The 62,958-nt window shown below is 38.3% G+C and overlaps 1 protein-coding gene across 1 annotated transcript; it reads right to left on the minus strand.

Annotated features, from left to right (window-relative positions):
- Positions 1–35,192: 35,192 nt before the first annotated feature.
- On the minus strand, positions 35,193–37,838 carry ZNF281 (zinc finger protein 281). Its single transcript, XM_054384465.1, has one exon. The coding sequence runs from the start codon at positions 37,836–37,838 to the stop codon at positions 35,193–35,195; it is 2,646 nt and encodes an 881-aa protein (XP_054240440.1).
- Positions 37,839–62,958: the final 25,120 nt, after the last annotated feature.

Here is a 62,958-nt window from a genome sequence, read left to right on the forward strand (position 1 = left end):
TCAGAGATTTCAGAAGAGAAATGGCATAGTCCTTTGGGAGGGGGAAAAAAAAAAAAAAAAGAGTTTCATTAACACACATGAAAGAAGAGTTCAATAGTCCTCCCTCTTTGCCAGAGACACAAGCCTTTGCTAATTGCCTTTGAACTCGCAGCACAAGGATTACAGCAATACAACATTATCAGCACCATGCTGAATCTCAGCACAAACTCCTACCACATCCCCAAACACACAAAATACCCCCACAATAGGGCTATCCTGTAACAGGGAGGGAATTCAGGAACTGCAGTTACACTGCAATAGTCTGGCCTTTTAAATCCACACCACTTGATTCCTTCTCCCTGTTTCAGGAACTAGCATGTCTCAGGTATGAAGTGAACCAGGATAGTCAGCAGCCCCTCAGTTCAGCTGACCTGTAAAGAAGCTGTTCTTTAACAATGCTGTGAAGAAATTTTTACATAGTGATATAAATACATTTCAATAATGACATTCCTCCTGTTTTGCCCCCAGCTACATTTTGGGAAAGTATGTACAATACCTATTTGAAGAAAGAAAAATAATCTCCTTGCCATTCCCATTCTGCAGGTGACATGCTAAGGCACACAGATCTTCTGGCTTACTGAAGAAGTATGTGGCAAACCCAAGTATCAAATGGATCTGCAATATCTTAGAGTACTGCTATCATCACATGGACTGTTATTGCTTGCTGCAGATGAAGCTTTCTTTAAACCTTCCACTATGAAACAAACAGCAAAATTTAATTCTACAAGCCCCATAAAGTATTTCATACTACACTGCAATCGTTTCATTTACTTCAGCCCTAAGCCTGGAAGAATCAAGAAGCTTGAGTAACATCAGTTACAAGTTCATTAAAGGAAATGCACAAGGCAGAATTTTGAAGCAGAATCTTACCACGCAAAATCAAGGAAAGCAAAATAACCACTAAAGGCTGCAGAGGGGCTTTATTTATATAAGGACTACAGAACTCAATCTACAGTGATCATGAAATGGCAAAAACTCAGCCACGTGACAGCAGCTTCAGATGAGCTGCTTAGACATCAGCCTTCTCTCAGCACAGCACATGGCAGTGGTTCAACACCTCAGTGAAGAAAGGGGGTCACATCTTACTGTGACCTGTTACCGGCAACAATCTTCCAACAACCAACCATCTCCAAAGCCATCTCCCAAAGCAGGTCAGTCAGCACCCTACAGCAGCAAAAGCAAGCTGGCAGCAGCAGAGCAGCTCCCACTCACCACACCTTGACTCTAAAACCTGTCAACTCAACTACAAATAAGGACAAAGATAGGCCTGGAGTGCATTTTATGATACATCCCAAAACAAGCCAAGGATATGACACTTGCAGCAACACTAAGCTCACGGAATAGTGTCCAAAAAAATAACAACAAAATATACGAAGTCAATCTAATGCTACCATGATACAGTGCTAATTTTCAGGGAAAACAGGTGTTAGAACACAGAATTTTGTGCCAGAAACTAGGAAAAAAAAGGCATTTACAACTTTCCCAGATAGAAAAAGAAAAGGGAGAGTGCTGCATCCAGCTGCACTGCACAGAAATCACTGGAACAAGTCCAGCAACAGTTAGCTGCATTTCTTCTGGGTACAGGGAATGAGTATCACACTGGTCAAACCCTATTTTCTTATGAAGGCACTATACTAAAACTTCACAGCCTAGTTTTTGAAGAGCACTGGTTTTGTACAAAAACCTATTTGCATTAAGAACAGCTCTTGTTACATGCACAGACTGCTCTGGACATGACCTTCTTTGTGTTTTATTTATTCAAATTACAATTGACCAGTGCTTTGTTGCCACACTCAAGATGCACATTCGAGTTTGGCTCTGGGTTTATTGTTTCAATTTAGTCCTTTCTGCCTGTTCTATAATAGGGAAACAAGATAGCTTATTGAACAAGTTTCTTGCCAGGATTGGCCATTAGCATAACATGTGATGCCACACAAGTTCCCAAAGACTCTGTGCTTCTCTAGTATTGCCCACCTCCACAAGGCACTATGCAAATAAACATGTGAATGATTGACAGGTGCTCACATATGATGGGGCTGAAAGCCACCTAGGACAGAAAGAAAATCAACCTACTCAAAGAGAAGTTTACAACATGTTTCCCAGTTCCTTCTGCAGCTGGGATAATGCGCAAGTCACACACAGCATGTCATGACTGCTCAAAAAAACAGTGACACTGGAAATACAAACAAGGAACCAAGAATCTTGCCAACATACATGATAAGCCCTTTGTATAATTAATGTTTTGGCTTGGTTTTTAATTCATCCAACAAAAGTCCCTGGTAAATAGATGTGCCACGGAAAGTATTATTCCTGCTGCATTTGCATGTTAATCAGCTCCCGTGACTGCTAACAGGTGGCAGGAGAAAGCTACTCCACCCAAGGATGACAATGATGACAGTGATGAAGCCATGAAGTATCACAGCTCTTTAATCACCGAAAAATCCACCTCCCTCTTTTTAATCCTCTACCCGATGCCACCATTTATGGGGTACAATCTTCTTAGCAAGCACCACCAGATCGATCCACAACTAACTTCACAGAGCAGTGAATTGCTGTTTCTAGGTTAACACTGACAGGAACTAACAGAGTCTTCAAAAACTTCATAAACTCTGTTTCAGAGCTGACACACAATTGCTACAGAGTGCCTTGCAGCAACACAGAGCTGGACAAGCAGATTCAGCCCTGGTCAGATAGATGGGGTTTGTTATCATCTAATCCCTACCTCTAACAGGAAAGGGGTGGAGAGAAGGGAAGAGATAACTAAAACCACCTTAGGCTACAGTATTTCTTGAACAGATCTGACCCATGTTATGTAACCTTGGGAAAAATAAAATACAATCAATAAATAACTTAGAGTACTTCATAAGCAGACAACACAAGAGCATTGCTCTGCACTGTCTTCTGGGATTGTACTGGGTTTGGCAGAGATGGAGTTAATTCTCCCCAGAGCATCTTCCTTAGCGCTGAGGTTTTGCAGTGGTGTAGCTGGGTTTTGGGAACACAGCAGTGTTTTGGCTACTGCTGAGCCCAGCACCAAGGCTATGCTTTTCTAACACTGTTATATTTTCCTCTCTCTCCCCTGTCCATCTAAGAAGAGGAGTGATAGAGCAGCTTTGGGGGGCATCTGGCTCCCAGCCAGAGCCAAACCAGTGCAGGGATACTCAGCTTCATTCATCATTATTGCCTCCCATCTCTCTCCCCAAGTAAATGGAGACCTGAACTGCAGCAGAGAACAGCTCCTCCATCCATGGGAGAAAGCAGCCTGTTTCACATTGCTAAGGACTTTCCTGTGATTCTCAATGCCAAACCATGCAATTGTTTTCTTGTGACTCAGAAAACAGGAGGGCGTTTTTAACCACCCCTTATCATCTGTTTGAATTAGAAACGCAGTCCACGAGCAATCCAGGCTGCTAACAGCCTGTGCTACCAGCACTAGCACGTGTTCTGTTTGCAAGATTAACTCCACAACAAGCTCTGGAGCTTGCTAGAAGGGAAGTAAAACACAATGATGTGCATTTAATCTACCACAGATTACCACTGGAAAGGTGAGAAGCAAATGGTAGTGATGCCTTTGAAGGGAATAATGTCAAGGCCTCTTCCTCCAAAAGCACCATGCAGGCCAAGTCAAAAAAGAGTGAACAGCAAAGGACTTGCCAGAAGCAGAGGGTAAAAAAAGGAAAAAATGTGCAGCTTTCAATGCAATAGCATTGACTTTACTCAACATGGCAAAAAAATAAAAGAAAAAAAGAGGAGAAAAAAGAAATAAACATATATCCTCAAAAAAAGAAGAAAAACCTCAGTACAACACAAATAAGTTGTATTTCAGACGATTTCACTGTGATCATAAAAATGATATGTAGCAGGAATAGCTGCTAAAAAGGTTGTTCTCCAAAGCAATCTGGCTTGGTCAAAATGCAGAACGTTTCTCTAGCACATCCTACTCTCCAAAATAATTACCAGAATAACTGAAGACAAACCATCACTGTAAAGTCTTGTCTTTTCTTCCTTGGAAGTTATTAATCAAAACCTCCAGGGAATGGCAGCCAGCCAGCCAAGCTGGTTAACAGGAGCTGCAGCGCACAGCTTGCAGAGTGCAGCAGGGGTTCATGCAGCTGATTTAGACTTGTGTTATCAGCTGCCCCTCCCTGGTCTGGATAGGAGAATATTTGGCTTTTACACAATCAGACATTTGCTCAGTCACTCAAATTCTGTGTGTAGAGCCTGCTCATGACACTCAAATCCATTAGCACGAGTTCTGTCTGTTTGTGCATAGCACGTAGCAAAGCACAGCTCTTTAATAACACCATTGCTTACATTAACAAACTCTTTGTATCATAACCAATGATGCAGTCTTCATTTTAACAAGTTTCCCTTCTCTCTTTTTTTTTTTTCCCCTCTTTTTTTTCCTCCTTGTTTTTTTTTCCTCTACACACAAGGTACACATAGGGAGCCAGCTCAAGGACAGTGGAGATACTGCTGCCACCTTTTGATCACACACAACAGTGCTAGAGAAAAAGGGGTGATCCCTTTTTGGCACTGTAAAGCTGGCAGCAGTGAAAACCTGAGTTATAAGTATTGAAAACCTAAGTTACAACTATTGAAAACCCAAGTATTGAAAACCTAAGTTACAACTACTGAAAACCTAAATTACAACTACTGAAAACCTACATTACAAGCACAACAGGGACCACTTCTGACATGATGCTTTTAGACCTCAATAACTGTGTGTATTATATAATGAACAAATAGCTTTTCTTTACCTTCTCTCTCAAATTAGATCTATTTATGCAACTTCAAAGATTTTTGAGGGGAATTTTGAACAAAGGTTATAAAGACTCAAGCTCTAAGTTCAAACACAAGGGATTAGTAGTTAAGCACCTTTGAATAGGCAAAATTCAACTATTATCTTTTTATAGAAAAAAGAATGGGAGTGGTCACAGATGGGGTGGGAAGGGAAAGATAAGGAAAGCTAATCAATTGCTAAAAGGAAGTCTGTACTGCATAGTAAAATTGGAAGAGCTTCCAAAGATATATACTTCTACTGAGTAATTTATATTCACATATATTCACAGATTGCATTGGGTTGGAAGGGACCCTCAAAGGTCATCTTGTTCAAGTCCCCTACACTCAACAGGGACACCTCCAACTAGGTCAGGCTGCCCAGGGTCATATCAAGTCTGATCTTGAATGTCTCCAGAGACAGGGCCTCAACCACACCCCTGGGGAGCCTGTTCCAGCATTTTATCACTTATTGTAAAGAACTTCTTCCTTATGTCTAACTTAAATCTACTCTGTTCCAGTTTAAAACCATTGCCCCTCATCCTATTACTACAAACCCTTCTAAATAGTCCTTCCCCAGCCTTCCTGTAGGTTCCCTTCAGATATTGAAACGTAGCTATAAGGTCCCCTGGAGCCTTCTCTTCTCCAGGCTAAACAGTCCCAATTGTTTTAGCCTGTCTTCATAGATGAGGTGCTCCAGCCCTCTGATCATCTTGGTAGCCCTTCCCTGGACCTGCTCCAGCAGGTCCATGTCTCTCTTTATTTGGGGACCCAGAGCTGGACACAGTACTCCAGGTGAAGTCTCACCAAAGCAGAGTAGCAGAATCACCTCTCTCGACTTGCTGGCCATGTTTCTTTTGATGCAGCCCAGGATGTGATTCACCTTCTGGGCTGCAAGGGAGCATGTCCAGCTTCTCATCCACCAATACATTTTTACATTTGCTTTTACATATATTTTATACTGTGTTCACCACTTCTAACCGTAGGTTTCCTTAACTCTATTCGAAAGGACACTCAAAGGTGACACTCAAGCTAAAATTTCTATTTCAGTGTGTAGTGGGTTTGAACTTAAAAGAAAGGCTTTTGCATGCTGTTAGTCAAAAACCTCTTCAGCCAAGTAATCCATAGCAGAGCCCACTGCATGATTCATAGAATAACTAATTTTTTCAAGCCTTGATTTGCAGGCAACTTGGTATTCTGAATAGGAAAGAATTTGCTTACTTTTCAGAGAGCGTTTGATGGATTAAATGGCAGCTTCCCTGTAACATCCTGTCAATGGACCCATACTCAAACATTTACATCTACCCATACTTCATTCAGTCTCAGTATTCCTTCCAAGACCAAGAGAAACATTTGGACTGCACTGACACTTATTTCAAAATCACCCAGAATTGTCCATGTAAGTAACACTTAGCTCTGAGTGACCTAGATCTACAAGACGGTGTATCTTACACCATCATCTCCTGAGCTACCTTACTTCTTTTTCACTCCTTGTTAGTCCTCTCCTCCACCTTTTCCAATTTGAAAATTTTGTTTCATAACAAGTTTTTAGTGGGTTTTTTTTTCCATGATACAGTCACATGCATTTGATATTTAGTACAGTCCAACACAGACCAAGCAGACCTCACTAAAAGCTTTTCTGCTTTTCTTCCTTTCAAACTACTTGAAGTGCAATTTTAGGATGGTGCTAAAAACATTCCTTTGTTAACAGTTTGAACTATTTTAACTAAACTTTTGAGTTATATCACACTACAAGGAAGAGAAGCCTCTGCTAAAAGCCTGTCATCACAGTTCCCTTACAGGCACTGTATGAAATAGACTTTCTCTATGCTGTTCTCTGATTTTATATTAATATTTTCAATTGTGAGCTAGCATAAAAAAAAATTTGCCTTCCTTGCAGTGTTTTGAAAATATCTCGATTGGCTGAAATCAACCTAAGACCAACACTTCTGCAGAAATATTGTGACTTCATCCAGGAAAATATTTCATTTCTATGGTTTGAAAAACAAATACCTGCCAGCAAAACAAAACAAAACAAACCCAACCAACCCAACCAAAACAAACACTCTTCACTAACTTGAAAATATTTTCTTTTTCAATAGTAAATCTGCACAACAATTGAAAACTTGGAAGAACAGAAGAGCCAAAAGAGGAAAACAAACTAAAAGGTATATTACAAGAGTCATGGCAAGTAATTGGTTCCTTGCTGCAAACATAATACTTCAGCTTTTCTTTTTTTTTCCTCTTTTTCCATTTTTTTCCTCTTTTTTCTTTTTTTTTTCTCCTCTTTTTCCTTCCCCCCTCCCTTTTTCCTTTTATTTTTTTCTTTATTGGATTTGTCATCTTATTTTTCTCCTGATACCAGTTTGAAAACAGAAAAAACAGTCACCAACTGGACACTTTTTTTTTTAAAAAAAAAAGGTAATTTAAATAAATTTAAGAAGGAGAAACAGTCAATGATATTAATCTTAGTGAGTTTAAATTAATTTGTTTTGCATTTGTTATGCATACACAGATGAAGACAGAAAGACTACCTTCACCATTTTAATATAACTTTCCACACTACGTAGCTATTATTTGGATTTTAGTTACTTGCAATTTTTAATTTTTCCCCTCTGAGGAGGCTTCTTTTTACTTTATTTTTTTTCTTTTACTTTTTGTTTGTTTGTTAGTGTTTGGGGTTTTGGTTTTTTTGGAGATTGGGGTTTTTTTTTTTTGGTTGGTTGGTTGGTTTGGGATTTGTCTTTTTTTTCCTTTTTTTTTCCCCCCAAAAAAGGATTGAAAACAAGTTGCATAAATTCTAGCATTCACAATCACCATCACAGCATTACTGTCTCCTAACTCATTTGATATGATTAACCACTGTAACTTCAAATATTAATGACTCTCTTCTCTAATCACATAAAGTTTACAAGAAGGCACAGAAGTAGTGATCTGATCATTCTTATTTACAGTATTGCTTCAGACCTTAAGCATTTCAGAGGGGAGAAAATATGGCAAAAAACTGCCTTCTTGTCTGCAGTATTTACATGCTTTACATAGTTTAAAAATATGTGGCTTATTAACGACTGATTTTTCAACCTCTCCAATAAGCTTTTTATTAACGTGACAAGTCCTTTACTTGCAAGTGTCAACCAATTTCATACTGTGCATGTATCCTTTATGATGTTTAATATAAGAGATAGTACAGTATTTATATCCCTCACAATAAGAGAATGGATTGTTTTAAGGTTATACAGCCCAGTTGTGATAAAGAAAGAAGGAACCTTACAAAATGATAAATATTTTCATTAAAAAACTTTAAAACTAAAAGTTCAAAGATATGTTCTCCTCTCTTATATCTTGTCAAAACATGACTTAGGACCCAAAACTAATCTACTTTCAATTTTATTCCATATTTCAGTGCTGTCATAGTACTCAGCAGAGAGTATTGGAATACGATCATTTTTTATTTTGTTGATGTTACCGACAGCTTTATTTCACAAAGCAATCTTATACTATGTCTACCACTGGCAGGTCACAAAGGTCAAATAGTCTATCCTTACAGGTAGAGAGCTTATTAAATGGCACGTCTATTAAACCCAATGGACAACATAAAGAAACATTTCAGCAAAATACTTTTAACATAGTTCAGTGAAGACACAGTCAAAAGGGTATTAAATAATTTGAACCGAGACCAATAAGAATTTTTTTTTTTTATATGAGCACCTTCAAAATTATGCTTCCTACAAAGCCTTCTGAACAGCCAGTTCAGGAGAAAGACTTGCAGAAAGATGAACTTTGTCTGTGCAAACATTTACTTTGTATTATGCATTTACAGCTGTGCATTTGGTGCTAGGCAGTTTACCCAAGATAACATTCTGCTTTCTAGGACTGTTATTTAATTAAACTTTCAATTTAAAATTATCATTACATTTATATGATCCCTTCTATGGCTGCATTTGCACATTTGCTTTAACAGACAAACTTGAATCACAGTAGGATAATTCTTCAGCAGCCATGTATTTTAGCTATTTGTTTTCAAATTATTTCAAATAATCACATAATGGTTTTGGGGGGAAAATCCAATTAAATCAATCAGAAAGAGGCACTCAAAATCTTCATAGAGTATCTTCTAAAGTCCACATAATTCTTTTTTAACTGATAAAGTGTATGCTTTGCAAGAACAGAATATTTATAGACACATAATTGTGATTTAATCTGTCTTTCTGGCATTCTTTCATTATTTCACTATTTGCCAGTTACCTATCATATGTTGAATCTTGCTGTTTCAATATTTGCATGACTGCATTTACAAAAGAATAACAAAATAAAGACATCTTTGGATTAGGAAACCTATACATTGAGATGTTCATCTTCAGATTTAACCCTTGGGGCTCAAAGAAAGCATTCCAGTTGCATTCCCAAATCATATATACTTATTTCTGTATAGCTAAATTGCTGAATACAGGGATGCAGAATCTGTAGACTCTCGTACACAGTTTATTAGATACAGTACTTGGCCTACTGTTACGAGAAGATTCACCTAGTCAGATAATTAATAAGATACAGAAACATAAAACATGAGTTGTTAAAGTTTACAATTACCTTCCCTCACTGCTCCATTCTAAATGCACTGTCCTTGCTTTAACACATAGTAAATCATCTACCTAAATGTATTTGCACCCAATCATTTTTTAAAGTCACAATCTTTGTAGTGTCAACTTGTCAAGGGTCAAAGGGAAGAACAGGCAAGATTCCCAAATCAATCTGCTTGTAGAAACTGTCTCATTTCATTTCAAATTACCTGCTGTGGCTGAAGCAGGCTATGGACAAACTGCCTTCCTCCATAAACCATGACAGCACAGGTCGAACTTATGTGATCATTCATAAGGGGCTAGTCATGCTGGGTCTGTCATTAACTACTTTTAAACTGCTGTGCAGGGTTAAGTGATCTTGCAGGGCAGCAGCAGATATAAATACTATTTGGACAGTTTAATGTCAAGAGACAACTCCTCTGGGATTAAAACCACGTAACCCAATAGTAGTGTTATCGATACAAGGATTAAGGTACTTTGGGACTGTTCCTTGCACTCACCAGTTTTCGTGTGTTTTGTATGTTATTAAGATATCAGATGCACAACACCCATTAAGAGGCTCCCTAAAATATTAGCAGCACCACTCACTATCTTCTGTGGAGAAATTCCCAGCTGCATTAGTTTTGTCCCTGTGGAACCACCCAATCCAGGAGAGGGTACTGCTAATCTAAAAATGTAAGTATATTGCAACAGCTAAATATATGTCAGGCTGCATGGCTCACAAGCAGGGGAAAGAGTTCAGAACTGACTCTCCTTAAAGTCAATCTGGGCAGGTACCACTAATGTCCATATTAGGCAAGGTAGCTCAGCAGATGCCCACTTTCAAACATGGAAGTGGATCTGTTAATTGAATCTGCTACATAGCTAGCTCATAGGGATACAAGAAGATCACTACATGGCTTAATAAACTATACAAGTGATTTCTGCAGAACAACTTCCTTTGTGCTTTGGTTATTTCTCTGGTCACCATTATACTGATATATTCATACCAATGTGAAATAACGTTAATAATGAAAATCAGCCATCATCTTTTTTGACATCTGTGGACATCAAAAGTCAGAGGAGATCTGTTAGGATAGTGAATTAAGTTGGTATCAGTACCAAAAATTTAAAAGTTCTTAAAGGACTTTATGATTATTTTTTTTCCTGATCCTTTCTTCACCATCATATTCTTATTTAATGATTACAGACATAGGTCACTATCCTTAATGCACTTCAGACATGAAGCAGATGGGTGTTGTCACAAGAAGATGCAGAAAGACACCAGTGATCCAATTTACTGAAAAAGACAAAGTCTTGGTCATTTTAAGATTGACTACTCAGGCTTATGATACCTATGCAAAACCATCCATGAAACAGCATGGTAACACAAAGGAGCTGGTTTATCAGTGTCTCATAAAGCACAGATGCCTGCAGCACTGAGAAAGAAAGAAAGAAGTAAACCCTGATCTAACAAATCTAACAAAATCCCAAAATTCAGAGCCACCATAACTTCATGCAGGAGGTAGGAGGGATCAAGAATACATATGCTTTTGGAAAAGAAAGTGTCAATACAACTTGTTTAGAACTGAATGTCACTTTCTGAGGCACACACAGGGAACACTGTGTTTTGGAGGTCAGCTGTCCAGTTAGAAAGGTGAGGTACAATATGTCACAGATTGCTGGACTGTCAGCACTACACATCATCTCTTCCTTTACGCTTAATTTCGCCCACTGATCACTGCGTGCTCTTACACACCACCAGACTTCTCATCAGCATCATGTATCCATATCCATCACTTCTCTACCTTGGCACCACTGGATCTCAGGCTCCAGCTTCATGCTTCTCACTGAAACTTCTTGACTGTCTTCTGAACAACACCCTAAAGGATGTCATCAACACAGAAGGATCTTTTTGTGTGTGTTTATAAATCCACTACTACATAAGGAATACTGAGATGAAGTGAAGTAATAATCCAAACTTACTCCTCTGATGAAGGCAATTTGCACATTTCAGGACATAGAACTAATTTTACGTTGGATGAAAAAAAAATCACACATTGTTAAATTAAAAATTTATTACAGAAAAAGGAAAGGACATGAGGAAAAGAAGCAAAACACTGATCTCTGTGTATTCACTGCACAGGCAGCACAGATAAGATGTTTTCAGTTATTTTGTCTACTTCAGATCTGATAATAAAAAAAATGTAAAAGATAGAGAAAATATATTAATAATGATTCTTGAATACTGCTGTGGAAGACTGTTTCATGTTAAGAAAGGGGAAAAAATGTCAACACTTAGAAACAAAGAATGTGTTCTAGGACTACATCTTAGGTTCACTAAAACTGTTTCTGGTCACTTCTGTTTTCTGTTCTGGAATCTTTGGACAATCTCCCAAATGTGCACATATTATACCTCTTCTACAGTGATCCTCATGACAACACCCACCATGCTTTTAGCTGTAAAAGTGGAATAATGCCTGCTTGGAATTACTTTAGCCTATAGTTTATTAAGTAAAGGTTCTGCTACCCTTCATTTTCAGTCTTGCTTTTGGAAAAAACAGTAGAATTCAAATACTCAATATAAGAGTGGTAAGTACCACAAATAGAAAAGGGAAAATAGCTCCAACAAAATCTTTGGAGTTCAAAACTAACACATACTTACTATTAATGAAAGTCCGTATCACAGAATCAATAAGGTTGGAAAAGACCTCAGGGATCATCAAAGTCCAGCCTGCCACCCAAGACCTCATGACCATTAAACCATGTCAACAAGTGCCACGTCCAATCCCCTCTTGAACACCTCCAGGGATGGTGACTCCACCACCTCCCTGGGCAGCACATTCCAACAGCTAACAACTCTCTCTGTAAAGAACTTTCTCCTCAGCTCGAGCCTAAACCTCCCCTAGCACAGCTTGAGACTGTGTCCTCTTGTTCTGGTGCTGGTTGCCTGGGAGAAGAGACCAGCCCCCTCCTGGCTACAACCTCCCTTCAGGTAGTTGTAGACAGCAATGAGGTCACCCCTGAGCCTCCTCTTCTCCAGCCTAAACAATCCCAGCTCCATACAAAACAACTACACAAAATCAAATCATCTTAGTTTTTTCCCCACTTTCAGTCTTTTAGATAGCATCACATGGGAAAATTCCTTTACCTTCCAGTTGCATGGTGGCTGGCTGCTGTATTTAATTCTGTGGCATAAGCTTATTGATATCCATAAAGTAAGTATACAGATCCTGGGAGTGTTTTCTAGGCATTTTCTATACACATCACTGAACAAAGGAATTCAAACTAAATCAGTAGTCAAACAAACAAGCCAAACATGTCACTCAATCTCCCCTTCTTCCATCTGTCCAAAGTTAAATATTTAGTAACAAAACTTCATAGTAACCAAATGATTTGACTTATGGTCTCTTAAACATATCATTTTCAGTGCTATTATTGACATGTTTCAAATGAACAGTACAACAGTTTCTAAGGCTGTGTAAAACCTGTAAATTCCACCCAAAAAACCCCCAACATTTTAACCAATGTGAGCTTTGACTCAAAGGATTTCAGATATTTTGATGCATGGGATTACATAATAAACATCTTTTTCAGGATACATTGCTTTGCAAACAATCATACATTTACTTTAAATTATTACTTCCATGCTAATGCTACAGAAATCAGTAGAAATTATAAACCAAATTACATAGCAACAAAATTGTTTTCAACCTGTGGCACACAGGCTATGTGTATTACACAGCCACAGTATCACCGTAAAACATTTAGAAAGCCAAAAGAGTAGACAGCTGGTCCAAGCCCTCAGGTCAAAAATGAAAGATAAAGTAGAGAAAGTTTCTTCAAGGATCATATTCATATTCCCAAGAGAAAGAAAAATAATATTTGAACCATTTGTGAATTACACCTGTAACTACTAGAAAGAAGCTCAAATACCACCAAAAAAGACAAAGACAATTAATAGACAAAACCTGGGTTACTTCCCACCTGTCTGCAACAGTCAGTTTGTTGGAAAAGTAGCAAGCAGCTTCTCCATATCTCCCTTGTTACAGTCTCCTAACCTGGGTAGCAGAGGGAGGATAAGGACAAATTTGGCTTATCAAGATTCTTCACTAAGTGGAATGGAAATCTCACCTAACCACATTGCTAAACATGCTTCCCCTTTTTAATACTTTACCTTTACACATAGTGACATCAAGAAAATAATTTACCAAGTCCATTGCCTTTCTTCAACTGCTGTGGTTCATTATGCAACTTCCTCACACTACTACAGCACGTTTACTTCTCCCTTACCTAGGGCAGAAAACAACATCTAGAGCTGTTCACCTGCATAGAAATTTAGCATATTCTTGACAAGTAATTATTGAGGGGGGGAAAAAAAATCTTAAACATGATCTGTAAAATTCTTTTCAGTTAAAAGAGTTGAAATGATAACTACGTGATCATTTGTACAAAATATATGATGAAAGGGAATTATTTAAATACTAACACATTCGAGTCATCACAAACTCAGTTCAAAAGCATTACCTGAAAGTTATCATTCCTGCAGTAAAATTCTCCCCTTGAATCTCTAAGCCATGGAGTGAAAGAGTAACATCCAGTATCATCACGATATGGAAAAGAGACAACTCCGTTATCGTTGGAATACAATGATTAGCTTAACCTACAGATACCTTACAGCATTGCCTAGTCGGTAGAAGCAATCAGACCAAAACAGAACAACCAAAAAGAAACCCACCCGCTGAGGATCCTTGAATTGTTAACAGTATTAGAGTCAAAGTTGTGCAGATGCAAGGTGAGTTTAAGACAGTACCCTGAAACAATGGGCTTGGACTCCAATGAATAATAAACTGTTACAGGAATTTTGACGACCCCTCCATGAATGCCATCAAGTCTGTAGCTCCTGAGGGCTCACTCCTTGCCACATCTTTCCTGTGAGAAGGAACGATTACAGGATACGACAAGTTTCAAACCTATCCATATGCAGATGTCAGCAACCTATGTCAGTAAATGGGAACAAGTAAAGTCACTTCGATAACACAGTATTCCATTACAATGAATATTTGAATGAAAAACAGACGGCACAAGCTCGACTGAATAATCGAGTTGCTTGGCAGCAAAGTGCAATATGAGGAAATACCTGACACTAATTTTAGTAATAAAACTTATTTCTTTAAAAAAAAAAAAATGAAAGGCAACTTCGTGGAAACTCCCAACCCACTCCAGTATGTTATGGACAACACTCTGATTTACTTACTGAATTAAAAATAAATATATAATCTTAACCATGAGGGTTTTCCCATTTAATGGCAGGGAAAAAAACCACATCTGCTGACTATTTTGTAAATCTGCCTTAAGATTTTCATTGAAATTGCAGGCAGCTGAAGCTGGTTACTTTCAAGGAATGAGCCAGACTTGATGCTCCCTCAGAAAAGATCATTGGAAGGATGCAATGGGAATATGATATTCAGAGCTTTCGACGTCAGCAGAAAGGGGAATAGGCACACACCACCCTTCACAGCAGGTCTTCAGCCCTCGGCACCTTCAACCCCTAGTATGCGGGCCTGGCTCTAGGTGCTGCTATTCGACAGAGCAAAGATAATTCCCGCATCAGTTTGAACGATCTCTAAGAGATCAGCTGTTGAAAAACCACCCGCTGAGCCCCATCTCCAAAACCCCGAAGTGCGACACAGCAAAAGAAGGTGTCACACAGGCCGACGCCTTCCCTCCTCGCAGCGAGCCCTCGCAGAGAAATGTTGCGGCAGAGTGACTGGAAATAAGGACAAAGCCCTGCTTCCCCTGCCCGGGGGAGGGCAGAGCGCCCGGGCCCCTCGCCGGCGGCCGCTCCCCTGCTTGTTCTCCGGCGGCGACACTTAGCGCCTCGTTCCGCTCAGCGCAGGGCTCCGGATCCCATCTCACACCACCATGCAAATAAGGACTAATCCCTCTCAATCTAGCACAGTGGCTCCGGTTTGCGTGGGAGAGAAAGGTAAATTTACAGCTGAGACGTTGTATTTAGCTGTTCGAGTTGAGCTTTAGAAAATAAACTCCATTGTCACAAAAGGAGAAGCAAACAAACACTACCAAAAGGAAAACTAGCCGGTTTTCATCTGCTTAGCATTTTCCGAGACCATACTACAGCTTTCCTTTTGAAGTAAACTGATTAATTTAAACCAATGCGGAGCCATGCAAAAGGTCTCGCCGGTTTTGTTTCGATAAGCTGGGGAAAACGGTGAATTCATACAGGCATGAATCATGCATTTGTTTTTAACAGAAGAGGCCTTTCCAATACACACACATCCCCCCATTCCCCTCCCCCCCCCCAAAAAAAAAAAAAAAAAAACAAACAAAACCAAAAAAAAAAAAAAACAACACAACCTTGAGGTCAGTAAAAAAATAAAAACCACGCACAAAACAAAAACACCCCAACAAATCTTTCCAGTCACTACACAGAGTAGGTTCCTTTACGACACAGAAGAGATTCACCACTCCAAGGAGACAGGTCCTAAAAATATCAGTTGATGTAAATTAAAGCTACATGCGGCAACCAAAAAGGTACATTTCAAACACTGATAAAATCAGAGGCAGGAAGTTAACCAGAATATGTTTCTTTAAACAGTTTAATGAGAGATGCTGTACCCTTGGCCCTTAGAGCCATCCAGAAGTCATCTGATTTGGTTTCTTGTCTATTCAAAAAAAAATATTGAATTTCCACTAATTGGGCTGTCAGGCTGCTTTCATGACACATCAAACAAACATTTACTTCAGTCATTCAATGATGTCTCAGAATCACTTCAGATAAGATATTTCTCCCAGCTAACAATTTATCTTCCCTACACTTGGCCAGTTTTTGCTTTTAGCTCATATGACCACAGAGCTGACTGCTTTAAACCCAGAGCAATTCTGTCCCCAGGGCTTCCTTCCACCCACCATGCACTGCAGTGAAAGGATTAAGTGGCACAAAATCTCTGTGATGCAGTTGAAGGGAGACACCAGAATCAGGACCCTGCAAACAATGTGTGTTACTTTGAGAAAAACAAACCAAAACAAACCAAACCATTTACATACACAGAAGTCTTCATTTAAGAACTTACATACAGAATTTTAGTTGACTGAAGCAAACAAAAGGAACAGTTTCCCTTCAACGACAGTCACAATCTCGTACACAAGTCCACGACACAGGAGAAGAAATCACCCCTCTCTGTATATTAAAATTAATAATAATAGTTGGACCAGCAGGAAAAGCAAAGACAAGAAGAACTATTAGTAGATGATGACTCAAACTCAGGGGGAAAAAAAGAAAAGTAAGCAGAGGCAAGCAGAAAGTAAGAAGGCAAGAAGCTACGCAAAAGAGACTGAGGAAACTAAAATTCTACATTTGAAAACCTACAAAATTACTAGTTATGTATTAAATCTAAAGAAAAAAAAATAGCATTTAAGGCAAATACCAAAACAATTTTCAAGGACTCTTCTAGGTGTCAAATAACAGCTTCACTAATCAAGCTTCTTTGATATTAATATTTCATGCTAATGTCCAGTTAGTACATGCTGCAATTTTTTTTGCTCTTCTAAGTATCATAAAGTTTACTAAATATTTGGGCTTTGATTTGACCTTTGCTACAAAGAGATCCAAACCTTGAGAGCCACAGCAAAAGAAAAAATGTTAAACCAACTATTTTGACTGTACTATCACAGGAGCCAAGTATCCTCTCTGCTCTGTTCCAATTTGAGACCACATTGCACCTGTGCTACCTCCATACTACATTAAACTCTGTTCATGCTGACTTAGGCTATGCCTACTTGCTTCAAAGACCATTTTCCCCCCTCTTTCTCAGAACAATGCCAAAAGGATCTATCAAAAGAAAAGAAAAACCTTTGTGGTGATCGTAAGGTCTAGAACACTGGATATGTAAATTGAACCTAATATACTTTGTATATTCAGAAACACTTTGTCAAATATTAGTTCTTCCTTTATTACATTTTCCCTGCACTGAAGAAATTTTCCAAAATAGTATGGTGCAAATGACCTGTAGTTAGCCACCCTGAGAACTGTAAAGTCATCCTCCAATGCAGGCATATTTCACTGTCTAACTGAAACAGCCATAAAAAGATCAGATGCTTCTGATAGGGTGCCCATCTGAAAGCATGGAAATCACAGGATCACAGGATGTTAGGGGTTGGAAGAGACCTCTAGAGATCATCAAGTCCAACCCCTCTGTCAGAGCAGGACCATACAAGCTAGCACAGGTTGCACTGGAATGCATCCAGACGGGTCTTGAAAGTCTCCAGAGAAGGAGATTCCACAACCTCTCTGTGGAGCCTGTTCCAGTGCTCTGTGACACTTACAGTAAAGAAGTTCTTCCTCATGTTGAGGTGGAATTTTCTGTGCTGCAGTTTACATCCATTGCCCCTTATCCTATCACAGGGCACAAGTGAGCAGAGGCTGTCCCTTCCTTCCTGACACTCAGCCCTCAGATATTTATAGACATTTATTAAATCCCCTCTCAGTCTTCTCCTCTTCAGACTAAACAGCCCCTGGGCTCTCAGCCTTTCCTCGTAAGGCAGCGCTCCAGTCCCTTCATCATCCTTGTAGCCCTCTGTTGGACTCTCAAGTAGATCCCTGTCCCTCTTGAACCGGGGAGTCCAGAACTGGACACAGTATTTAGTTCTGTATTTAAACTACATCTATTTTTATTAGAATCAGTGAAATACAAAAAAAATCTTAAAGTAACTGTAAATGAGCACTGCATTTCCACCAACTATAAAAAGAACACACTTAAGCTTGGAAGGAAAGAGGAGGCACTAGCACAACCCAAACTTTACTCATTAGTATGCAGAGTATGTGAATTTATCTTCAATCGCAACTACCTTTTGCTGTCACATGAAGCTTTGTATATTCAGCATATATTCACTGCCTCTAGCATTCTGTGCCCAACAATTACCTCACAATTTTGTCGTGGTTCATACAACTGAGGTTGCTTCATAAATCTTTTCATTTCAAGGAAGGAAAAGAAAGACTAGAAATATGAAGCAGTTAAGCAAGTGTTACTGAATGTTTCCAAAGGGAAGAAAAAAAAAAGGGGGGGGAGAGGCATTGTGTTTTATCACTCAGTGAAATCTAATTTTGTGTGTAGGTGTCAGACAAAGAGGAATGGGAAGGAAGGCGAGGTCTTGACTGACTTCCCTGCAGTTACTTTGCATCCTTGAAGATTTTTTATTACACAAAACATTCACCATAGTTGCTTTTACTTTTCAGCTTCTGTTTAGGATTTAGTATACTATACTTACATCTTTATGGCTCCTGATGCTCTGTCACATAGCTATTTGCCACATCCACATATGCTTGACCCCTTTGGGCATTCCTGTAAAGTCAGTAGAGAATTTCTTTTTTGAGCAAATCCTTTTAATGCAGATAAATATTCCATGAGTAGCTTTGAAAGTCCATCCTATAATGCACCGACATAAAAGACCAAAGCAATAGTTGATGGAGAGGCAGCTTGAAGGAAGTGAGAAAGAAAGAAAAAAAAAATCTATAAGCAATACCTTGCCAATTGTGGAGTAACAGAAGTTTTTCCCTTGATGCCCTCTGCCAGAAAATGCTGCTGGACTGTCATTACCCATCCTTATTACTGCTGATATTACTGTTCACATTACTAAATAATAACTTCATATTTATTATGCACACCACTAATCAACTATTTCAAGATAGAGTGAGACACAACCTGAGTTTATTTCCCAGGAAAAGCCATCTTCCATCCATTCTCTTCAGTTTTAAGTAATTTACTTTTAAACACTCAGGACTAAGTGAGTCTAAGTTTTATTTTTAACAGGCTCACACAGTATTTCCAGTAGGAGCATTGCTGCTATACTGTAATTATCAGCTGCCTTGTTTCAGATGCCTTTGTGTCAGACACTTTTTCCATTTCCTTCAAAAAGTAAGCATCATGATGGCATTTGATAAATCATTCACTGAAGCTGCTGCTTGAATTAACACCAATTAAGTTAATTTAAAGCTAAATGCCATCTATTTGAGATGAGGAAACAATAGAAATAAGAAGAGTCTTTTCCAAACAGCTTATCTTTTCTAGAGATGCAGGAGTACTCTTGCAAAGGGGAGGAACAGCATGAAGCAGACAGAGACATCCCACACTCTTTCTATCTGGCAAATGAAGCTGGGCAGCTCTATGTCAGAAAATAGTTGGAAAATCACCAGCTAGCACCAAGAGAAGAGCACCCTTCTTTCTATTCCCCTGTAAATGCTCAATTTTAGAATCATGCTACATAGACACTAAAAACAAGCAGCCAGAAGAACAGCAGAATAATTGCATATACTTTCTTCTTGCTTCTGCCAATGTTCTTCCTCTTTGAAGTCCAGAGGGCCTTTCAGATGTTCAAGTGCTCTGTACATTTGGGGAAAAATTCTACACCATGAACTGGCACAATCTAGGGGCAAAAGAGGCTCTTCTGTAATGGGACACAGGACTTGCAACACAGACTGAAAGAAGTAATAACACATCTCAGCGGTGCGTGGCACATCAAAAAAAGAAATGGTCCTAGCTCTGGTTCATGTTAAGTGTACCTGACTGTACTTAATTCTATCATTTTTCTAGTCACAACAAAGCTGCTGAAGTTTAAACAGCACTGCTGGTTAACTGACAAAACTCTAGAGATATAATCTGCCACAAAAATAATTCCACAGCTTTGCTTCTCATAGGTAACTTGCTAGGCTGCTTTCAAACAATTAAGATAAAACTACAGTCTTGTTTCCATTAAGCAACATTAACACTCCTCCCCTTTTAGCAAAAACAGAATGCCTCGTGGTAATTGATCTCATTGCTGAAAACAAGAGCAAAGCAGCGAGGCAAAATAACAGACTGAGAAACATATTCCCTTCTCATAGGTCCCTTAGGCAAGCCTATACACAGCTGTGATCCCAGCCCTCTCCCATCCCAGTTTCTGTAAATAAGAAAGAAGAATATATGTCTGTTAATAGCCTGTATAAAGCACATTTCTTTCAATCAGTGCTTTTATCAATGGCCAGTCCCACCAGGTACAGAAATTTCAAAATCTCGATGTAGTACAACTGTTTTACTTACAAACGCTTTCCTACACTAACGACCAAATCTACTCTGCTCAAAATAGTTAAGACCTTGGGTCAAGGAGACAGTGGCATTAGCACTCAACAGAAAATGTGCTTCTCTACACTAAAATAGCCACTTAAGCAAGAATGTGGAAATGATTTATCTTGCAATGTTTGAAGTTGGATCTTCACCTCAGCTATGTCATGACTGCACAATCAGTCAGAGGAGGACTGTTACACTTTCATACAAAGAAAAGGATATTCAACTCTTCACCATGAGTATCTAACAAGTAATATTACCTTGCAGAAAATAAGAAAAAGCATAAATATTAGCCAGTGGAAACATTCACATTTATAACATTGGACTTAGAGACCTTCAGTATTCCAGTCCCCAAATATAAATGTGTTTAATAATACAAAGGTAATGCAATTTCATCAAAGCCGTTCCATTTAAATAAAACTGTATTTGTAATCCTAAATACTGCAGTCTTACAACAGTGTAAGATAAACACAAAATATGTAACTGAAAACTTAAATTGAAGCTTATCAATAAAGTCTTGCAAGCAGAACCGTATTTTGAGGCAAGAAAGTAGCCAGGGATTCAGTGGTACTGTTTATGCTTTCACTGTTTTAAACAGCTATACATCATTTTCAAAGCAGAAGACTATAAAAGGCTTTCCAATTACCCACACTGAATACTGATGATACTTATACATCCACCCAACAATTTCCAGGATCAGACCCCACCACAGAACAACCTGGTGGTCTTCCAGAGATATATCAAACCAAATAAATTCACAAAATCATGAGCCCATGAGATTGATTTTTTTTCTTTTTATCAACATATCTTTTTTTCCAAGAGACCTAATTACCTTTAGAAATACCCTTAAGAAATCAACTAAGCTGCTAAAGAGAAAAATGAGTAGTTGTCATAACTATGGGCACAAGTGCTTCTACTGGAATTGAGAAAACTGCCAACTTGTGAAGAATCCAGCCCCACAATCTATTGTGCCTCTGTATCTTTACCAATGTAGTGTACTTAATCACTGTACCTTTAAAGAACTAGAGACTTCATATTTCTCACATCTATAGACATTCTCTCAGCAAGAAGACCAGAATTTGGAGAAATAATTGAGGAAGTAGGGAATTTTAGCCAAGAATTCTGCTACATTTCCTCCGCTTGACCTGTTAAAACTCTGCATGTCCTCAAAAGCAGTGAAATTCAGATGGTCTCTAGATATGCAATATTCAAGGTTTTAGTCTTATCCAGAAAAGCAGACACAGAGTAATTGAGATAGCATAACCACGGCCACATGCCTACTCTGTACATACAAAAGGCTGAGAACTCTACATTCTGCACTGGAGGATTTTTGAGAACTCACAGTTCTTTATTTTTATAATATGGAAAGAGAGGTCTATACGTTCTAAATGAGGACAGTACAAGATTTCTTCTTGTCAGAAGGGAAAAAACTGGGCATACATCAAGCAGCAATGCTCAGCTTCCAGAAGGGCAACTGCAAATGAAGTTCTCTGCCGTTTCTTCACTTTTCTATGAATTTAGCAAAAAGACAGTGTAATAAGTTAGAAAGAACAGGCATGATAGCTAGATCCCCCCCCCCCAGATACTATACACAATTACATACATTTATATAATTTCCAGTGATGTCACTTGCAAATTAAATTATTCATGTTTATGTTTTGAAAAGAGCATCCAAAACCATAAATACTGCTTTTGAATTGAATATAGCAGAGAAAGTACTAACGGCGTGACATGGAGGGAGATGAATGTGTGGGCCAGAGGCAACTCCATTCTGAAGGCATAGAAAATATGCCAGCAGACTTGACCTCCTGACCTGAAGTTCTAGATAGAGTACAACAAAAGAACAGGGACAATCAGCAATTAAACTAACAGGCGGGGCGGGGGGAAAAAAGGAAAAATATTTTTTTATCCATTTAAATCAAGTTTGCCGCAAGAAAACACTAGCCCTGTCCTACTCAATGGACCTACACACCTGTGCCTGGGCAAGTATTTTGGTAAGCTGCAAAGAATGAGATAAAGTACACGTTTTACATGAAAAAATGAGACATCCTTTTTTTGCTGGAGATAAGCAACCGAAGACTGCAGAAGGCAGGCTGGCTGCTTTCAGTAACAGTGTCATCTCAGAGTGTTCAAAATGCAGCCTCAGAACACCAGACCACTGATGGTACAAAAGCCTAAATCCTTCATACTGTTACTTATTTCATCACCAAAAAAAGGGTGTAATAAAAAAAAAATCCCATTGCCTACCAAGCTTATCTCTTACACTCTGCACCAGTCAGTGAGACAGTGCTTATGACAGACTGAAAAATGTATACCTGATGGTATGTGATAACATTTTAAATCAAACCAAACCATCTTTCCTTTGCTCAGTCTGCAACGTGAGGTTATTCCCATTTAGCTTAAAATAACATAGCTCCTCAACTTAAGTTATGTTAATTTGGTTTAACTCCAAATAAGTTTGTAGAAGCTTTATTAAAATGGCTTTAGAAATCCATTTCAAACACAATTGATGTAATCATCTTATTTATTCAAGTGAGAAAAGACTGTGCAAGCATTTAACTCATTATCTGGGCAGTTACAGTTATACTTCTCAAAACCATTTGTTGAGTACTCCCTGCAGTTTGAGAGCAGTTCACCTATGCAATACTACCAATTTAACATGGAAAGTTAAACTAATTCCTGGCTGCAAGTACTACTAGAAGGGGAAGGTACCTATACTGCATATTTTCCATAAAGCTTGTGTTATTTTTTTCTAAAAGGTTGAGGGGAATTCGTTTGGTAGTTATGTACAGATGTATAAAGAAGTCAAATGTTTATAAGAATGAAATATCCTGCTAAAATTCTCAATTGGAAAAAAAAAAAGCAGGGGTTGGGGAGGTATTTCAAGGGGCAGCAGAACCAGCAAGTCACATCCTTCTGTCACTTCCACATATGTAACTGCAGGATTTGCTTCTACTGCAGCTCATTCAATTAAATAGCCTTCAAAAGGAGTAGATGTTTGATGGATTATTGTATTATAACTAGATAATTTGCAGCACTGGCTCATCTATAGGAATATGGAACTTGCAACACCAGACAAACAAGCTATTGTATCTGGTCACATAACTTGCCTGAGGCAATGCAATTCTGATGCTTCAATGGGAGTTGTAAAAAGTCCAGTGCATCTTCATTGCCTTTAGTATTTTTTCAACTGATACACTCTACTATAACTGTGTACAGTTTGCCTTCTAAAATGTTACCTCAAAACCTTTCAAGATCTTGTTGCCAGCAGCTTGTGATTACCAAGTTGATCACTCCAGCTGCCACTTTGATCAGCCACACTTGATGCTGTCAGATGTTTTCTGTGCACACAAGTGCACAAAAATAAATATATACAGTGTTCAGAAAGCTCTGCTCACTTCTAAGAAAAAAATGTTAATCAAAAAATATATTAGAAAAGGGAAAAAAAAAGCATTCTCTTTGGAGATGACTGAGCTTCAATAGGAATGTATCCTCTATGTCAGGGGTACAGTGCTGGTTATTTTCATGAAAACCTACCTAAATTTATACAAGCAATATAAATTTCTGAAAACCTTTAGTTGGCCCTGTTCCTCTATTATGCCAGAATAAGTGCCTCCTGCTCTGCCACAATGGGTAAAACCAAACTATCCATGCAACAGCCAGTCACAACAGTTCTCTATCGAAACAGCTGTAAGGCATCCAGGTTGCAAGCATATACCAATCCTCTGCATCTCATGCAGAAGAAATAAAATCCATGCAGAGAAAAAAGGAAATAGCCCATAGGGACAAGGACTCTTATGAAACTGGAACAGCAGGGAAGAACAGAACATGTAGCTGGATGCAGGAACTGGTCAGGCAAGAAATGCAGGAACAGAAATAAGATTAGGACAGAAGAAGAAGGGTACATGTAAAAGATGATGGAACTAGGAAAGAAGGAGCCAAGAGAATACAGAGGCAAAGACTTGTAGAGCAGGAAGATCTGAACGAGACAATAGTGGTATTTGCTTACTGAGTTAAGAACTGCACTAAGAGGAGCAGGATAGGAACAAAGGTCAAGTCCAAAATAACAAGAGGTCTTCCGCTAGAGTTACTGCTTCCAGGTCTACTCTAAGGATCAAAATAACCATGTACATCACTACTAAAATATCAGCAGCTACCTGCAAAAATAATGAGAAAGGATGCTTTCTCCACTGGTCCTGTTCCATGGAGGGTGAAAAACAGATACTATCATCATCAGTTACTCTGCTAGCTCAAATGACAGTGGCCCTCATCATCCAAGGACTTCAGACTTGCTGCTGAACTAGACAAACATCGATAGAAAGTCCACCTTGTGGTACTTTGCCTGTTTTCTCCTAAATTTGTCCTGAGGCTAGTTGTTAAATATCATCTTATAAATTCCCTAAATTGAGTAACTGCAGGCTGAAAGACACGAATCAAGGGCTGCCTTCCCACGTTAGCAAAGTTTCATAAAAATCAATAAGCAGTGTTCAGCAATAATATGGCTTTGCATCTTAAAGAGGATGGCATCCTCCGACACTTCAGTGGAACGTTAGTCCAGCAACTACCCTTTGAAAAGATATCACCTTTCTATTGCAACATCTCAGAGAATCAGGGCTTTTCCCAGAAATTTTAACTGCATTTGCATTACGTATGCTTGACAAAATAAGTACACAGAAGAGTACGCACTGAAGAGATCTTAAAAGCATGAAAAAAATATATCTGTAAGCACAAACCAACAAAGACTGACTGTTTATAGAAGCCAGGAAAGCTGAAGATGGAAATACTGGTTAGCTCAAACAACGCCCACTGATAAAAGCCCAAGGACTGTGATGAAATCAAGTCGAACAAATGAAAGAAGCACAGGGCACAGAAATTAAAAGTCTGTTGGTGTATGCCAGAAAAATGCTGACATCTCTTGAAGCCATAACTTAAAACTAGTCCTACAATAGGTGTCTGAAAAGTACGAAATTTCCTGTTACCATTTATTACTATCACCACATGGAACTCTAGAATTCACTGCAATGTCATTCAGTATTATTGCCTGGATCTTGAGAAACAGCCTGACCAGACCCACCAAAGAAGACCCAAATTACATTGCTGTAATATCCAGCTTTGATTAAGCCTTGAAAAACATCTGGAACACAAAACTTACATTCCTGCTGTCATCCATTCCCCATGCACATTTTAATCCCCATCCTTTTTAATATTTTTCCCATGTTTATAAATAGATAAACCTGTCTCAACCAGTCAAGACAATCTTTTGCAACAATCAAGCCCATGACCGAAACAACAGCTAACAGCAGTGCCTGCAACAGCCTAATGCTGTTACAATTTATCAACAGACAGATAAGATAATGTTTTGTGCCTGCCTTTCTCCAGCAGAAAGACTTCAAGTTAAAATCTGAACCAAAACCAGAAGCTGCATTCTCTCTGCTTTGCTTTTTTCTGTTCTTGTGCATGAGTTCTGAACTAGAGCATCTTCAAGCCAGGGCATTTAAACTACTTCGGGGAAGAACAGTCCAAAAGCAATTAGCATCTCCCAGCTCATGCTTGATTCAGATGTTTCCTTATGGTAACCTTCTACAGTTAACAAGAAAGGAAAGAAGGAAATTTAGTAAAATATAAAGAAGCAATCAGGACTTCATTTCAAAATGTTTTCAATGTCTTGAATTCTCTGCCCAATTTGTTCCATTAAACAATGCACCTTCAGACACTCCATTGTACTGCTTCCTAGAGACAAATACTGTTGCCTCGGCATAAAATCTGTCACCGCAGTTCAGCACAGATCAAACAAAGCTATGGAGAATCACAGAATTGTTGATGTTGGAAAGGACCCTTTGAGGTCACCTTGTCCAAACTGTCTGCTCAAGTCAGGTCAGCTAGAGCAGGCTGATCAGGACCATGTCCAGTTGGGCTTTAAATATTTCCACAGATGGAGATTCCACAACATCTCTGGCAACTCACTCCTGCATTTAACAACTGTTTCAGTAACAAAGTATTTTCTTGTGCTCAGATGAAATTTCATGTGTTTTAATTTGTGCTTGTTGCCTCTGGTCCTTTCACTGGGCACTACTACCAAGTCTGGCTCCCCTGTCACCATTCTTTCCTTTAAGTATTTGTACACTCTTCCCCAAGCCTGCAGTGTCTCTTGGAGTCGTTGTGACTGAAGTGCAGGAGCTGGCTCTTGGTTTTCTTAAGCCTCATTCCATTGACCTCAGCCCATTGATTTAACCTGTCCAGATGTCTCTGCAGAGCCTTCCTACCCTCAAGCAGTTCATCACTCCTGCTCAATTTAGCGTCATCTGCAAACTTATGGTGCCCTTGATCCCCTCATCCAAATCATTAATAAAGATGTTAAACGGAACTGGCCCCAAGACCAAGCCCTGGGGGAGAGCGCTCATGACCAGCCATTGGCTGCTCCATTGGTCCATTGGCCACAATACTTTGGGCCCAGCCTTCCAGCCAGGTTTTAATCCAGCAAAGAGCCCACCTGGCTATACCATGGGCTGTAAGTTTCTCAAGGAGAATGCTGCTTACAAAAAAAAAAAAAAAAGCAAATCTCCATTCTTTACCTTCACTGCACACTTCAGAGTTTGCTGTGCTACACAGGCCTCTCCTCTACAAGGGACAGCACAAATCAGCTCGACATTGATTAAACCTTGAGAACATCCTAAACTAGTAGGTAGTGTCATTATTGAAGAATGACAGATGATTCTCTATGGTTTAAAAAAAGAATTGCTGAGTACTTCAATTCAAAGATGGATGCTAAATTTGAATGGAGCAACAGGGTCTCACTGTTAGGAAAGAGCCACACCGGTTACGTGCTCTCTGCGCAACACTTTGCTTTTGCGTACAGGCTACCAAGAAATTTGATCTATTTCAACACAGTGCATCACAAGCCTGTAGGTACACATAAGTGGAAAGTGAATGACCTGAAGATTTGTGATTTTTCTAGATTTAGAATTAGAAGCTGTTACTGGCAATTTTGAATGCCTCACTGCTGTGTATCCATAAACTAAAACAGAATATCAGAGTATCTTAGAAACCATAAGGCCCTTTTCCAGTCACATGGTCTCTCTACTTTTCTTCCTTTCCCAACTCCTTGCCACACACCATCCTTGTAACAGTATCTATCTATTGAGAAAGAACTCAATGTTTTTTTTAGATTTTGCAAGCTAACAATTTCCAATACATTATCTAATCTTTTGATTTTGTTCACTGATGGGAGAAAGAGGATCCTCTGTTTTATTTGTGTCCTTTCTGGCGGAGAAATAATAATAATAATACAAAAAAAAAAAAAGAAACAAAACAAACCAGCTCTTTGAGAAGCTTGTGTCAGCTTCATTGTTAAGACAAAGGTCACTGCATTCCTATTCATGATGACCTACAACTGTACCCATTTAAGGACTTCATTATACTATATGAGAGGGACCTCTTTCTCAGAGGTTTTAATTTGGCTTCATTGTGAGAAGAACAAAACATGCAAGCATCAGAATACAGTGTTAAAAATAGCAAAACCTGATGATTTAACTACCAGCAGTCTTGTTCCATTTGCCCTCCATGCTTAAAACGTGTGAAGTACAATTTCCAGAAGCAGGTAAAACAAAATATTAAACTGCTTTTACAGCAAAGTGCCTCTTTAAACTCCAAAATAAATAAATCATCAAATTTAGTGTATTTACACAAATGTTACTGCAATCTCTCAAAGTCTAAGTTCCAACATCTCGAGACAAGCAATTGGTTTAACTCTCATCTCCCCAGACTAATACTAAATTATATCAAAAGTGGAAAGAAGTTTCGATTAAAAGTGCTCAGGAAATAAGTGTGCGTGTTTAGTTACAGGGTTTGAAAGAACAAGTACATCAACTGCTTCATGATATAATTCGACCTAGCTTTCCAAGGCTGACAAATTTCTGAAGCTAAACAGGTTGAGTATTTTTAGTAACATATCTCAATTGATTACTGTTGAATAACACTCTGGACTAAAGCTGGCCAGACGGCAAGATAGAAGAATTTTGGCACAGATATCTGCGTTTCGTTTTCACAAAGTGAATCAATACTTGGAAATGGAAATATTTGAAAAAAAAAAATCCCAGGTGTTCTAAGAAATGGAGTTTGCTGCACTGCCACTCACACTTCCAAATCATTCACAACAGCCCAGCTGCAAAAGGAAGGTCACATTCTCTCTGCCAAGAACACGTAATTGCCTACTGCCCCTTAAGACACGACAGGGCCATGAGATTCAACAAGTAAACTTAATATCCCCAAGCTGAACAAATCCCAAGCAGACATCTAGCACAATAAAAAAAGCTATCTTCAGATGCATGATGGGATCCTTATTAATCTCATTTCCCAGCATTACTAAGCACTTTCTAAGATAACATATTTTTTCATTCTAGAGATCTGCTTTGCTTAATACGTAAGAAATCCATCAGCTTATTTTACCCACCATAATTTAAAACACCTCAGCAAAACATACAAGCTGTTTTACTATCCATCTCTGTATTTCTTTATCAGAGGAAAGCAAACTGAAGTGATTCTAAACCTCATTGCTATGGAGTTGCATATGGAGTCCTTTGTAAATTCTACTCTTCAAAACAGGTCTCAGTCCTGGCTTTATTCCCATTCATCTCAGAACATAAGAACATCCCCATAAAACTCCCACCTGTGAGATTTTCTTTTTTTCACCTCCCAAAAGAAATAATTCAGAATCTTTTATCAGCCTGAACCATCAACCATATAAATTTCTGGCCATATACCAGCACCCCAACACATCATGTCCCAGTCAAGACTCTAACCTCCTATCCACTGGGAACAGAATACAAGCAGAGAAACACACTGTAAAGAGAAATTGTGGGATTAAAGTTTCTTGGCCTTTGAGAAAAATTAAAATGCAATTTGTGCCAAAAGCACAAAGTAAATGTTCCTTCTGAACAATAACACGGGGATATTCCAAATGGTAATAACCTACCTTTAGATAAAGAAAGATCTTAGCACGTGTGCTACTACAGAATATCTGATGCTTGCAGCAGATCCTGCATAATAACCATTATATGCCTCATTAGTCCACGGAACGTTCTGATATTTGTAGCACTAAATAAGAGAGTATTTAAAATACATTTTAAGGCAGGTTAGAATATATAAAAACAATCAGAGAAATACATTTTTAAATTAGATCTTCATTCTTTCATTTTGAGTCTGGTTAGATAGTATCTTATCAAATTTCAGACCATGTACAGGCAGCTTTCTAGTGTGGCACCATACTAATACTTAGGACACCCCTGGGTTTAAAATTACCCAAACTGCTGGAAATTTACTAAAACCAAAATATTGAAAAGCATCAATATGAAAATAGAGTTGTATGACTCTTAAGTTAAAAAAAACAAAACAAAACAAAACCAGAATGATTTTTTTCTGTTAACCCTCAATTCACCCCACCTTGTACATGCACTATGACAGATTACATGATGACACAGGATTTTTTCCAAGCAGTGCTGCTGTGCTATTTGTATCCAAAACAGGATGACAACTATCAGAGAAGGAAGCAAGACTATGCTTAATGAGGCTGTTATCTGCAGAACCTCATTTAGCTTGTTGCAGATGTCAAATTTACAGTGAATACAAAGGAAAAGATGACCCAGTGACTGAAGCTCCTGAATACCACCTTAGAAAGTTGTCACTTTAGCCTGCCCCACAGCTTCTACTTGATTCTAGACAGTCAGCTATTCCACATTGACTGTCTCTCCATGCAGAGTTTGAAACAGCAGAGGTTTTCGAGCAAGGAACTCAACTTCAATCAGTACTGAAGAGATGAAATTTCAGCAGCTTTCCCTCCAGATCACAGGTGTGAAAATGAAACTGGGCATCCAAAAGCATCTATAAACCCCACAAAATTTTAATATAAGGGTATGAACAAAATATTTTCATTTGTAATGTAGCCAAACATTACTGTCCATGTGCAAGCAAACAATACTGAAATAAATCTAGGTTTTAACTGCAAGTGAAGAAGGAGACACAAGAAATATGTTTTGAACAATGTGGGTAACAAAGCATATCCTAGTTGTTCATTTGGTAAAGAACAGGGTATATACCCTGCGTTTCAAATGCTAGGTACAATTCTGCACCTTATTTGAAGTGTTTGTAAAACAAAACAAAGCAAAACAAACAAAAAACCCACACCACAAAAATCAAACCAAAAATTGCACAAAAAAAAAATCACCTTAGAAGAATATTAAAAGGAAAGACTTCTCATATAAGAAACCATAATACAAATTTCAGTCTGATAATATAAAACATATACCCACATATAGGACACATTAGACAGAACTGGCACTTGGACTAACATACCAAAACAATTCCAATAGCCTGATCCATTATCCTGGAAGGGTCATCTTTGGAGACATAACCACCAAGCCTTCAAACCTCTGAATATAAAAGCATTTTCCAGAACTCCTAATTGATTATGATCAGATTTTCAAGAAGAGTGATTCAACTGGGGATACCCATCCACCTAGACTGAAGTCCTAGCCTGAGGGAGGGTATTTCCTATTTGTTTTTAAATAACCCTAGGATGAAAAGACCAGTGGAACAAGAAAGTTGTCTTCCTTAATCTTATTTTAGAAAATACGTGAGCAATTTTTGCAGAAGTCTCCCAGAGAGTGTGTGGAGTGTGAGACAAAGTCTGGAAAATTCCAGCCCAGATGATTAAAGCTTCTAAGTCAGGGGGAGCTAAAGCCAGAATTTTCCAATCTAAGCTCATCTGACTCCCTTCAATGCATACAACAAAAAACAATGAGGTAGTAACTCACACACTCTCACATATCTTCTCAAGTGTAACAAACATTTCCACAGTCACAACTTCACCTAAACAACACTGATGTTGGGGGAGGGGAAAAAAGCTGCATAATTTGGACAAATACACTGTTTTCATGCATACAATACTGGGGGCACAAGGAGACCAAACAGCTGAAAACAACAAAAAAGAAAAAACACTAATGGAATACACTGAATTATTTCAGTATCTTCTCAAGGTCCCCAGGAGGCATTGAGCATCTTTTCTTCATCAGTAGTCCATAAACTTGGCATTGCGATCTCGTTTCACACCATTATTTCCACATTGTTTTCATCCCCTTTCATTTCACCCGTTTTTCACTCTAAAATTTCACCCACCAGCCACACATCTGTGTCCAATTTAAACAATTCAGGAACTACTACAAACTTCAGCTAGCTCTTCCTAGATCATCTGCAGGCAGGTCAGACACGCGCTTCTGTTGGCTTGGAGCACAGAGATGTGTTCCCAGTTCCAGGTACCATACTGCACTTGTTCCCAAAGCAAAAATAGGTTACATGAGGATACATAAGAAATAAAGCAGTTTATGTACAATTTTCTATCATCATGTATATTGATTTCTCCTGTCAGTGACAGAAAAGAGGTTACCATTCTCCTCCCACAATTCTTTTTAAAACAACAAAAAAGAAAATTCAAGGGTCATTTTGTTTTCCTTATTCTCTATCTCACTGCCACATCCTTAAATGAGTGTTAGACTTACTACTACTTATGTAGTTCTTTAAAATACTCAGCAGGCAAAGCAATACGCTGATTTCTCCACATTTTAGCATATCCTCAACCAACATTATTTAAAGAAAAATAAATTTTACCTCTGTAACAAATGAGGTCTATTTCTATTTCAGAACTTCTGCACAATCACTGAGCTGCAGAATGAACATACAGAACTCCAACATCTTCCCCTCAGATTTTGAAATGATTGCTAGCAATGTTGTGAATTTTAAACATTTAACGTATTACATATTTACTTTAGAAAGTTTTCGTCCTCACTTGCTCTTCAGCCAATTTTTCTCTGCCTTGATTCAAATTTGTATGATTTTTCAATTCACTACTTTTCAATGATTTTGAATTTCAGCATTGCTACTCTCCTAATCACATGCAAAACTAAAGAAAAAACACAGATTAAGGACCACAAACTATCTTTAAGATTACCAAAAATGCTTTCAAGTATGTTGCTTTATTATTTTGATTAGGCTTTCCTTAAAATGTGTTAAGTTGCAAGGAAGGGAAGGAGACGGGGAAGAGAGAAGTAAAAAGAAGGTAGAGGACTTTCCAAAAATCTTTACTTTGAACAAAATTGCATGATATTATATGTCATTCTGGATTTCCAGCAGTTACAAAATGTCTCTCAAGTTAACAGTAAGCAATTTATGGATTTTTTTTTTTTTTAACCAAAAGCATATTACGAAAAGACACGGATTTAAAAAGATGAGGTTGTACAAACACTTTAGCTTAAGGAAATGCTAGATTTTGCCTTGGAAGCTAGAGGTTTGAGAGCAAGCTCCAATTTTTAAAATAGTGCATTCAGATTATCTGACCCAAAGAGAAACTGAAGGAAGAAAACATGCTGAAAACATGCCAAGAAATTATACTACTCTGTCTCAAAATTTCATCTCATAATGTTTCCTAACAGGTTCTCCAAAGTGACTAGATAATATAAGTGATATCTTTATGATTGTGTGAATAATGGGTTTTATTAGTATTAAGTTAAAGCAAACAGCCAGACAATACATATGTAACTTCTACTACACACAGTATAAAGAATGTAAATTATAAACCTCTGTAATACAAAAGAAAAGGTACTGAAAGAGTCAAGAGTGGTCAAGGACTATTTGATCCCCAATAACAGGCTGGGTTCTGTCTTTAGAGAACAGTTGTTTGCTTTTAAAAACTGAAATAGGGTGAAATATATAATAAGTATAAAGAAAAAGTTAATGGAGTTATATGGATTCTATGAGAGCAAACTTTAGATTAGTAAGAAAAGAAAAAAAAAGTAGAAAAGATAGTTCACCTAGCAAAAGAGATTACAAGTGGGCTCAGGATCCAGTTTTTAGTGGTGAGGGACAATGGGAGAAATCACCCAGGATTTTTGTAACAATTCATTTAATAATACACCACTTTCATAACAGAAGTGTTTTACACTTGCACAATGTTAATAACTTTATTATACATGGAAGCCTGTAATAGGCTGATTACACAATAAGACTGCAAACAACCACTGGTACCTTCCTGACACCAGAAAAGCACGTAAGACTGAAACATCACCAAGAGTACATAAAAAACCATCAGCATAAACATCACCAAAATTACATTAAAAAACTAATCAAAAAATACATTTGCAAAAAAGTGGTTCAGAGCAGTGCCACTGCCTCTCAGCAGCTTTGAATGGCCACCAGTACTTCTAGCAGGTTTCTGTGGCTCCACAGGCATTAATCAGGATTCACATATAATAAATAATGTACCACAAAATATACATAAAGTAAGGCAATAATTCCAAAGAAAAGTTCTGTTGATATTAACAAGCCACTCAAGTTTTACTTTTAGTAGTTGATGTCATCATCAGAAGCCTTTGATGGAATTGCAGCCTTAGGCCCTAAAAGCCTGCAATAGCGAACTGCTGCAAACCCCTATATCCTCCAGTGACATCACTGGTACACTGCTGGGAACGGGGGTCCACATGAGCTGATCCTGATGCAGGACAGGGGCCTTAGTATGTACAATTGGGAGTATATTATTTCTTATCATACATGGAAACCTTTGACACAATTCTAAAAAACGTGGGTGTTTATTGTTCATCATCTGATGCCATAAGACATCAGAGAGTCTGTAATAACACAAGAACTTTCCTGGAATGTAAATCTTCAAATGCTACCTATTAAGTTGGGATGAGAGAGTGAATAAGGGAGAAGGATAAGAAAAGGTGTAAATTAAGGGGGGGAAACCCCAAAATGAAGTCTAGAGCACAGAAGAGAGGGAACATTATACACTAAAAGAACACAGAAATGGGTAAAAGCAAGAGACCAACTTTTCTAACCATGTATAATAAATAATGTATCCCAAAAGTCTAGCTGGATGACGACTGTAATTTCAAGTCAGGGTTCTAATGACATGAACCAAACGTACACGTTTTGTTCTCATGGTTTGTGTCAACAGAATCTCTTCAAGGAATTACAGTCTTACACAGGAGTTCTGGGAACATGATTGTGTGTATTAAAGCTACCATTCTGGGCTCTTCATGTAGACCCAAGAACATTTGCTCCACCTGCCTGGAATGAGCATCACCTGGAAGAACAGGACTACTTTAAAAAAAAAAAAAAAAAAAAAAAAGAGAATTAGGTAGCAAAATTCTTTCAGATCTGCCCAGACCTAAGAGACAGCAATTTGAAACATTGCAGATCCCTTCCTCAAAAAGCTGAGATATATTTGTCACTATCTGTAAATTGGAAGTTCCAATACACTTAGTGGTGCATAGAATTCCCATGCTTCGTTACACTTTTCCTGAGAGTAAAGCAATTAGAATAAACCTTAGTCCTAGGAACAAAGTTAATTTTTTTGCATTTTAAAACTTTTGGGCTATTCCCTGACAATCTATATAATGTAAATTTGATTGCTAAACATTGTCACTTGAACAAAACCACTATTTTAATCTATTGATTTTTGATTAAAAACCATAATAAACAGATCTTTAAAAAAAAATCACGCTAACAAAGTAAACTAAATATGAAAAGTTGCATTGAAAGGGCATGTTACATTATTCTTATTAGGACTGTGTAGAAACATTCCAATGGCAGTGTTGTCAAAGTAAAACAAAATTACATTAAGAAGACCCCACAGCCGGTCACAGTCAGGACCTTACCTGTAACTCTGGCTGGTTGGGGTTTTAACTCGTGTACTACATGGCTCACTTACATCAGACATCATATTTGTATACCCTGAGAAATCTGACACTGAAGTCCTTACTCTATGGTCCACTTCTCCATTAGAGTTAGCGATAAAAGTCATTGGCACCCTGCTGCCCGACTTAAACTGAGAACCAAACGCTTGTGCAAAGTTCTCGATCTGATAGGTTGCTCTAGGCTCTATATCCTTCTGAGGATCTATCTGGCTAGTTAACTCCTGAGATGGTATCTGAAAGCTTGTTGAGGATTCCAAGTTTTTCTGTTCCTTCTGTCCAGTCATTTTCTGAGATGTTGACTGGTAGGTAGATGAAGTCTCTAAGTTCTTCTGTGGATCAATGAGATCATCCAGCTCTTGAGAAGGAGTCAACTGTTGATGCGTCGCCTCCAAAGCAGACAAATAAAAGCCCGGTTGAGATCCAAGCAACATCCCAAATGGAGGTTTTGGCAATGCAGTTGGCAATACTGAGGTAACAGATTGGCTGAAGCCACACTCAAGTGGAGATGTAGTGTATATCTGTTTGTCTTGGAACAGAGTGTGGTTATGGAGACTTGAAGACAAGCTAACAAATTGAAAACTGGGTCCAAAAGCAAAACCAGTGCTATTGGTTGTTCTTTCAAAGGCTTGTTGGAGGTATTTTGAGTATTCTTGCAACATGCTCGCCTTATCATTTGAAACTGTTTGAGAGTTAGGGCTCAAGTTTTCTTCCTGAACCATTTCTGAATGTTCTCCTGAGGTGTGCAAATCCACACGCTGTTCAGTTATACTGAAAGGATCTTCTTTCTGGCCTTCTGATTTGTGAGAGTACTGGTCCAAAAGGCTCTGCAAGACTTCATCGGGAATACCAGACTTGTCATGGCAAGACTTTATTTCACTATTTAAAGATGCTGAATCAATGAGCGATAATGGAGCTTCATTATCCATAACACTAACACCTGCAGACTGGATGACTGACTGCTGGGAAGTCATGTGTCCGACATTAATTGAAAAGGCACTGTTACTGCTTGCAGTTTGTAAGTATCTTCTTTTCTTTGAAAACTGCATGGCATCATCATAATTGCTACTTATTTGACCTGGTTTACCACCTGTACTTTGGAGAAGGCCAATAGTTTCAACACCAGCATTGGCTACTAGGCCTAGAGAGCTGCTGTGTTTCCCAGACAGTGGTTTTTGCCCCAGAATATCTGGCAGTGGTGATACAAAATTAAGGTAGTTTTTGTCTGCCTGTTTTCTGCTTGCTTTTTTCAGGATCAATTTTGGCACCTTCTTCTGGAGTTCTTCTACACCTGTGCCAACTAGACCACCACTGGAAGACACAATAGGAATATCAACTGCATAATTTGGCATGGCCACATTACTTGTAACTGGAGATTCAGTTACTTTGCTGCTACACTTATTTCCTTTGTTTTCAGTGGATGTACTTTTTGTTTTGCTTTTTCTCCTTGAGGAACTTGTATTTCCCTGAGACAACGCAGCCAAGCTACCCATGTTATTTGATGATCCAGGCTCCATTCCAGCTCCTGCTTTACCTATGGCTTCACCACATGTTCTTCTGTGCTTCAACAGTCTATCAGTCCTTGAAAAATACTGCTGACAAGTGTCACATTTGTATGGCTTTTCTCCGCTATGCGTCCTCTTGTGTCTTTCCATGTGGTACTTCTGGATGAACTTCATACTGCATTGGTCACACCCAAAAGGCTTCTCCCTACTGTGGATCTTCTCGTGTCTCTGCAGCAAGTACTTCTGAATAAAGCCCATGCTGCACTGGCTGCACTGGAAAGGCCTCTCCCCCGTGTGAATGAGCACATGTCTGCGCAAGTGGTAGGAGCTCCTGAAGGCAGCGCTGCAGTGTTCGCAGACGTGAGGTTTCTGATTGGGGGACGCAACGGCACCTTCTGCGTCTCCCACCAGGGGGGGTTTGGATGAAGCACTTGACTTCCGCTTGGCTTTGATTCCCTGAGTTTCTGGCTTTGGCCTCTTTGCCTTCTTGACCTGGGCATCATGCTTTGGCTCACTCGAGCTCCCAGGGGCGCCCTCGCCTCTGCCACTCAGTAACAGGTCTCGGTGGGGATGCTGGTGCAGGTGGTGAAGAAGGGAAAGGTCCTGGATCACACTCTGGCCCGTACCTTCCCCGCTGCCGCTCCCTAGGCCAGGGGGTCTCTCCTCCCCCGCTCCTCCGAAGAGCCCCCCGTAGTGGTGATGGTGCCGCGGCTGCTCATCCTCCTCCTGCTCGCTGGGCTTCTCTTGCTTGATGCTCACTAGAGACTGCAAAAAGCCCCAGGGGCTCCTCTGCGAGGAGGAGGGCGCGGAGGGGAAAGCCCCCGACGGCTCCTTCTTGAAAGTCATGTCCTGAGGGGGAGGAGGCGCCGGGGGCTCGGCGGCCGCCGTGGAGGAAGCGGCGGCGGAGGCCGGAGGTAACACGCACTGCGGGGGGTGCTGGGCCGCCGGGGGGGGCGCGGCCGCCCGGGTGAAGCTGGTAACCGGAGGCAGGCGGTGGTTGAACATAACCATGCTGGGGGGGAAGGTGGGCTCCATGGCCGCTGCCCTCTTGCTGCTGCCGCTGCCACCACCGCCGCCGAGGAAGCCGCTGCCGAGTTTCATCCCCCGGGAAGGCGGGCCGGAGAGGAGGCGCGGCCCAGAGGGGCTGCGGGACCCGCCGCCCGCCGGACACCGCTCGCTGCTTCGCTGGCGGGCTCCCGCTCAGCGGCTGGCTCCCGTGGCGGCCCCGCACCCGCCGCGCGGGCGCATCGCCGCCACCCCCACCCGCGCCGACGGGTGGCCCCCGGCCCGGGCTGCACTTACGGCTCCCGCCGCCGCCTCCAGTTAAAAATAACGCCGCGTCCGCTCCACAATGGAATTAGCAGCCCTTGGGCCCCGCACTGCACATGCGCGGCGCGCAGCACGCTGGGTACAGCCCGGCCGGACGGGCAGCCAGCGGCAGGGCAGCGCGCAGGCGCCACCGGCTCCCGCCCGCCCCCCAGCCCGTCGCTGCGATCGCGTGGGGCTAAGGAGGTGGGGGGGGAAGGCGGTGGGGTCGGTAGAGCCATGTTGGTGGGCGCCACCGTGGAGGGCCAGGCCCGAACCTGCGCCCCGCAGCGCCCGCCGCCGTGTTGCGCTGGGCTGGCCTCCGCTTCCGCGGGCTCCCGGCCCCTCCGCACAGCCAGGGCGGGAGCCCCGGGCAGCGCCGAGCGCCGTCCCGAACACGCGCTCCCAGCTTGCCGCCGCGTTGCTACGAATCGAGTATGCCACCTAGGAGCGTGACGCTTCCACGAGTGGCGCTGACCGCCCGGTAGAGTGCGGTACCGGTCACCAGCGCTGCCAGCCATGCTGAGCTGCCGCCTGCCAGCTAACGGGACCGGGCCAACGCCACCCTCTCCCCCTGCAGGAGAGACTCGCCCCTATAATTAAAATCACAGGTGCCGCCGCGCGCTGCTAGCGGCATTACCCTGCCCGAGCACGTTATAAAACACCTCAGGTCTGTGCGCCTCCCATGCAGGACCGTAGCTTATTAAAATAGCTCCAGGTAGGGAGACGCTAGAACATAACACGTTTGTAACAGAGCCAGATTGCGTTATGCTTGCTGCTACATTTATCTCAAAAGATTAACATTATTTGAATGGAACACAACTAAGCTAATAAACCGATTACAAGAATTCAGATACCACGAATAAATGCCTTGGTGGAGCAGTTGGGCACATTATGCACACCCCACTCGTGCACATTGCACTGGAAATCGTCACCACATAGCAGGTGGGAACTATGACCTCGTGATTCAACCTCTTCCCAGCTGAGAACACAGCACGGGTAGGTTAACTGCAGGCTAGCCAGTGCCCCTACCTCTCAGCTTAGGTCCTGGTTTCGACAAGGAGTGAACTTCCACCCCAGTAGTTGGTGCGGCGCTGTGTTCTGGGCTTGGTGTGAGAAAGATGTAGGTAACACACATGGTTTAGTTGTTGCTAAGCAGTGCTTATCCTAAGTTAAGGACTTCTCAGTTTTCCATGCCTCTGCCAGGGAGCAGGTGCAGGAGAAGCTGGGAGGGAGCGTAACCAGTGTGGATGAATGACCTAAGCTAGCTAAAGGGATGTTCCATATCCTACGATGTCATGCCTGGTATACAAATTGGGAAGTGAGGCTTCAGCATCAGTCAGTGGGTGGGGAGCAGTTGCATTCCACCTCATTTGATTTTTCTTGGGTTTTATTTCTCATTGTTATATTAATTTTCATTATAATAGTGTTGTTAATAACAACTCCAACCCGTTAGTTTTACTTGTTTTGTTATTTTTTTGTTTTTTTTTTTAAGACTCCTTCCCAATTCCACTGGGTGTGGAGTGAGCAAGTGGCTGTGTGGTGCTCGTTTGCTGGCTGGGGTTAAGCCACAACCTCTTCCACTTCAAGCAGTGGAACCCAAGGGGAACAGCCTGTAGCACACTGTTATCCCAAACCCTACGCTACTAGTAATGCCTAGTGTTCACTTGCAATGTATGGAAATAATTCATAGAATGGAAATGAGCTAAAAGTTGTTATTTTAAAATAGCTTTTTTCTGTGTGCAAAAGTTATCAGGAGACTATTTTCCTAATAGGGTGGGCTCTCTTGGATGCTAATAAAATCCAAATAGAATTCTGCTTCATTTCTTTTGACTTTGCAGGTTTTTTTTTTCTTTAGAATTTTACTGCTGAATTCCAACTTCTATTAAAATGTGAATTGCAGAGGAACCTGAGCTTACAAACTTGAAATGTAACATACTAATTTTTATCATTAACATAATGGAAGTAATGGAACAAGGTGGATAAATTCCTTAGTTTTCTGCTTAACTTGTAAAAAAAAAAAAATTATGACAGTTCAAGCTGTAAAGATCAATCACTTCCCATAGGCCTAACTGGTACAGAGCCTTCAATCAGATTGTAACATATTAAAAATATCTCATTGATGTAAAAAAAAAAAAAAAGGTACTTGATGCAATTTCTATACTAAAATATTTGAAGTGAAATTTCTTACAATGATTAAATTTCCTTTAAATACCATGTAAACTAACAGGTAATTTAAAAATGTAAATCAAATTATGAAAGTTTAGGACCATCAGGTTTAGCTAAGTGTTAAAAAGAAAGACCAGGAATTCACAAAAACTTAAAGCAGCAGTAAAATATTAGTCAATGCCTATGAGAAATGAGTCTGTCCCTTTATTCAGGGTGTCTATGTTTAATGGTAAGCTGGGATGCATATAAGCTAGTCCAAGCATGAAGGGCAGTAGGACACTCATATGGAAAGCCAACTTTGTCCCTCAGTTATCAAGATAAGAAACCTGTCATTTCTCTCATTCACTCTGTCAGCCTTGAGATACTCCAAGCAGACTTACCTCTGTGTTGTACACCCCATATATCAGGAAGATGAAGAGACCCTGTAAAATAAAATGGAGGGAAAAAGCTGTTAACTCTAATCATTTCAGCAGTAGAAATACCTGAAATAAACTTTCCTGGGAACAGACAAAAGAAGACACACTTCATCAAGGTCAATTTATTTTTCTATTTTTCAACATTATAAGCTGTACCTTGAGCATTTATTTGATAACACCACAGTGCATTGCCTACAGCGTTTGTGGTTTTCAACTGTTTGGCAATGAAAAACTTAGCACTAAAGGATCTAAAACGTTAATTAGAAGAATTAATTTTATATTTGAATGGTCTCCTGAGCATCACAATACATTTCAAAAAGTGAAAACACAAAGATGCTGAAGCAAACGGAGAAGGTGCAGACATCTTTACTTTCTGATTTTTTTTAAAAGCTGAAATTAGGAAAACCTATTTCCTAATTCTACACGAAAAATATATATTTGTGCATATATATTAGAGATGTATGCACACCACTTAATTATTTCAGAAATTTAAATAGACAAGGGTTTTGTGAGGACAGAAAAAAGAAGTAATGCAAGTAGGCAAATGGTATACATGGTTGATCAAAATTCCTTTAACAGCTTGCTTCTAATGACTCCATTATTAGACAAAACAAGCTAAACACAAACAAAAAATAAACAAAAAAAAAACCCCAAAGCATTCACTTCAGTGAGTTTCTATGAATATTTTCACATTTCTGAACAATGTGTTTCCAGGATCTAAGTTAACAGTGCAACATGTTACTGATTCTTGCAATCTATATGCAGAATCCTGAAAAATACAGGCAGATTGCGAGGAAAAAGAACAGAACTGCAAATGGAAATAAAATGTAAAAGTCTTCAGAAAGTGCTTCTGTCACTTATATTCACCATGTGTTTATAACCTATTTTAAAATTTATTTGCAAGCCAACCCTATTTTATAGTATTTAAGCTGGCCATTTGAATATATCAAGACAAAGCCTCTGCTTTCAGGCAGAATGTATTTTCTGAAAAGAAACTACGTTTAAGTAACAAATTACAAATTTTAATCCAACCTGCAAATTACTTGAACACACCTTGGATTAATTCTAGATTTGCTCATTAACAAAATCAGCATGTCTTTAAGCAAAGAGTAATAAGAGATATCATTCATATGTAGTATTTCCATGGATTACCCAGTGCCAGCATAAAATCCTTAGAAGAGCAAATGACTTTGCTTAGAACCATAGAATTGTAAGGGTTGGAAGGGACCTCAAGGATCATCTAGTTCCAACCCCCTTGCCATGGGCTTTTATTTACTTCTTAGGAGGAAAAAAAAAAAAAAAGACCAAATCCTGTACTGCCTTTCAGTTCTTTCCAGATTATATCAGTGACCTCAACAACAAGTAAGAACAGATTCAAAAAATAGCTACATTTTTGAGTATGCCTGCATATAAAATATACCACAATTATATCATGCTGCTTATTTGCAAAGAGAACTAGAATGTTAACTCAGATAAATTACTCATCTGCAAAATTATTTGTAGAATAAAATCCCCATTATCTCTTTAAATATGGTGTTAGTGGACCATTCTGAGTCTTTTTATAGTATCATCTGAAATCTGCATTTAGACTCTGGAAAAAAGATTGGAAACTTTGTCTAAAGTTACCCTGTAATAAGTTCTTCCTGAGATAAAGGTAAATGTTGAAGTTATAGAAAGTAATAGGAGCACATCATATTTGCATCGAACGTCGGCAGCTAGCAGCTGATTAATCAAATTATTCAATATACAGCAATATAAGCAGCATCACGGGTGTTTTGTAACTGAATTTTCTGAAAAAAAAAATCACTGCAAGTAAAGTCTCTTAGTACATTAAGATTTTGATAGCACTGAAAGCTGCAGTGTCAGCTTTTAATGTCAGTGCTAACAATACAAATGTTAATAGTGTAAACACACATAAACCTAAGAAAGCATTCTTATTTATGAATCTGATCAGGGCCTGCTTTATGTTTGCATTAAAAAAAGGAGGAGGTGTAAAGTATATACCTTTACTTCCTCCTATCACCATTTCAGAGTCACAGGATTTTAAGGATTTCCCTCCGAGCCATGAGGCAGGAATGGGTAGATACCACAGTAAGAGGCAGAGGATAATCAGCAGTTGTTAAGATCAAAGCAGAAAAACCCAAAACATTCCTGTCTGAGGCTGCTCCCAGAATAGTGTGTAAAATCTCACGCTGCTTCTTATTCAGGTACTTTCATGAGTGAAAAGTCTTACCAAAACTCTTAAATCCAAACAATCTTGTTTGCTGTGATATGAAGACTAAAAAAATTTTTTTTTTTAAATTTATATATACACAGAAATATTCAAGCCTTCTAACACACTGGAATGCTTTCTGTTTGACCTAGAAATGAACAAATAATTCTTTTAATTGCTTCTCAGTCTCTTCTGAAATCTATTAATCTCATAAATCGCAAGTAAACAAACTGGTTAGCTACTTAGGGTTGGATATTTGGTAATCTTACAGAAAGTCCAGAAACAAGTTATTAAGATTCCAGACCTTAAATTGACATGCCAAAGTTCGGCTTTTCCTAAGCTTGATATGAGCTCATTTAAATATTTATTAGAGATAGGAAGTGCTGTGGACATTATTACCTTATTTCTTCTTATAGACTTCCAGGAATTTTTTGCTTTGCTTTATTTTATTGTCAGGGGAGAGTGTCCATCAATAAATTATGCTGATGGAATCAGCCCAACAAGGATTATTCTTACTGCTTGCAACAAGTTACAAGGTATTGACACTCACAACAGATGAGGGATAATTTTCTGTACCATGCTGTCATCAGTCACCTGTACAGGATAGTTCGTGGCCCATCTGAGATGAAAACGAAGAGATAAAAATCCTCAGGTGGTTTGAAATGTTCAAAATAATATGGTCTTATATAGTTGATAGCTCAGTTTCTTTAGCTCATTGACTGCAAAAAAGTTAAGAACTTCCTTGTTTCTCCAGTGAGCCATTTTGTTGCCTGCTGCATGGTTTTGTGAGTGGGTGCCTTAACTCTTTGGTTGCTCAGACTGGTCAGGTGTTTTTTGGCTTCTGGGTATTAGGCAGTGTTGTGATCAAGACAGCAATTTTGTCCAGAAGAGTTTTATTACATCTGTTGGGATTAAAAAAGAATATCCTGCATTAAGCATAGAAGGCACATTTGTGGGGTTTGTTTGGGTAGTACTTACGAACACTCAGAACAACTGTAACCACACTATGGTAAGTAGTGTATAGAGACAGAATAAAGTCATCTATGCCTTGCAAAGGTTAAAGGTTTCCAGACAGAAAAAAATGGCCATGGGCAGAGAAAAGACAATGTGCAAGCACACCTGTTATTTTTCAAGTCTCATGGAAAAGTAGGATATGCTCTTGGTTGATGTCAAGCAGAAGCTAAAAGCCTTCAGCTGAGCTGCAGTCCTGCCTTTTGGAGACTGAAGAACTGCTGCATGCTTAATTACAGTTCTGTTTGTCACTCTGTGCTGGGTGTAAATGGATTGCTTGGATTTTAAACTTGGCAGGGCTTACCAGAATTGTCCTTGCTATCTTGAATAAATCAGTCTATGGACAGTTCTAATCTTCAGCAAGTTTGTCAGGATCTCTTCCAATTTGGGTGGTACCACAGAAAGTTGACACTCTTATCAGAAGTTCATTCTGCTTTAGGGCAACAGAGACCTGCACAGCAGTTCTTTTATCAGAAGTTTCTTTCCCTGATTTTAACATTTGTGTCTTGATCTGTTACTATCTGACATCTCCTAAAAAATTCCTTTTCTAGGCACCATTGTTTCATTCAGGATTGAACAATACATTACAAAAACTTGTTGGTGAATGTTACAGCAAGACTTTTGATATTTTGAATTTCAGCACTTTTTTAACATGCCCATTTTCAAGTATGTGGAGTTACTTCATCCTTCTGTTAATTTTTAAGCCTTTGATCTTTCGTTTGTTTGACATAACTGAAAAGGATTTTTAAGAATTCTCAGCTACTAAAATCCATACTGGAATACTTCCAAAGGTCAATTAAATAAAACCATATTAGCAAAATATGCATGTAAACACTATGTGCTAGGAGATTTTAGAAGAATTAATATAAATTAAAAACATTCCTAGTAAATTCATACCTAATAAAAACAATATTTTAAATCATGACCCTAGTATGAACTGAAAAAATTTCCATCACTGAGAGTGTTTGTGTTGCAAGAAATTTTATGCTATATGAGAAAAAGATAGATCTTAAGGAGTTATACTGAACTAAATCTGCTTATTTTTCACAAATTGAAAAGAAACAACCTTATTACAGCAGCAGAAACTGTAGATTGCAAGCAGAAGTCAATTTACTCACACAACTAGTCCTCCTGTAATACTAAAACTAATTAAAAATTGGCTTGGCAAGCATAAATTAGGGGTTTGATGTTTGTTTTAAATCCAGACCAGTGCTAACATTTATAAGCCTGAGGAAACTTGTGTAATACAAGATCAGAGTTACTGCAAAGGATACCAAACTGCTACCATAGATGAAGAAGTTAGAAATCTTTACTTCAGCGGTTAAAAAGCTTGACATTTGCAGCAGTACTCTTGTGAAATTTCCAAGTCAGTCCCACAAGCAGTTGCTCTAGCTCTAGTAGTTATCACTTAAAGTATCACTTGCAGACTTGGCAAACAGGAGACAACATGACTTTGATTTAGATTTTTCTGCCTATAAAAACGAGATGTTAAACAAAAAGAAAAAAAAACAAAACAAAACACAAGTGTGGTGGGTTGGAAATTACCCACTCCACCCAATCCCCTGCCTAAAACTACCACAGCAAGCAGAAAGTTTGAAATGCTGTCAAATTAACAAATCCTCAGAAATTTGGTACTAGTGAACTGTCATAGTAAAGACCCTGGAGCAAATCAGCAAACTAACCCTTAAAAGATTCTTTGGTATGGCCTTGGAGATTAGTTCCTCTTTGCCTTGGTTGCATATGGAACCAGACAATACTTCCTTATCTCAGAGCCATATTAGAATGATACTTCCATTAATGTCAGGTGGAGATGAGTAGGTAAAGTATGACTCTGGATTCTACACCAAGTACCTCTGTAAGTAATGAAGCACAAAACCAGTTTTTCAGGCTTTGTTCTGTTCACATTGCCACAAAGACAAACCTGTCCCGTAATGAAAATGATACTAACAAATACAAAGTCTGGGTTATTCATCCACAGAAATTTTGAGGATTCATAAAAGCAATGGTGACTTCCGAAATACTGTTTAACTGCTTGTAGGGAAAGGAACAGCAACAGTTGAAAAATGGGATTTTAGCCATCTGAGTGCCCTACTGTCACAATTCTTAGACTTTAATGACCAAAAAAAAAAAAAAAATATCCCACCTTGGTTACCAGGGATACTCTAGCACCTTTCTTTCTCAGAGACACATGATGCTAAGGAGCCACACAGCAAAATTTTGATAAAACATGCAGACGAATAGCTGAGATCTAACATACCAAAAGAGCAGCTCAGATTTTCCACAAGCTTAGCAAATTAGCATTCCTTGGTGCCAAATGCAAGCCTACCCTGAAGTTTGTTTTAGATAAAGTCAGCAATAACCTCTCTGCACAAAGGTATGTTTAGAATGACAAGAAATTTTCCCGTTGAAAAGAAAAAAAAAAAAGATTGGAAAGAAGGTGAAGTCATCCATCCACCTCTCTCCTTGAACAAGGATAGGCCTTCTAGGTGTCAGAAAAAGCTATCATATAGCAGATATACCAAATTTCTGATGTGACTTAAGTATGTCATCTGGCAGGGTTTTTTTCACCACCTTACCAAAATCCTATTGGTTAAGCCTTTCAGATATTACTTTGTTGTTGATGTATGAATAACTGCCTTAAAAACAAATACAAAATATGTTAATAAATAATTATTTGAATGCCATCTGTTGGTACACACCACACCTTTGTTGGTTATGAATTTCTCTGAGAAGTAATCATCACTTTGGTCCAAATTTGCAGGGGAGTTCAGACACCTCAGCTATATTAATTTCAAATCAAGTTTCAGCATGATTTAGACTCTAGCTGCTGTTGCATATGTGGGGAATCCCTGATGGGCCCACGATAATACACCACTATATTCCAAACCATATATCAATTTACTGATATTATGGTTGTAGATCTGAAAGAGCAGAAGGAGCAACTACTCAGAAAGAGGATTACAGGGTTTTTTTTCCCTGCCTGTTTTTTCTGGTTTTTAATCCTTGCTAGATGGGGTCTGGTTTTGATAACAATATGAAAAAAAGTTACAAATAGTAGTTTTGTAACTTCCAATTTATATTTTCAGAAGGATAATAATCCAGGTTAAAAAGGAAAAAGCCAGATATTTCCAAACCAAAGATCCAAGTGTCAAATTATTCACTACATTGGCTTGAGACATGAACATAGAAGATCTCACCTCAACATGAGGAGAAACTTCTTTACAGTAAGGGTGACTGGAACAGGCTGCCCAGGGGGTTTGTGGAATCTCCTTCTCTGGAGACTTTCAAGACCCACCTGGATGCATTCCTGTGCAGACTACCCTAAGTGATCCTGCTCTGGCAGGGGGGTTGGACCCGATCATCTCTTGAGGTCCCTTCCAGCCTCTGATATACTGTGAGACAGAAAAATGAAACATTTATTCTAAGTCTAAATATGTTGATGTGAAAACAGTTTCCAAAGGTCATGCTTACATTCTCTTGGTTGTTCCCTAGCAAGTATGTTGTTTGCAATTTCACTTTTGCCGTGAGCCAGCTCTGCCACATGATGACGAAAGCCACAATGGAGCTCCGATTGCTTGTACATAATCAAGGTCTCTCAAATCTTTAGATTTATACTCTACCTGGGGTTCCAAAGATGCCATTGAAATTTTGCTTTCAATCATATATCGCTGCAGTTGGAGTAAAAAGCACTGCCCTTACATTCTTTGAATGTCTCTTCATAATTTTCCTGCATACTATGCAATGAAGCCTTAAACTGCTTTTATGATGGTAGCTGACCTTTAGAAAAACAAATTGATAAACAAAATATAAAGCAGTATCTCAGGCATAATTAATAAAAAGAACTTGCAGCACTTCGCCATACCAAAAAAAAAGCCCATTTAACTTAGGGTTGTATAAATAATTTATTTTTTTCAGTCACTGTCTGAAAATAGGTATTGAAATTATTTGCTACTTCAAGACTGACTCAAAATGCACATGGTTCTCAGTTCTTATGGGAAAAGAAATTAAAACATTTAAGGAGAGAGGGAAAGAGCCAAACTAGAGAGCCAGACTGATTTAAATTTCATTTGGCATCTTTTTGGAGTTTTTAAAGACCTGGCCAAAGTATATATAAAATGGTGGATTTTAAAAGGCTAAGCATATTAAACCACTTTTTTTTTTTTAACACCTAAAACCAGCTCACATTTTCAAGGTTCTTTCTGAGAAAACCACTCTGATAATTTGGTGCAAGTCCACACATCATTTCTATTGAACTGAGTTTTAATTTCTGCCCAGCACTAAATTGTTCATAATTCAGTAATGCAAATTTAAGATGGTAACAGGAGGGGAAAGAAAAAAAAAATCATCTATTTCTACATTAGTTTGTAAATGAGATAAAGTGCTCTAACAACATACTTCACAAAAAAAACAGTTAAGTATTTCAGTTTCGTTGACATCACCTCTTTCAGGTCTTACTACCATAGAAAATTTTTGTGCCAACCTCCCCACTCTTCTCATAGCATTGTCCTCCTTAACTTCACATATGTGGTTGGCAAGAAAGGTAAAGCAGCCACTCCAGATGGCAAGGCAGCATGGGGCAACATTATCAGTAGGTCTGTGAGGAAAGGTAAGGAGGATGAGAAGACAAGAGTCAAATGAGAAGAGGAGCAGAAAAGTGTCAAGTAGGTGCCTTTATAAGGCAGCTCAGTAAAAGTAGATTAGAAAAGATGAGCTAAATGCCAGAAAGTTTGCACCAAACCTAGCCAGCAGCATAATTCTTGAAAGATAACTGTGAAACAAAACAGCTCTCAAGATTCAGAATACGCTATGCATATGTTGCACAAGCAAGCTATTAATTGAATAACCCATGGTATTAAATAGTCCTTTCAAAACAGAAGTTAATGTCTGCAGTTCAATCCATTTTTAATCTAACCAGAAAATGCCCTTAAAGGTACAACAACACTTAGAATATCACATAGTATCTAAAAACTAATTCATCTATGCACAGTATGATTTAAATCAGATCTTTGCTGACCGGCCAGGGAAGCACTAAAAGTAGCTGTAAACAGAGAGCCATTGAAAAGGAAAAAAAGAGACAGAAATTAATACAGGTTTCTACTAGTGTCTTCCTTACCATTTAAAAAAAATTATTTTACATACTACCAATAATTCTGTGTTTAGAGAGTCAGTATCCATTTTCATTTGGCTGAGCATGACAAAACTGCCAAGTTACTTGAGCTAAGTACAAGGACGGATCACAGTAATTGGGTTCTTATGGAAAAACTCTAATATCAAATGGTCAATAAATACATAAATAAACTCAAGAGTTTCCTATGACCTGGAAGATTTGTACAATAATTTTTGGGAAAACAGTGCTGACAGGATCTTCTAATAGCAAAGCGGAGGGGTTTGGTTTGTGTTTTCTTGTTTTGCTTCTGGCTTTTAAATTAGTTAAATGAACAGCATTCCTCATACATCATAATTAATACTTGGAAATGTCTGGTTAGCCTGGAGATCCTGGTTAGCCTGGAGACATAAAATGTAATGCTGGATGGAAGCGACGATTTCATGTTCTAATCTTATACTAAAGCAGGGGGTTTTCCATAAACCTCCTCTAAAGATTTGGCATTTTTCTTCCAGGAAGAGTTTTTCACCATTGAAAGGGTAGATTGTATGAAAATTTAATTCAAAGGGGGTGCATTTCTAGACTTACCTAGCAAGCCTTTTGAGTGATAGAAGGCACTTGGTCTTCAGCCTGTTTCTTTGCAGTGTACCTAGGACAGGCACCAATAAGTACCAGAGTGCATCTTTGTATGGCACATTAGTACTACATAATTATCAATGCAGCATTAGTTACTATTCATTCCCTCGCAGCTAGAGAGTAACTGACAACAAAGATTCTGTCTGCAATTAAAAGACCATAGTGTCTTCAGGGTCTTGGGAGAACTGCAAGTTTCAGTCCAAGGAGGCAATAGTTCCAGAGTTCCAACTGGCATTTAATTTTGATAACACAAACAACTTCGGACGCAATGCATGCATAGAGATGATTCTGTACTGAAAACTGACCACAAACACAGAACTGGGAGAAGTTGATGCTACAGTACAGCTAAAAAAATATGGTAAGGGAAAATTATAGAAAGGATTGTTCTGACAAAAATTATGTTAAGATTTCGGGGCCTCAAAAGCACTGGGTGGACTCCATTACATTTACCAGCTACATTTACTTAGTTTACAGAGCAGAGTAATCTTAATGAAAAGGTGGCTGAAATGAAGAGGGCATAATTCTTCTTCTGTGTAAATTCATTCACTTCACCAGGGTGTGCAAATTCCTGTACCCGGGGTGTTTTATCTGAGGCATTGCTTGTAATGGCTTGGTGAGTTACCTCACAGGTACACACAATATGCAACACTAATTGTACTCAAGACATGAAACATTTCCTTTGGCTGATGGACTGAAAACAAGAACCCTGCCTTACATGATTACTCTGTTTAAAATTAATTTGATGTTGAGCTCATTATGGAGCACATGTAAGAGCTACAGTGCATTGGTTCTGCGACTTCAGGGTTCCTATAGAACCCTGTGTGATTTGTTTATGATGTGGTGATGATTGACTGTCAGTTACTAATAAATGGTAAATAAAAAAGTAACCTGTGATATTAAAGTACTACATTAGCTACATTGTGATTAAATTACAGTAACACCACTAGCTATAAACCTTTATAGAATCTCCTCAGCCATGCAGTAATTCTCCTAACTATACTATTATGTAGAGCACAAATATTTCTTTGTAAGTCCAAAGCAATACATCAGGGAAGCATTTACTGCTAAAGCTAGATTGAGAGTAAATGCATCTTGGGTTGCTATGAATAAAGCTCTAGCTTCTCATTACTTTATGACAAGACACAGAAATTCACTTTACTTTTCATTTAAGCTTTTCTGCTCCAGTTTATAGATGTATGCCTTCACGCTTTTATTCCCTTCTCGCTTCAGCCGTACGTAATAAATGATTATAAATTTTCACATTTGACCACCTCTCTGCTAGTCTCATGCTTAATGCACAAAGTTAGGAAGCTGCAGGTAAAAATTTCACAAACACTTTTATTTATGATGTTGTCCTTGGTAACGGAAATTTCAATGTACTGAAATGAAAAGTATGATTAAAGGGATACGACGTCCTGACAAGGATAGTAGAGGGCAGCCTTCTATTTCCCACTGAAAATATATAATACTTTTTTGACATCAATTTCATAGAGAATAGACATGGGCTAGTCATGAAAAAAAGACACAAACATGTTTCTAACTTCAGTGTTGTTGTGCTGCTTTAAATGAAACTTATTCCAGAAATATTTGGCCAAGTCACATAGCCCTCAAGGTAAAATCAGGCACGTAGCTAATACTTTTGTATAACCAAGAAAACAAGAGACTATGCAGCAGATAAAAAAAGTCTTACTGGTAATTTTCTGCAAAATTAAAAAACAAAAACAAAACAAGAAAAAGACATCTCCTGTTAAGAGAGAGATCCTTTTCTCATTTCCTCTTGTCACTTTCCTTATCATTTTACTACTACAACAGGATTTATTGCTTGGAGCTTTTGTCTTTTTGATTCCTAAGTTCATTTTAGCTAACTCCTATTGTCCTATGCAGCTGAAAAGTTGTGACATGCTTGAAACATTTTAAAAATAGTACTCTAATAACGACTGGTTTATATTTAATTAAACCCATTTTGTCTCATTTCTCTTTAAAAATGAAATTTTAAAAAATACCATAGAGCATTAAGAGCAGTGATGCTATTTTCAGGTAAAGCGGGGGCACTGAAATAGCATTAAGGCTGTGTTACAAAAATACATTGTTTTAAATTACATGAAAAAATAAATTAAAATAACGTAAAACATCAACTATCTTAATCAACTTTTTTTTAGATAAATCAGTTTAGTATCTCACTCTTAGAAGTGTCACATATTACTTTGTAACTTTAAAATGATAATAAAAATATAATCAAACACCTGCTGCACTTCACCATCCAGACAAATATTCTATCCAGTTTCCAATAGCATATTCTTATAACCATGTTTATAAGAATGGAACTACCACATTCCAAAGAACTGAATTAAATGAAACTCAAATCTGTTAAAATGATTAAAGAAAATAAGGTTTCTATATTTAGTCTTTTAAGGAAAAACAGGCAAACCATGCTATGCAGAGGAAGGGGATAGTTCAGGAGTTCGGTACATGAAACATTGAACTTTTCACCCCTAAATGACTGCTTCAAACCCTGCTTGGATTGGAACAAAATAAAACTTGGGTTTATGCATTAGATGTTTAGTAGTAGCCACAATGCTCTTCAGTTTATATTCGCTGTGAGGTGCATCTGTATACAATTTATAGTGAATGTTTTGTTGTAACTGGCATCAACTGATATAATTAGCAGAGCAACAGTAATGACCAAGCTATTCTTCTAATCTTGTGAAAGGTCAAAGATAACTGCCTTGGCAGGGCAACTGCACCAAGTTACACCTTTTCTATACCAGTACTAATGATTTAAAGGGAAAAAAAAAAAATCAGAATATTGCATTGGTATTAAGAAGTTATTGTTTTAAAACTCCTGATGTATTGTCTCTTAAATAAGGGTTGAGGATTTATTATTTGCCTTTTTTACAAATAGCTAAACAATTTGTTGTGCTGCAGGTACTCAGTCGTTACATTATTAAGCCAAAAGCTTCACAGATGTATACTCAGAGCGTGTTTTGATCTGTGCCTGTAACAGCATCATATCTTGCTCACTAACAGGAACTGCAAATATTTTGTGACAGATTCCATTTCCTGGCTAGCTAGCACAGAACCCTGAAAAATACATGATGCCTTACATTAATTAGTGGGGGAAAAAAATCACCACAAATTAGAATGAAAACAAAATTATTGGCAATTATCATTTGAGTGTCCATCTTAATGCATTTCAGATTTATGGTTACTCTGAGGTTTCACAGCTTGCTGGTTGTTCCTCCTCCCTTTCCATGCAATTCCAAGCCATTGTGATCATTTACATTATTCTTTTTAGAACCGCTACCATTATAATATCAGCAATCTACCTTGTTGAGCATTCTGCACAGTGTCATTACTGAACCAGACTCTATTCTAATCGTATTAATATTTGCATTTTGAAATCTGACTGGAAAAAAAAAAGCCAATCCTTAGAGCAAACATGTGGGATCAATTATGCAAAATAAAGCGTACAGGATAGAAGTACCACAGCAGAGGCTCACACTTTCTTTTTAACTTGCTAATATTTCTGACCCCTCTGTACAAAAACACTTTAATCAACATTCATATATTACTTTTTTTTTTTCAGTTCTACCATTTAACAGGCTGTAAAATTGTTTAGCAGTCAATTATACACATCAAGTTGATATGCTACAGGACTGAGGGTCATTTAAGCTTACAGCTACAGCTGAAAGAGTTTGGGAACGTCATATAGGGAGCAAACTAGCTTTTCCTTTTTAAACATGCAAGCAGAAGGACAGCTTAATTAACCCAATAGAGAGCTTCTCCACCTTTCTGAAGCTCGTGGTAAAAGCACTGACAACCATTCTTTCAGGCCTCCAGAGCGTTTGCTTTATGCCTTCAAGGTTCGGCTGTGCATACATACAGTGCCAATAAGAAATGCCACAATCAAGTTATCATATTAGATAAATTTGATTCTGATCGCATGGCCTAATCCAGTGCTGGAACAATAACCTAAATCTGGACCTGGCTACTGATGTCTGGTATGAGATATGGGTCAGTGAACATAAGTGCTCTATTTGTAATCATAAAAAGAGAGATAATGCATAGGATGCTAAACTATTGCTTTGCCTCCCCTTCATCTTATGGGGAAATTGATGGTCCATATTCTCCAGAAGGATAGGGAGAGGATGTGGCTGATTAAGAGTCAGAGGCTTGCTCTGACTATGCATTTTTTAAAGAGATTTCTTTCCACTCTTAGCACTATTTTCAGGAGAATGAGTAATAAGAGTAGATTCCCCACTGTTCAGCTAAGGTATTGCTTTTAGGGGAGGGAGATCTGCTTCATTACATTATTGATCAAAACCACCGCCCAACTTATTCCAAGTTCTTTGGTAGCCCAGCATGGTTTCTCAGACACTCCACCTACTCTTCTTAAGGTTCATACACAGGCCAACTTTCTAGCTTTTGGAGAATCTCCAGGATGCCATATTCCTTCCAGAAGTTCTTTGCTAGTCACCTGCTAAGTTAGTAGAAAGAATTACAGCTTTGTAGGTCTCTCCGCCACTGTCTCTGACAAGGAGCAGGAAATCTCACTTTACAAGGGTTTTATTTTTGTTAATATTAATCATGCAATACCTTCTTAGTAACTTGTGCCTAGATTAAAAAAAAAAAAAACCAAAACAACTAACAACAACCAAAAAAACCCTAACAAAAAAAAATAGGTAATTTCACTGGTATCCTTACTTTCAGATGGCTGTGTGCTCATAGGACAAGTCAACAGTTAAGTGGGAAATATAATTTAGAGGCTTGTCTTCTTTCTTTACTGTAGTATTCAAAAATAGGATAACCAGAGTTTTTCTGGAACTGCGTATAAAGTATAAAGTACATGTATAGGACACAATACATATTTTAAGCTTCTCACATATCCAGTGCCTCAGCACAAGTGCTGAAGAGTTAGCATATGTCTAGACACCTCAGATTTCCCCTAATGGATGTTTCAGGGTTGAAAAGATCCAGGGAAATCTAGACAGATGGTGGCTCTGTCCAAAAATCTTTTACTAAGTAAGGAAGGTCTGAAGTTGTATAAGTTCAATGCTAAACCATGGTTTAGTTTGGAAAAAAGAATTAAAGAATATTATTTCTTGACATGTTTTGTGGTGGTTCCTAACCTGAATTGGGCATTTGTCTGAATTTTTAACGCTGAACTGACCAACTTCGACTTGAAGTTACTGAGGTTTTGTAAGACTACAATAAAGCTTTCTTTGCATTAACCAGCCAAGCACATAAACATTTTAATGAACTGTTTTTACATGGTTCGTTGAGTAGCTCCTAGTCTCCTATAATACCAATCACTCCTCTGTCACATTCGGCCCTCGCATACAGGCCTTCCTTCCCAGTGTACAAAATGCAAATTGAACTGCAGTCCTGTGGAAACTCAGCAAATACCACATTCTAGTTACTATAGCTCCCAGCAGTGAAAATGTTTCAGCTATCATGTCATATAAAGAAAACCTCCAGCAATAACTGGCGATGAGATAGAAGTTGTAGGAAAGGAAGCTGCACCGTTCTCATCGAGCAAACCATTGGGGACCACTATAAAATAAGTCTCTTGGAGCTACCGCGTTGCACTGCAAACGTCTCAGACAATGAGCTACAGTGTTGCCATGGAGTACTGGGGGAGCTAAATTGTCGTTAATCATAGAACAGACCATCTCCCAAACAGGTATTTATTTTACATTGACCTAAAGGTTGAAATAAATTATTGAAATCAACATCTCTGTGGACCAAGTCTCTTTGGAATAATTAAATTACATTAATGACGAGGATTTGGGGGTATTCTAGTCAACCTTTAAAAAGCAACATGAAAAGCATAAAATATTTATTGTGATGTTTTCAAATAGACTTTACGGCACTTTATGTATTTTTTTGAGATTAAAGATGTGTTCTAACACATGATTTAATAATGAATGCAAATTATAAATGAATATTTAACAAACCATATCACGTTTTATGTCTCAACATATCCTTTGCCATTATTGAGACTGAATGAGAAATGGCTCTGTGATGTATTGTCCTGCTGCCTAGGGCCCTGGTGTTTTCACCTTGATATGGCCTTTAAAATAAATTAATTTGTTAACATTTAAGAACTCTGTGTAAGGGTTGACATAAAACGTTTATAAGTCTGCTTATGATTGAACAAGCCATGCGCTAATCAGATAATATTTATTTTAAATATAATTTATTTGGCCAATTGTTCTGTGAAAAAAAAAAAAAAAGAGAGATATTTGGAAATGTTTATTTCCAAACTGAGTTTAGGATTAAGTGGTACTAATGGTACCATAAAGATGTTATATAGCGTTAATATAATTTGAGTATTAAAAACATAATGAATTTCCTATTTATGAACCATTAAGTTTTACCTCAACCCCAGAATAAAACTTCCTATCATTACCTACCTATTAATAACTTTCCTTTTTTTTTTCCTTCTCTTTATCCTTATTTCCTTATTTGCACAGTCATATTTTTTATATCTGTAGGGTGAATTAAAGTATGTTTTAAAAATGAAAATTTCGTTTTATTCTGAACAATACTTTTGAATATTTTGTTTGCTTAAGTGTCAAGACAGGCTACTACCACTAAAGACAAAGAATATTTTTGTTTACTTCTCATTATTAGTTTTTAACATTGTATTTATCCCTGCTAAATTTATTTTGATGTTGCAGATTACAAAAAAAAAGTGGGCTTCTCAGCTTTGTAATTGTGTAAATTAAAAACATAAAATTAAAACAAAATTAAGTGGTCTAATTCAGACTTCCTGTTAAGAGAACATACTACATGCAACTTAAGCAAAAGTGTGGTTGTTACATTGGGTGGGACCTTCACTAGCAAATTTTAGTGATTGAAATAATAAATCTCATGTCAACCAGTGCTCAGCTGAGCTGACCACGTAGATCACTGTCCTAAATTAATCAGGTAGGAGTCTCACTGACTTACAGTAAGTCTAAGTCCCACAGCTGACTAACAAGAACTTGACTACCCGATGTAGCTGATAAAAACTACACGATATACTTAATAAAACCTGATGGTTTATGTCTACATAAGATTCTAAATATTTAAAGATTAATTAAAAAAGATAAAATTGTGATAAGAATTTTTTTCTATTAGCCCTTTCAGCATTAGAAGATAGCAATCTTGTTTCCCTTTCCCAGATTTTTCCCCTCCCATAACAAACCTCAAACTCCCCTCAAACACTATCCACCACTGTTTTGGGGGTTTAATCTTAGCTTTACTCAAAGGACAACACATCTGCTAAATTCCACAGACTGATTTCTAGAGGAGATGCATGGATTTGCCTGCACTGCCACTATCTTCTCTCAAAATTTCCAACAAGCAACAAACCCACACTGAATACCCAGGGCCTTACTCAATGCCCACTAAAGCCAACCAAAGCAATTTCATAGACTTCAGTAATTTTGTACATGAGGCTTAGAGGTAGCCAATGACCATAAAAATCAGATAGTTTTGTAGATTCTACTCTTTCACTCGGCTCTCTTAAAAGCAGGCAGTAGGTACTGCCTAGCAGGCTACATAAGAAGTGTTGAAGTATGCCTCACTGTACACTCAAGTCAAGATCATGAAAATCACTTCACCTGGGACACAAAAGGTGAATCAGGGTTCATACAAACCAGCATTACAATATCGTGCTCATGTTACATCCACTCAGCCACACATGTCTGGTTACAAGCTCTGCTTTGAAAATCAGTGGTTACATTTAGGGCCAGAGAAAAGGAAAAAAGCAAAATTTAAATCTGTGAGAAAGCATTATTTTAAGTGGCGGGGGAGAAATAACGGATTGTAATCAAATAGCTTCTTCAGAAAGCAGCGAGGCTTTCAGCATACCACCTGAAAACTTAGGAATGAAGAAAACAAAACCAATTCCTGGCTGAAGTATAGACAAAGAAGATAACCCTCCCATAGGAGCACAGCATGATAAGTAGCCAGAGAGAGAATCACTGTGATCAGTCAGAAAGGCAGGAGAGTTATTAGCTTAGCCCTGAACCTCCTACTTAATGTGGGGCCAGTGGTGATAGTTAACAGACCCTGGCTAAGGTGACAAGCTTTGGACCTGCTTGAGGAAATCCAATTGAGAAGCAGCCATGAGGAACAACAAGCTAGAAACAGATGTTCCAGCTACCAGGATGCACACACATTTAACCTGAATATGTAGGAAAAATATTATTTTCTATAGATAGTGATTTCATCTTCTTCTCCAGCTCTGGTACTGTCAGATCTCATTATCCACAGCTAAAGTGCTTCCCTCACATTTTGGAATAGATCTTAAATCCAAGCAGAGCTGTTTGAATGATAGCTACTGAATAAAGAATTCAAAGCACTAGACTGATAATCTGAAGATGATTTTAGTATTCAAGCAAAACAAGACTAAACTCATGGGAATACAAAAAGTTAAATTTCAACAGAGTTAAAATAATTGCTAATACACATTTAATTCAGCATAAAGCACCCAGAAAGAAAGCTTTCTTTTAGCTGTCAATTCATATTTAGCCACTAATGTTGATTACATGTACTTCCATCAATAAATATCTAGACCACTGCCAAAATGGGACAGGATCGGGTTTGTAATTACACTCAAAGGCAATTATGCCAAATACAACAAATGAAACACCAACGTCTTAAGCTAATCTTTTGTGTATCTCCAGCTCCATAGCATCTAAAGGAGAGTAGAAAAGTCCTGTGGGATGTTAGCATCATATATACAATATATACTCCAGTGTACATTTTTCTCTGCAGTTCTATAAATCTCATTAACATTCATGAAAACTACATATGCACCTCAAGAGGAGAAAATGCCCCACTATGTTGATTTTTACAAGAAATTTACTATTCTCAACACAGCATCTGCCTGTTCCAGATTTCAAACACATCCCATTTTAGGGACATACAACATCCCTACATAGTTACTGCTAAACTTGTTTATGGTTCTGCATTAAAAAATAAAATATATATGTATAAAGAGAAACTAATACCATTGACTTTGATTGCAATAGCCTATCTCTGAGCACATGAGGAGCAGCAAAATTTCTTTGCAGCCGACATTTCCTTCTGTGCCTTTCTCAGCTTCTAAGCCTGTATAGCTTCAGGGGGAAGGAGTAAACAAAAGAAGTTGAAAGAGTAGTTTAATTTATTTTTAATACATAAAATTAAGTGATATGACTATGTTCTAATTTGCTGCCATTGCTAAAGCAAATAATCTCACTAATTTCCAACATAATAAAAAAAAAGTATTTGTCTAAAGATTTTTTTTTCACCACTTCTAATTATGGTAGAGTATGATAAATTACTCTGGAATTTAACATAAAACCGAGCATGTTTTCAGTTGCCTTTCTCCATTGAAGTAATATCAGAGCAGAAGGGGGATTAGTACATAAAATCAAAACCTTCACTATCTAATCAAAAAGGTGCCAACTACGAATGATATATAAACTCCACGGGAAGGTATGAAACCTTTCTTGATTCATAAGTCTTCTGAGTTCTACATTCTCAACAACAGGATGCTAATGATAGCATCCTGGCTTTCCAAATTTTAAGAACTTGGGGCTGGCATAACTAAAATATAACTAACAAAGCTCGTAGTTGAGAGCAGAGACTCCAAACACTGACTTTCTTGGAAAGTCTGACTGTTAAAATAACAGTATGCTGAAGAATTAAGTGTGCCTGCAGGAAATCTAGACAGATGTTAGGGTTTCACCACATAAGCAGACTATATCTGTTGTACATTAAGAATTGCAGCGTTCAGACCTCAATTTCTTTACTGAATACTAAGCAGATGTAACAAAACATTTAAAGTATTCAACAAACATAAAAGCACAATCTTCTACAAAAAATGTGCTGTGAGGACCTGTAAGAGCAAGAAAATTAGTGATTAGGGAAAAGCACCAGAAATGAACAATTTCCAGTTGAAATTAAGTTTTCTTTTCGTGGGAGATGATGTGAAAATGGAATAATAGGTAATTGTTATTCTTATGGTACTTCATGTAAACTCATTTATGCTGATGAAGAAGTGGAAAGATAAGGCATTCAGGTAAGAATTTTACTAGTCCTGTCACCTTAGATATCTGTTTATAGTTGGGTCTATGAGAGGCAATTTTTAGCACTCCACAGGCAAGGATTAATAATTCATACATCTAGATCACACCAAGATGCTTCAGTTGTTTGGCAGCCCACTTTCCATGAACTGCAGTGATCTATTTTACATCCATAGATCCATGCCTGTGCTACTAGCATCAGTAACACAGACAGATCTTCTAGTTATGAAAGGACTCTCAACTCCAACATACACAGCAGTTCAATTCCTCATCTGGAATAAAATTCTATTAAATTTTAAAAGTATGAGGGAACCTCCTTCCCTCCTCATGGTAAAGTCATAGTCCAAGATTGAAGCAGCATAGCAACTTTGGAAATTCATAAAATTAAACCTAAATGCCTTCCATTTACAACATAGAAAGATGACACTTTTTACAATAATAAAACAAACCAAAACAACAATAGCCCCAAGGGGAAAAAAAAAAGGTATCTAGATGATTCCCCAGTAAAGCCTTTCTTAACTTCATCATGTGCTGCTGTGACATCTCTGGTCATCCTCTGTTTCATGGAGTATTGTGTTAAATACAAACAACAGAAATAATTTTCAAACCAATTTTTTTTTTTTTTTAGCTCTAGCTGAAACGCAGATGCATGTCCCTCACAAGTGATTGGTGTGTTTAAAATACAAAGTTGATTGGCACATGCTTTCACTTAATGATGGTAATTACAAAGAATAACAACTCCAGACCACATCTGTTCAATGTAACCATCTTCTTGCGCTATGCAGATTACATCGAGAGCTGTCAGAAATGCCAATTTCACCACAAATCAGGCATAAGCAAATTCCTAAGACAAGAAACAGATTAATAAGCATCAACACTTTTCTGTAAACACTTGTTGAAGGGAATAAAAGTTGTTAGGAGGAACACCAGTGGATGCTTTCTCTATCAAGCTTGAAACAAGATATCACAGGAAGGACAAAAGTGAAGGCTGTATCCCCAAAGGCAAAAAAAAAAAAAAAAAAAAATCTTTCTGTAGCAGATCAAGATGTAGAAAACTCAACCATGACAATTCATGTGAACAATATATAATCACATTTTCTCTTTCCTTTTGATCAGAGCACACTTAAAATCTGCATATTACACAGTACTAGATAACATACAAACAGGATTTTTTAAAACCGTGCTGAATTCAAATGTCTAAAAGACTGTACAAAAGAAGAAAGTTTAATTCTAAATTGAGTAAGAAGAAAGCTTAATTCTAAGTCAAGTAAGCACAGGTACAATTTTATAGGTTGTATTTGCCCACTATTTAAAAAAATAATAATTTAAAAGTATTTTCAGTATGGCTGAAAGTACTTTTTTTTTAATGCATAACATGTTTTTCTTAATGCATAACATGCAAATGAAAATTAAAGGTAAAACCACCAAATGAAGAGAACTGAAATTAAGTCATAAACCTACAAACTTTTTAATCATCTCATAATTGTAGGTGTCTGTATTCAAAAGTTGTTTAAGATTCAGGGTCATGTTTTTTCTCTAGCAAAGGAGCATGGAATTACAGGCAGGCAGTCATATGACCTCAGACAAGTCATTAATGCAACATGACTTTGTTTGCTTTTGTATGACAGGATATATTACAAGATACAGCTGACATGCAGCATAATTGTAGAATAAACAAATAGCATGATTTTAAAACAACAAAAAGAAATGAAGGTTCTCAAATAAGTCCTCTCTGTGATACATTTTTAAATGGAAAGAAAAAAAGGTAAATGTTTAAAAACATTTCAGAAGTAGTTTTTCACTCATGCAACTTAGCTGACTCTAAACAATCAACACAAACTGTGCATGCACAAATAACAGAAACTTCACAAATCCTCTTTTTGGTTGAATTTATTTTCACAGATTGTCTGAACTTATTCTTGTTCACAAACTGCCACAGCCGATGAACTGTACACTGTCTTAGGGGATCAGTTAGACATCCTGTAGATCTAGCTAGACATGAGACCACCTTGTGTGAATCACCTGCTTCTAAGTTCAGCTTTAACTGGCCTCAGTTTGCTCAATTTTTTAAAAGATATTTGTTGATAATGCTGATACAGCTGCCACAGCCATTTAAAGCAAACAGAGAAGCCAACAATTTACATCACACCATCTATGAAATGCCCAGAAAGAATAATACAATAATTTTCATGCTCTAGGTTCATTCAACTTCCAATAAAGTGAACACAATATTTTTGTAACTAATAGAAGAGGTCATACAGAATGTAAAGTCTCGTATCCTTCACACCATTAGTAGGCAACTCATGTCAAATCTGTAAACTACACACAAAGTTTGGTTGACAGAATCACAGAATACCAGGCTGGAAGGGACACAAATGATCTTCTAGTCCAATTTTTCTTGGCAAAAGGCAAGATCCAGCCATTATTTTGTATAAAATCCACCTACTTTCAAATTGTCTGTTGAAACTGCATGCATCTCATCAAGCCACCTAGCTGTGTATATGATTGTGTGGAGATCACAGCTTTCAATAAGAAAGCCAGGGAAATATTTTTAAAACATATTCAGAAGTTCTAAAACCTGCATTTAGGGGATGTCTATAAAATCTACTGAGCATTACAAAGAAAACCAGCAGCTACCCCAATTTTAGACATTGTCTATCAAGCCTTTAGCAATAAAATTAACAATCAGTGATTGTTTATTGCAATTGTGAAAGAGAAAGAGCTATCACTTAGCCAGCAGGTTTCCAAACTGTGTCACTGTGTGAGCCAGAGTTGGGAGTTCTTGACTAAGGAGTGCACCTGCCCATCAGAGCCATCCTTTAACCCTGTCTTTAGAGTGTAGCACAGGGTGCTTCCTAGTGCAGTAGGAAAGGGTTCTCTAATGTAATATTCTTCATCACAACAAATATCTAAGCCTGAACAAATTTTCTCAAAACCAGCTGCTTCTATGGTATCTTGGCATTTGAGTAAATGATTTGCAGAAATTCCTCAGGGAAGGAGGTACTTTAAAGGCTGCCGGGGAGTGTGATAGGGCTAGAAGAAGAGTGAAGAGGCACAGCTGTGACAGCTGAAAGCAGGCTAAGCTGCCACTGATCTGTTTCTATGCTTATCACAACACCCATTAATCAATTCCAATCACAGCAGGCCCACCAACTAAACTGTACTCCACCTCTCAAAAACTGACTACTCAGCCTTGTAATCCTCCTGAAAAATTGTTCATCTGAGGAAATGTCAGAGGACAGCGTATTACTTACTTTATTTAACAAAAAAATCCAAAGAAACAAAAAACCAAAAAACCACCCAA

The sequence above is a fragment of the Indicator indicator genome, chromosome 10 (assembly GCF_027791375.1).
Source record: "Indicator indicator isolate 239-I01 chromosome 10, UM_Iind_1.1, whole genome shotgun sequence".
Classification (NCBI taxonomy): Eukaryota; Metazoa; Chordata; class Aves; order Piciformes; family Indicatoridae; genus Indicator; species Indicator indicator.

What these genes read in the sequence shown, in the direction of transcription:
- ZNF281 (XM_054384465.1), bottom strand. Translation starts at nt 37,838, where the DNA reads ATGAAACTCGGCAGCGGCTTCCTCGGCGGCGGTGGTGGCAGCGGCAGC.